General features: G+C 35.0%; 1 protein-coding gene across 1 annotated transcript; it reads right to left on the bottom strand.

The window, feature by feature from the left end:
- Positions 1–34,412: 34,412 nt before the first annotated feature.
- On the bottom strand, positions 34,413–52,105 carry LOC129233709 (histone H1.M6.2-like). Its single transcript, XM_054867683.1, has 3 exons — positions 51,909–52,105; positions 38,751–38,812; positions 34,413–35,336 (listed from the first exon to the last, which is right to left on the bottom strand). The coding sequence occupies exons 1-3, from the start codon at positions 51,982–51,984 to the stop codon at positions 35,208–35,210; spliced, it is 267 nt and encodes an 88-aa protein (XP_054723658.1). The 5' UTR covers positions 51,985–52,105; the 3' UTR covers positions 34,413–35,207.
- Between the last annotated feature and the right edge of the window lie 19,984 nt (positions 52,106–72,089).

Genomic DNA, 72,089 nt, shown 5'->3' with positions numbered 1-72,089 from the left:
TTACAAAAATGCATGATGTCACTCTTTTTGTTACCAATCCCCTTGTCACAAATCGTCACAATTTCACGAACACCCTCCCCCCTCAAAGCGTGACATCATTTGTAGACGGCCCCAAAGAAGTTCCATGACAACGACACTCAACCTGCGGCTAACGAACCGTATGCGATCTACAAATGCAACCAAAAAACCATTTAAAAAGAAAAATCCAATAGAAATTGAATTATACTCGCAATTGGCATAAAAACACATAAAAAATACTTTACATCAAAATTTAATCTTCCAAAAAGATGGAATGGCTGAAAAACTTAGTTGTTTTAAGTATTTAAACCAGAGTAAAGTAAGTATGGCTTAAAAGGTAGCACATAAATTGGACTTCAAAAATAGCAAGGAAAGTGAAGTTCATATCTAAATATGTTTAATAACTCTCCAATGACAATAAAATTAGTCGAAACAAGTTACTTCGCGTCTGTAGATCTTGTGAAGAAGAAAATGTAAGATTTCTAAACTTTTCTATACTTTTTTACCTCTTTTCACAAAAAAGGAAGTATCGTATTCGCGAAAAAAATTCACCCAAAAACGGCCTTAATTTCCATTTTGTTCACCCCCGATTGAATGTTGAGTTTTTTTTTCGACTCAACCACACGTGGATAAGTGCCTAAGAACGTATAGACACTCGAAATATCCCTTTTGACCATCCCCAAGGTAATTACAACGATTTTTTTTCGTGACGTCCGTATGTACGTATGTATGTATGTATGTGCGTATGTATGTCGCATAACTCAAGAACGGTATGTCCTAGAAAGTTGAAATTTGGTACGTAGACTCCTAGTTTTAGTGTCATTATCAAGCAATGATAACGCTCACTCAGTTGTTTTAACACTCGAAGAGCTCTTAGAATGTTCTCCATCTGTTGCCTAGTCCTTTCATTTACCTATAGTTTCGTTTCTAGATCACCACAAGTTTTCCCCCCATATATGCCATTTTCTATTTGCCCCAAACCCCCCAAATAACCCTAGTTGTGAGTATCTTCTATTTTCTTTGGATGAGATGCTTCAAAATTACACTTAATTTGTTTTTTATTCTATATCATGTCGAAGTTCGTTCCAAATTGTTTTTCACAATTTGTTTAGGAATATATTCTCTAAGAGTTATCCTTTTCAAGCCATCCAGTTCGCAAATACGGGGGAACTTGCCACAAAAGTTCTCCAGACTTTTAGACCACAATCCCCACTGGATATTCCCTACTGAAAACAAATAAAGAAATAAAATAAAAAATAATAAAATTAACTGAATAAAAATTCATGAAATAAACTTTTTCTAGCGCAATATATCTCATTGCACCTCTTTAGCCTATTATACGCAAGACAAATAAGTTATAAGAAATTTGAGAAGTATAATTCCTTCCATGTTACAGTTCTTCAAGAAATGGAAGACGAATACCCAGAGCGGCAGAGGTTATGGTCAAGTCCTTCGAGTCCCTGCCCTCGCTGCAGTTTGGTAGAAGTGGGGAAGACGGCTATCGATAGTGGGGAAGACGAAGAAGAAAGCACGGTGACAAGTTTCCAAACGTTTCAAAACATGAAGGATTTTGATCCTCTTGCTGTCGCTCATGAGTTAAAGTTGATTCAAGAAAGATTATTCGGTGAAATTGAAAACGCTGAAATTGCACGATTTTTCTTCAAACCCTCATCTGTCACAGAGGTGATTTTTTCTCCTTAACTCTTGTGTGTGGGGGGAGGGGGATAGAAATTCGTCAAAAAATTTTAAAATGTTGTTTCTGAAATATGTTAAAGGCCTACTTTAAAGCCATGAATACAGAAACACGCTATCTTTTCTTAAAACAGGTGAATTGTCCTTACCTTTGCGGTTACTTCTTCTTTACCGAGAGGCTGAAAAATCTGGTACTGTCTGAAATAATTACTCAGCAAAGTTTAGAACTCATGGCCGAACATCTAAGTCATTGTATACAGGTATGACAAAATTCTGCTACTTGAAAACTCCGTAATTTGTCCTTCGCAATAGCAATCAAAACATTATTTTATGCATTTTTCATTATCCTCCTTTGATTATTCTGCTAAATATAACTCATGTATGGATGCCTCAATTTCCTAATCGATTAATTCCACTTTAAAAAAAACTTTTTTCCGCTTTAATAGTGCTATATCAATGCTCAGCATGTGGATTTATATTAAAGTTTTGGTTCAGTACATTTCTGATCATATGACAGCAGAAACTGTAACACGAGGGCCTATTTACTCCTACGGATAACACCATCTTCTTCATAACTATTCGCTACTTTTTGTTTTATTGAGTTAGTCGATTTGGCAAAGTGAGGCATACGTATGTAAGTCCTAAGGTGTCTTCACACCGGTTGAAGCAAGTTAAAAGAATATTTTACAAGCCTTTTGTACATGCCAATGGATCTGCATAATTCCATCAATACCCCCTAATATTATCCCATCTCATTTATCGTATATATAGTCAACTGTTTATCATTAATAACTTGAACAATTTACATCAAGTCTCTTTTATGTTTGCTTCGAACGATTTGCAACGAAAGGCGAAAGCGGTTGGCAGAATTTTGTATTTCTTACAGAAAGAAAACTGCACAGTTGATATAAAAGACATAAAAACTGGTTTTCAACCTTTTCAACTACTGAGGGCCACTTGGTACCTTTGGAATCCTACGATAGAAGTAATATTTTCATAGCAATTAATATTAGGAAGGCTTTGCAGATTTCTGAAATGTTCAACCGGGATACCGGAATGCTCCCCCCTCCCCCCTCCGCGTCGCAGGTATTTAAATTTAAAAGGGTACACACTTTCGGCTGGATTTAGAAGATAGTTCATTCTAAATTCTGGGGGTTGGGTTACTAATTATGGATTTTGTAAGTTATGGGTGCCGGCCACCTTGTCTACTGGTCGAAGAAGTATGACAGCGATGGGGAGGTCCCGGGTTCAAATCCCAGCTAGGGCATGGATGTTCTCTCTCTGTCCTTGCCTTTTCTTTCTATGAATGTGTTGTTGTGCTGTGCATGGTTGCCTACCTTATAAACGGGTCCATATGGCATGTGTGCATTGAGGAAGTCGGATTTCACACCAGTATAGTTACGGTACAGTTGGAAAAGTGAAGCAGCGCACCCCAAACCGCCAGCCTAGCTGGTAAAAGGCAACAACAACATAGGTTATGGTTACTAATAAATGTATGGTTACTAATTATGAATCTAAACCAGAGGGTAATAATAAATGACACAAGCAGATAAATTTCAACGAGTTATTTCTTATTGTTAAGATTTGTAAGTCACTTAGGTAAGAAGGAAACGCTTTAAATGAAGAATAAAGATTGGAGCAACATTTGCATGCACTTTTCATGCTGGGACTTTTTTAGAAAGCATTTATTGATTTTAATCTTGATGTAAAAATCTTCACAGCTAAACCGATAATTTTAAATGTCAATGTAACGAATGACAAAGTAATTATACTAAATATATTACTTTTAAATAATAAAAAAAAAACCTCCTTCAAAAAACACCTAGGAACTAAAAAGTAAAAAATAACTGATTACACTTACATACTATTTCCTACCCAAACTTAGAAATGAAATTTGTTTTACAATTCCAGTACAAAAATCAACTAAACACCCAAGTTTAAAATATACACTGATTTTAATTACTATACGAAGAATTATTTTAAATACCTAACTAATTATATACCATCTCTTAATTTTTAACAACCTTTTGAAGTTGGGGCCTCCTAAAAACTACAACCTAACCTAACGGACAAACCACCGAATCCTGAATTAAACACCAATTTAACTAAACTCGAAATTAAGTCTTTAAAACTAAACCTGCTCAGTTACGTTAGGAAATAGTTTATCTCATCAAAAACAACCCAGTTTTAAAAATTTCCCCGCCAAGAAAACCTTTAACTCTTCTCTACAAAAAAAGAAGCCTTCTGCTTAAACTCAAAATCCCCAGTTAGGATAGATCCTTTAAATTGTTTTCAATCCTTTTTAAGGGGTACCTTTTTGCTCTCGAAGGAACTACCTTAGTTAACAAAGCTTCCCGCCAAACAGCATTGAAAACATTTTAAAGGATCTATCCTCACTGGTAAGGAGTTCGTGATGGGGGCAGGTTCTAGAGAAAATAGTTGTGATGAAAAAGGAAAACAGGGAGGATGGTAGTTTGTCAGATACTTGACGGGAAAACTAGATATCATAACTTTTTTAAGACTGAGGGTTTTTGGGTTTCAGAAGAGAAGGCCTTCTTTTTTTGCAGGGAAGAGTTAAAGGTTTTCTTGGCGGGGGGGGGGGGGGATTTTTACTACAGGTTTTTTTTTTTTTTTGAAGAGATATCACATCTTTTTGCATAGATATTGTTACTTTGTCTGTGTTTTTAATCGACTTCAAAAAGGAGGCGGTTATCAGTTCATACCTTATGTATGTTTTTTTCTTTTTTTTTTTTTGTCCACTCACAACGTCTCACCTAGTGAACCGATTTTGATGGTTCTTTTTTTAATGGATAGGGGAGGCTCAACTTAGATCCCATTACTTTGTTTGACCATATTTGTTCTTAAAAAAAAGTTATGGGCAAAAAACAGTAAATTTCATGCAATTTCCTTATTAAATGATTAAATATAAAACCCATTGTTATAAAAGTTTGGTGCCATACAACAGTAACATTAATAGTATTTGTAGTGATAATTTTGAATGATGGCTTCTCTGAAGCAAGCATCAAGTTTCTTCAGTGTCATTCCTCTATAGTGGGGGTAAACCTAAACTTGGAAGCGAGATATTACAGTGATTAAGATCTTTCACAATGCTACGAAGTTAGGTTTGCCTCGACTATAGTTTAGTATTTTTATCGTTATCAATTACGCCAATAAAAGATGATCTGGGCTAACTAAGGAAATACAGGATTGCATCACAATCAACTTGTATTCTGTGAAATGTAAATTAGTTAAGGAAAACGTAATATTTAAATGGTTATAATTAAATTAACACACAAATGAATTCTAGAGAGTAACAAAGATAAATTTTTAGTGTCAATCGCTTAAAGTTTAAGGCGTGTTTTTAGTTGTTGTTTTTCAGTATGGAGCATTTTTATGAAAAAAATAAGGTAAAGTTTCGTTATGTGATTAATTCTTAACATTTCTGAAATACATTAACACTAAAAAGAATGAAATAAAAAATTCTGAAAAAAAAAAAAAGAACCGACTTCAAAATTGCTCTAAAAACTGAAAAATAATTTTATTCTCTAAACACCAGCCATAATACTTTTAAACATAATTTATGAAGTTAGAGCAAAAACGATAGATAAAATCATTCACAGCTATAACTAAACTACAACTATAAATTTAACCAGGCCAAGTTTCTTCTCTACCACATACATTATGCATTGATAACTGCATATTTGAGTAACGATATAAATGTTTCGTTCCTAACTTTGGATGATTTTCTGAAAAAAAATATTCGAACGAAGCATGGTTACACTGGATTTTACTTTTTGTTTGTGCGCCAACTTCAAAAATTATGTTTAAAAGTATTATCGATGGTGTTGAAGTCGGCTGTATTTTTTTTTCAAAATTTTTTATTAGGATTTCAAGTGATAAATTTTCAATAGAAACAACGTATTTTGTGTTTTTAAGGAACAATAATGGCAAGCTTAATTTTGCGTCATGATATCTTCTATGTTCGTTTAACGAGAATTGGGCCGTTTAAATTTTATAGCTATCTTTGGATCCTCTCTGTGCGCAAAGGAAACTGCTTGGATTACAAAATACTATGTTTTAAATTATTTCGTTTTCGAGTGTTTTACAACTTGGCAATAAATCCTATTACAGTTTCTTAATTTGACGGGTTATTTTCATGAAGTTTTTTTTATGTTTTTCAGCTTGTGGGCTATTTTAATCTAGCTTTTTCACTTTATTTACTGACTTCTTTTTTTTAAATGACGGATTATTTTACATTTTATGGGCTGAATTCAATTGTTTGGTAATTGATCTTTCTTTTAAATGCAGCTCTCAGTCTTGTTTAACGTCTTTTTTTTTTTTTTTTTGAGCAATCACGATTGCTTATTGTTCTCACTTTGACTGTTTTGAATTCCTATCATTTTATTTTCCCACCACCTCCCTCTACCAGCACCACCCTCGCGTCGACCGGACTTACGATGCTGCTCCTCTTGCGAAAACAATCTCCAGGTTGCGTCCCTATCCTACACACACATACACACACTCATGCCAGCGCACAGACACAAACACACACACTCATGCCTGCACACAGACACAAACACATATGCCTACACACACACACACACGAACGCCTACACACACGCGCGCGTACACACACAGCGCTGCATACATAACACGCACCCACACACATGCGCCTACGCAAACACACACGCGCATTCATACACACATACGCTCGTGATTGCGAAAAACATAATTTGAATTTAAGATGCTAAAAATTCAAATTAATATAATTTTTTTTTCTTTTTCAAGACAAAATAACGTATGGTATCGCTAAACAAGTAATGGCGGTAATTAATAAAATGAAAATATAATTAAATCTTCAAAAGGTTTAAAAAAAAGCCAAACCACAAACCTTTAGTGGAGAAGCACAAAGCAGTCTTCATGCTGGCGGGGGTTACTTTAATCGAGCATTTCATTTCACTTAATGGATTCTTTTCTAACAAAGCGGGTTATTTTACATTTTAACTGCTTATATTAACTATTTGGTGAATTATTTTTCCTTTTTATAGAACTATTTGTCTTGTTCAATACCTCTTTTTGTTTAAAAGTTCATTAAAAAGACGAAATAACGTATGGTATCGCCAAAAACAATAAAATAAAATAAAATAAATAAATAAAATAAAAAAATAATAAAACCTAAGCCATTAAATATATTAAACTTAGATGCGTCAGAAGATACACGCAACTGTTGGATCTGTTTTAGTCTTGATTGAATTTCTTTTTTCTAAGACAACTTTTGAATAACTGTTAGATATATTTCAGCTTTGTAATCTGTTAGTAAATAAAAAGAATTTAGGGGAAATTAGTGATTTTCAAACTTTAATTACTCCTGTCCATGATGTCCCCAGGGACTGAATTTTTGTATATGGCCTCAATGACCCCTCAAGAATATTCATAAAAAAAATCATTAACAAAGATCCCCGAGGGGCTGTTATAGACCCCCGGGAAGGTATGATTTGGAGGATAGAAACGAGAGGGGAAAAGGAGAGGGGTCAAATGGCACAAAAGGTACATCAGTTGGGCACAAGAAATGTGGGTGCGAAATTTCAGCTCGATCCTGCTTTTTGTCTGGGCTGTAACCCTGTCAAAGAACACGAAAAGGTTTTTGAATAGCGATTTTCTAACTTAAATTCCTCCTTCCCCTGATGGTCCTGGGGATTGTATTTTAGTGTACTTCGTCAGGGGCCGCAACAGATGGAGTATACCAAAAATCAACTTCGGGGGTCTTCACGGGGCTAAGATACAGAGGGATGAAAATCCCAACTTGTTCTGTCGTGTAAACTGTCCTTAGTCGCGTGTTTAATTTCTTTCGTCTTTCTTGGCGGTGGATACTTGGCTTTGTTGGTGGCTGACATTTGGTTTTCTTGGCGGCCGGGACGCTCCCGCATCCCGTGAGGAGGCCCTGACTTCAAAAGGTTATTAAAAATTAAGAGATCGTATATAATTAGTTCGGTATTTAAAATAATTCATCGTATAGTAATTAAAATCAGTGTTTATTTTATAATTGGGAGTCTAGTTTAGTTGACTTTTGTATTGGAATTGTAAAATAAATTTCATTTCTAAGTTTGTGTAGGAAATAGTATGTAAGTGTAATCAGTTATTTTTTAGTTCCTAGATTTTTTTTTTTTACTTAAAATTACTTTTTTTTTTCTTTTTAATGGTGTAAATATAAAATAAGTACGTAGGATAGAGTATGTGGTACATGACGCTGAAGCCTTTCTTACATGCATCTCGAGTAAGAAAGCGTCGAGCATATGAGTCTGAAAACATCTAAGATTAGCACGATAGAGAAAGAAATAGACCACAGCGTCTCGGAAACTTCCGACGAGTGTGAAGGAAGGCTTTTTCAAATGCGCAACTATGTACAAAAAAAAAATGTCTTCATCATTAGTTCGACTTTATCAAAGTTTCCTTTCCGAAAACAAATGCACGAGTCACTAAAAAACCCAATCGAAATCGCTTCAAGTTTAAAATTGTAAGTTGTAAAATTGTAAATTTTTAAATTGTAACATTGTAAATTGAAATTTGTATTTCTCAACAATATATATCACACAACCTTCGATAGAGCTGTTATAGATTTAGGGAAAAAAAGAACTTTAAGAAAGGACGAGTGTACGTATCTCTCAGCCGAGTCAAGACTTGAAGGAATAGCTCTATCTGACTTAGAACCCTCTAAACTTTTAATTAAATCTCACGATGAACGCATATTAGAAGAAATACAACAATTTACGCAATTCATTCTGATTAAAAGTAGACTGGATTCATTATTTAGTTATAACCATTTAAATATTTACGGTTTCCCAAACTACAAATAAATTGTAAGTTGTAAAATTGTAAAACCGTAAATTGTAACAGTGTAAATTATAAAATTGTAACATTGTAAATTAATTCATGTTGCACAACAATACGTGTCATGTAATACGACTTTTATCACGAATTCGTGATAAAAGTCGTATGTTTCTTCACATGACCCCATTATAGATGAAGAATTCCACTAGAATGAATATTATGTTTGTTTCAGAGAATCCCTGAATCAAAATTTTCATTATGACCACTCTAAATAATAACGTTTTTTAGTTCTTTCTTTAACTATGGGTAAAGAAAGTACATATCTTTGTTTTAAGGCATTTTTTTAAACAATGGGTTTTATATTTAATCGTTTGTAAGGGAAATTACATGAAATTTATTGTTTTTTACTTATAACTGTTCTCTAAAGAACAAATAGGGTCAATCAAAAATTTGGAACCTAAGTTAGACCACCCCCTATCCAATAAACAAAGAAATCATAAAAACCGGTGCACTAAGTGAGACGATATACAAAGTAAATAAAGTACAAATCGCTTTACATAAGAGTATGAATTTTAATAAAAAAATTTTGAAAAAAAAAATAGAACCGACTTCAAAATTGCTCTAAAAAGTGAAAAATAATTTTATTCTTTAAACACCATCGATAATACTTTTAAACATAATTTTTGAAGTTGGCGCAAAAACGATCGATAAAATCATTCACAGCCATAACTCAACTACAAGTATAAATTTAACCAGGTCCAGTTTCTCCACTACCACATGCATTACGCATTGATGACAGCATATCTGAGTAACGATATAAATGTTTCGTTCCTAAGTTTGGATGATTTTTTGATAAAAATATGAACGAAGCATGGTTACAATGGATTTTACTTTTTGTTTTTGCGCCAACTTCAAAAATTATGTTTAAAAGTATTATCGATGGTGTTTAAAGAATAAAATTATTTTTCACTTTTTAGAGCAATTTTGAAGTCGGTTCTATTTTTTTTTTCAAAATTTTTTTATTTCATTCTTTTTAGTGTAAATGTAAATATTTCAGTAAAAGTAAGAAGTTACCTAGTAAGAAGTGCGGCTCTATATCACTGTATTGCTTTAGAAAAGCCTTTATTCAAAATTATCATTACAATTACTATTAATGTTATATGGCACCAAACTTTTATAACAATGAGTTTCATATTGTCGCGTAGATGAACATAGCGTAGTCAATGTGAAAGCCAAATGAAGCGAATAATCGTTAGTCTCAACTCGAGATCTTTATTCAGAACCACGAATGAACGTTACATCTCCTTATATACAACTTGAAAAAGTGCTGGAACTTTCCAGACTTTAAAAGATACAGAAATTAATAGAACATTCGAGAAAATACGGGAAACAGTAGAAACGAAATTTTAGTAACATTCACTTTGTCCTAGTCGGGATTTGAACCCGGGTTGCTCGTGTGGGAGACGAGAATTCTACCACTGAGCCACCGTTGTCCACGGATGAGAAGAGCGAACTTCGCTACAATATGATTTTAATCATTTAATAGGGAAATTTACTGTTTTTTGCCCATAACTTTTTATCTAAAGAACAAATATGGTCAAACAAAGTAATGGGACCTAAGTTGAGCCATCCTCTATCCATTAAAAAAAGAATCATCAAAATCAGTTCACTAGGTGAGACGCTATGAGTGGACAAACAAAAAAAAAACATACATACGGTATGAACTGATAACCGCCTCCTTTTAAAAAAAGCAAATCGGTTAGCTAAGCAACCGATTAAAAAGCAAATTTAAAAGTCGGTTAAAAAGCAAATTTTAAAAGTCGCAACTGTAGAATCAAGATTGAAAATCTTTTTAAAAGCCTTATATTATTAAAAATCAGTCAAGTATTTTATATTTCCTTGTCGGCCAACAATGAATTCGGTGATCAATCGCGTGAATAAAGGCTTAGCCGTTATACTAAAATTTATAGTACACTAAAATAGTTACACTAAATATATAATAATAGTTACACTAAACTACACTATAATAGTTACACTAAAATCTGCTTAAAAAAAAGTTACAATTCCAGTTCTATGAAACATGGAAGTTCCAAACACATTCTATCAGAAGCAAGAAAAAAATCTCTTCATTTTGGGATTAAATTTTAAATTTTTTAACTATGTTTTCACTGCAAAAATCGCTAAAAACTTTTTAGAGGTTTTCATTTAATATCTTCGTTAGTTGATGTCATCCAAAGATGCAACCTAGCTAAGAACACTCTCGATCAACTCTCCTTTCGAACAAATTTCTTTTTTTTTTCAAAATCGGTCTATCCGTTTAGGCGCTAGAGTGCCACAGACACAAGATACGGCGAACATATCCCTCCCTTCCTGTGTGTGTCGGGGGTAAAAAATGACATCGATTAGTTTTAATTCGAATTTTTACGCTTTTTTAAAGAAGATTTTAAATACGGTTAAGTCATTATTCAAGCGATTGGTAACCGAGTTCATTGTTGGCCGACAAGGAAATTAAAAGCAATGATTTAAAATTTTTATCTGTTGCCAGTTTCTATTTGTTAACAAATAAAATACTTGTAATTGATTTTGGATACTATAAGGCTTTTAAAAGGATTTTCAATTTTCCCTCTTAATTCTACATTTGCGACTCAGTAGGGTTTTTTTTAAATTTTAATTTAAGACGATCACTTGTTACCAGTTGTTCGCTGACCACATGAAAATTGCTTGTGGATCACAGGTTGAGAAGTACTGCGATTAAAAAACGAACCAGCTGCGACGAACGCGTTAGTTCTCAATAAAAACACATGAATTCTGTAAAAGACGTTTCTTTGTCCATGCAGTGTCAATGCAGAGAAAGCAACTTCACCCTCTTCAGACCGCGAACCGTTAAAAATGAGAGGAAAATTCCGAGAACCAGAAAATTTATTCCCCCCCCCCCCGTTCCTTTCCTTCCCACAAAAAAAAAAAAAAAAAAAAAAAAAAAAACTTTGCAAGGAGCCAAAGAATTGTTACATAAGTTAATTCTATGATTTTTACTATTCAGTAAACTCCCGATTATCAGTGGGAGGTTTTATCCGCGGCCTTTCACATGTTCAAAAGAAAAATATCTTTTCTTCTTTTTCGACGATGATTAATTGAATGCAGATAAGTGCACACGCATTTTCACTTGACAAGTGCAAAATCTATTCTAGACATTCCTGTACTATTCCTTTTTTTCTAATGACCTCAAGCCTTCTGTGGTGACCAAAACTTGACTACTTGAAACTTGATTTTTAAGACTTAGTGCATAATAGAGCGGCTGAATCAGTCTTGCTCAAAAAAATTCCTCTCCCCTTCCATATGCAATTTTGGTATACATGATTCTAGCTTGATCTGTTTCAATTTATCTGAGTATGGAAAGGCTTTATTGTGACAAGGCTGAACTCGATCCGGTAACTTAATTGTTTTACCGGTAAGACTGTGTCACTTCAGGGGAATGAAGAAACAAAAAAATGGTCAACAATAAACGCTACCTACTGGAGTTCAGGGTTAATCCAGTGGAGTTAGGTTTACAATTTGAACTATCAAAGTATCACCAAACAGGTAATGGCTTCGTTCGAATGTAGAAGCAATTTTCACTCGTCATATCTTGACGGGCGATTTTCTAATTTGCAATAATGAGAAATCCTTTCTTAGCTTTTACTTAATTTTTTTTCACCGTTATCATTTTAGCTGCGGATAAAAGGAATGCGAGGATTGATCTTTCAAAAGCTATTGAATATCATTTTTTACTTACTTAGCGAATAATCCACGAATTCGGTTATCGGCGGTTTCCGTTCCACCCTATTCCGCGGAAAATCGTGAGTTTACTGTAATTTACTTAAATCTTGTCTAATTATAAATTGCTATACTGATTTGCACAAATGATACATCCTTACACATTGATTTACACTTTATTGCCAAACTTTTAAACTTTCACTTTTAATGGGATTGTTTCCTTCAGTAAAAAGTACTACTTTTAGTCACTGAAGTTGATAGAATGAGCAAAAAAAAAAAAAAAAAAGGCATGGCACCAGAAAATACTTTCATTTTCCCAACATTTAATTTTTAATTATTTTTTTAAATGTCCGAGATTTTGAACAAGGCATGGCCTTTATGTCGTCACAAATGATGTACTATGGTGTGAAATCCACTGGCGCTCTGAATATTTATGCTAGCTGTCTACCGCGTTTCCAGGTCATGATAATTCAGAAGCGAATTAAATATTGCGCTCTGCACTAATGGAATAAGTGAATGGAAGTTCATCAATTGTGAAGTCATGTGCAGAAGCGTAAAAAATAAAATTGAACGAATTAAAATAACTGTTAAATAATACTAAACTGTCAATTATTTAAAAGATGGTCAAATCCTATCATGCTCTTTCAAAAAAAAAAAATACTTTTAAAATTTCGGAAACGACTCCATTGTAATGTATTTGAATATAAAATCTCACGACTTTGAAGTCACTGGGACTTCCCAAAAATTTCCTGATTCGGCAAATTTGATGACAATATGGCAACTTTGATATTCCTTTTTTTCCCCCTTAATCCTCAGCATTGTTCTTACCATTCAATAAAACTGGAATTTCACATTCGGCAATTGATAATTTTTCCCGTCAAAATTTTCAGTTTGGGGCGCTCCAGCGTGCCATTTTGAAAAATGCAGTTTTTTCCTTTAGTGGATCCTACTGGATCAGGAAAATATCAAATTCACATTTCCTAAAACCAATATACGAGTCAACTTAATATAAATATCCGGCTTGAATAATATTTATTTTTAGTTATATCAGCTTTCCTTTATTTCCTCTTCCCAATAGGTAGCTCTGGCTTGCTATAAACTGAAAAATAAACAATCAACGTATGCAATACTTTGGGGCTTGTGCAACCCTGCTATCCTGAGTAACGAGCCACTCTGGATTCGCATGGAAATGAATTATAACGATGAACAAAAGTAAGACTTGTTCGATGTACACTTAATTAATTTTCATTACAATCTTTTCTACCACCCTCCCCCAACTATAAGATTCCTCCCTCTCAGAGAAAGAGATTTTAGATTTTTTTTTTTCCGTAAGAAGAGTATTACGCTGTACTGGCGTTTATTAGCCTGTTAAAAATGAATTAAAACTTTTTCAAAATTACCTAAAAACTTGATACTATCATTTATTTTTAAATGTTTTTTGAAAAAATAAATAAATAAATAAATACATTATGCAGAAAACTACTGACTTTTCAAACTGTTATAGTAATAAATAGGTTACAAGGTTGACAGTTAGTTGTCTTGGCGTCTATTAGAGCAAAGGTTTACAACCTAGGTCCCGCTGTGTTCCCCGAAACTTTGACAGGGGTTCTATAAGCGATCACTATTTGCCCATTCAAAGCTCCAAAATTTTAGTTTTTTAAACAATCGACTTTTAAAACGCTGTTTGCTTATAAATTAAATGTAAAAAAAAAAGGCAAAATAGGAAAAGCATAAATATTTTATGGATGAAATAAAGTTATTCAAGACGAAAAAATACTTTGCAATAAAAAGTAATCAAAACCAAGTTATTAAAAAATGTTTCTTTTGATTAATTTTTTGTAGGGCCATTCCAAGGAGCACGGTCACTTTGTCCTGCACATGACCCCTCATAAATTTCATTAAAAATAATATTTTTAAGTGCTAATGAACAAATTTTTTCTGCTTAACAAATCACAAACTTGTGTGATTTCTTAAGCAAAAAGTTTCGTCATTACCCTTTAAAATTATTATTTTTTAATGAAATATATGAACCATCACGTGCGGGATTAATAGTTGACTTTTACGTAGAATGGCTCTGTAATATAAAATATTGTTGCTTCTGTTTGTTTAATTAACCATTGTATTATCACTAATATATTTTTTAAAAACGAACCAGATACCGGAAAAAAAAATTAGTCATTTATTATCATATTGAGATGTTAGTACTGTGATACAAATGTGAGGAGAAATAGGCTGCATACAGCTTTGCACCAATGGCTGTTTTCTACACTGCCTATATTTCGTTATCTCTTAACTTTTAATTTAAACTTTACATGTATTTACTGCTTTAGAATTAATCTAAGCGTGAAACAGGTAAAAATAAGTGTGATGAAGATGGTTCTTGGATAAATATATACAAAAATTATAGTTTAAATGTACATAGAGAAGCAGAGTAGTCAATGCAAGTAAAAAAAAAATTGGTTATTTCTTATCTTTCGGCCAGGCGCTTGTATTTATGACTAGTGGCACCCGCACGGCTTTGTCCGTAGTAGAAAATTAAAAGGTCTTTTGGTTCCCCTATATATTTACAAATAATGCATGATGAACTTCTCGCCAATTGGCTTGCCCACGTTACGGTTCCACGTTATGATAGCTTGGTTATTTATTCGTCCATCTTATGATAATTTTGTTCGGAAAATGTTGTTAAAATTGGAATAGAAAAAGAACAAAATCAAATTTTCGAAAAATCGCTTCGAGGTGCACACCCCCATGTTACAAACTAACTTTGTGCCAAATTTCATAAAAATCGGTCGAACGGTCTAGGCGCTATGCGCGTCACAAAGATCTCGACAGACAGAGAGATATCCAGACAGAGAGACTTTCAGCTTAATTATTAGTAACTAGTGGTACCCGCACGGCTTTGCCCGTAATAGAAAAATTAAAAGGTCTTTTGGTTCGCCTGTATATTTTCAAATAATGTATGGTGAATTTTCTCGCCAGTTGACTTGTACCCGTGTTACAGTTCCACGTTATGATAATTTCGTATCTCGCAAATTGGCTTGCGCCCATGTTACGGTTCCACGTTATGATAATTTCGTAATTTACTCGTCCATCTTATGATAATTTTGTTGTTAAAATTGGAATAGAAAAAGAACAAAATCGAATTTTCGAAAAATAGCTTTGAGGTGCACACCCCCATGCTACAAACTAACTTTATGCCAAATTTCATAAAAATCGGCCGAACGGTCTAGGCGCTATGCGCGTCACAGACATCCTACAGACATCCTCCGGACAGAGAGACTTTCAGCTTTATTATTAGTAAAGATAAAGAAGATAAAGAAAGATAAAAATAAAGAAGACAAAAAAAAAAAAAAAAAAAAAAAACGAAAATGGAAAGAAAAAAAAAAAGTTGGGGAATTTTGTAAGAAAATTTGGCTATTTGGGGGAAAAAAAAATTTCTAGAGACAAAAAAGTTAGAGGAAGTCGATTCATTTTATGAAAATATTAGTGGAAAAATAATTTTTGAAATAAGGGAATTTTGATAAAAAACATCGCTTTTTGGGGAAAAGTTGGAAGGGAATTGGGTAAGTCTGGATTTGACCATCTGGCAACACTGTATTCGGCCGAGTTAACGAGTACCAATTATGTTTTAAGAAAAACCACCTATACACATGTAATGAATTTTGAACTTATTGGAATACAGTGCCCGCCGCTTATTAAAATAACATTCGTTCGGAGGACATTTGATTTTATAAAGCGGCTGATTTTATAATCCAGCACTCATGCACTGAAAAAAATAAAATGTTTTTAAGTATAAATACTCTTAGAAAAGAAATAAATTACGATTAGTTCCATTTTATTTTTAGTCTAGTTGTATTGTATTGTATTATTTTAGTTCAGTTGCAAAATACAGTTGACATTTCAACTTACATAAGTTACATTTTTAAAATTTATCAAGGGTCTTAAAATATTGACTTATTGTTGTTTGAATAAGAGAATTTGAAAGTAAAGATTGAGAAATCCCTAATTTAATTGCAGCTTCACACTAACTACATTTAGGATTCAAAATTTCGAATTAATCTTTCACACTCAAGTCGTCATGACTTGATAGCTAACAATTTTAAATCACTTGTAAAAATGAACTGTCAACCCTTGTAGATAGCTGAATGAACACGAACTGATTGACTCAGTGGTGAGTGAGCAAGGCTGCATGTCAAAACAGTTCTGCGAAGTGGAGATAGGCAGCACCAACTATAAATATAGGGTCTGGTGGGGTAAAGTGGTCAGAAAATCGTAGGTTTTCAACTTATGTGAATAATAGATACAATAAATTCTTTAAACATTTTAACTTTTTTTGTTTTTATTTTACATTGCATTATTAAAGAACACAGCACATTGAGTTTTAGGAAAATAAATATTGATTTAAGTAGTTTTATAACAATTTCTTTTCCCTTTGTATTTATGACCACTTTACCCCATGGGGTGGGGGGAAAGTGGTCATAGCATGGGGTAAAGTGGTCATAGTTGCAAATACATGCAAAACCGTTATGAACAACCCTAATATTTGTAAATTTCGGTTATTTTTTTAGTTACAAGTATATGCACAAGCATATGTGTGTGTACACGAGTATATACGTGCCGTGTAAACATTTGTAAACACGTTTATATATGAGTAGACATATGTATGCATCAGATACATGCATGCACGTGCCTACTCAAGTATACACGCGTATACACTGGTATATAAGCATGTATACGTGATTACCTACAGGAGTACATACATGTCTACACGAGTATATACGTGTCACGTGTACGTACGTGTCACATTTACGTACTGGTATATACGCATGTAAACGAACATCATATGCTTGTGTGCACTTGTATCTCGAGTACTTACGTGCATACCTGAGTATATACGTGTACAGTAGACGTATACACTCATATATAAGTGTACATACACACATACACGGGTATACACGAGTTAATACGTGGATACATCCAGTGCGTGTTTTTACGTGTCTACTCTTACATATATATATTGTGAAGCACGAGTATATACGTATGTATACGTGCAAACACGATTATATACCTGTATAGACGTATATACGTACATTTATGTTCATATACCAGTAGATGTATGTATACACGAGTATATAACTAATATACATGTATGCCTACATAATGAATCCAAGCTCTTAGGTAAAATCTAAGGAGTGTGAGAGGGGAGGATAAGAAGCAAAGAATCATAAGGAACTTATGTTCGCTGACGCGCTACGTGCACACAAAGCCAGAAACTGATGGATGCAAACAAATCGCAATTTTGTTGCACAAAGATGATTTTACCCCCAACATTTTAGTTTTTAAGAAATACTTAGAGCAATTGTTAAAAGACTGCATATAGTCGTAACAAAGGCGCAGCGACAGATGAAACGTTTTCAAAAGTCTCGTTATTGCAACAAAGAGTGGTTTGTGATTGCGACACACATGTATTACAGCTGCAGGCCACAAATTTCATCAATCGCTTTAAAACTTTCTTGAGACCTAAAATGTTGTGTAAATCGTCTGTGTGTAATAAATTTGTGACCTCTTTGCATTAATCAGTCGCTGGCTTGGCGTGCATGTAGCGCGTCAGCATTCTGTTTGTAACCATATGTTCCTTCTGTGTGATTCTTGCTTCATATCCTCCCCTCTAACTCTAACACAATTTAATAATTTGCTCAAAAGTTTAAACTCACCCTGTTTACTTGTATATCATATGCTTGTATGTAAGTGTCTACTTGAGTACATATGCGTATATTCGTGTCTACCTGAGTATATATGTGTTTATATTGCAACGGATTCGGTGCGACTTCCACTTTCTTGAAATGAAGACATAATTCTTGATAAAAACACAGGAGCTTTATTTACACTATGTACAGGAGAAATCGTTAACAACTGCTAAAATAATCACCAGCAACTAAGCAAATATCACTCAACACCGTAAATTCAACGGTTACACTCGTATTTACTTCCAAATACGAAAAAAACACAGCGAAATGCCTCGCTATAAACAGAGCTAATACACACTCTCAGTACAAATTCTCAATGGAAACTCACTTTTTATCCATCGCTAACGGTTTATATACACACCGAAAAGAAATCTCTCAAATATTCCAGCCGCTTCTCTAACATAGTAGACCGTTATCAAATTTTATCAATGAACAAAAAGGAAATAGGGGGGGGGGTCGTATACTTTAGCCATATGAAAAGGGGTTGTATATTCATTACGGGAAACTATTTACAGGTTACGTTACTACAATAATTACTATTTACAGAATTTGTAACATTGCCCCCTTCCCAAGGACTGCACGTCCCGGGCAGTACAATCCCCAGAAAGGGTGCAAACTTCTATCACAAGTTCACAAATACACACATTAAATAATAACCAATAATGCATAGGAAACACAATAATAACAAGAAATATTACTAAACATTAAAAGCAAAAAAAAATTATCTACAACTTTTATGTTATCAACCATGGTTGTTTACGTAATACTCATGAACTATGGCCATAGTATGGGGCTAACCGATCATAATGTACAACCCTCGGTTTTGCATTAGGTGATTTTTGGATCCTCACTACGACGTCATTCAGTCGGTTAAGGACTTTGTAGGGTCCATCCCAATGCGACTGCAATTTGGGTGACAGACCTTTCCGTCGGATGGGATTCCATAACCAAACCTTGTCGCCTTCGTTGAATTCATGTCCAGTAGACCTTGTGTCGTATCGGGTCTTCATCTTCTCCGCCGCGATGTTGATTCGCTCTCGTGCGAAGTTATGAACGTCTTCCAACCGGGCCTGGAGATCCTGGATGTATTCCTCAGGCGATGCAGGCGCATCCGGAGGACGACCGAAGACGAGATCACAAGGTAGCCGAAGCTCTCGTCCGAAGAGCATCTGAGATGCGGCAAATCCAGTAGTCTCGTGGACAGCACTGCGGTAGGCCAGCAGGAACAAAGGTAGCTTCTTGTCCCAATCCTGTTGATTTCTGGATACCATAAGCGAGAGATTATTCAGGATTGTGCGGTTAAATCTCTCCACCATGCCGTCCGATTGTGGGTGTAGTGGTGTTGTCCTTGTTTTCTCAATTCCGAAAATTTGACATAGGCCCTTAAACACAGCAGAGATGAAATTCCTCCCTTGATCGGAATGAATCTGCAAAGGTGTTCCATATCTCGAGATCCAATGTTGGACTAGAGTCTCTGCTACGGTGGTAGCTTCTTGATCTGGAATGGGATACGCTTCGGGCCATTTGGTGAAATAGTCGATGGAAACGAGAATGTATTTGTTCCCATCAGCAGTTCTTGGTAGAGGACCCAGGATGTCGATCCCAATTCGTTCGAAAGGAGCTCCAACGTTGTACAGATGTAGCTTCCCTCTGCTTCTCTTCTTCGGTCCTTTACGAGCAGCACAGGCGTCACAAGAGTGGCACCACTTCTCCACGTCATCCTTCGCCTTGCTCCGGAAGAAGCGCTCCCGAACTTTATTGACGGTTTTCAAGTTGATCTTTTCGAACTTGGTCGTCACTCCATGGATCAGGTTCTGATGATATTGGAGTCACTGTCACCTGATAGGCGGTAGGGCTAGTTGTTCCATACTGTTTCTCGATTCGGGAACAATAGTGGCAGTTCTCAGGACAGGGTCTCCTTGATAAAGCGTCAGCATTACCGTGAGATAACCCTTTTCGATGCTTGATCTCTATGTCATATTCCTGGAGCCGCTGTATCCATTTGGCTATCTGGCCTTCCGGATTTTTGAAGTTCAAAAGCCAAGTTAATGAGGCATGATCTGTCCGAAGCAGAAATTTTCGGCCGTAGAGGTAATGATGGAAGTGTTCTACAGCTTTCACTATGGCCAGTAACTCCTTTCTCGTGACGCAGTAATTTCGCTCCGACTTTGATAAGCATTTGCTCCAATAAGCGATGACATGTTCATTTCCGTCAATTTCTTGGGATAAAACAGCTCCGATGCCCTCGTTGCTCGCATCAGTGTCCAGGATAAAGGATTTTTCAGGCTGAGGATAGGCGAGGATAGGCGTTGATGTTAAAGCCTCCTTCAGTCGTAGAAATGCATCTTCGCATTCTTTGGACCATTCAAACTTTTGCTTGCTTTCCGTCAGCTTATGCAAAGGTCGTGCAATGTTGGAAAAACCCTTTACAAACTTCCTGTAGTACGTGCAGAGCCCCAGGAAACTTCGCAGCTGATGGATGTTTTCGGGACGACTCCAACTCTTGACTGCAGATACCTTTTCTGGATCGGTTTGTACACCTTCAGAAGAGATGATGTGACCAAGGTAGTTCACTTCCCGGCGGAACAAATTACATTTGGACGGGCTTAACTTCAGATTGGCTTCCTTAAGCTTCTACAGCACCTTCCTAAGATTTGCCAGATGTTCTTCGAAACTGCGTCCCACGATGATAATATCGTCTAAGTAGACCAGACAGGATTCGTAGGAAAGTCCTCTTAACACTGTCTCCATAAGACGCTCGAACGTAGCTGGTGCATTGCAGAGGCCGAAGGGCATCACTTTGAACTGCCATAAGCCTTGTCCAGTTGTAAACGCTGTCTTCTCTCGGTCATCAGGGTGTATCTCAACCTGCCAGTAGCCGCTCTTCAAGTCCAGGTTCGAAAACCACTTGTGTCCGGAAAGAGTGTCCAAGGTGTCGTCCATCCGTGGAAGAGGGTAACTGTCTTTCTTGGTGATTTCATTCAGCCGTCGGTAATCGACACAAAATCTGGTGGAGCCATCTTTCTTTCGGACCAAGACGATGGGAGACGCCCAAGGACTGGATGAAGGTTCGATTACATCGTTCTCCTTCATCTCTTTCAGGAGGGTTTCAACCTCTTCCTTCTTGGCGAACGGTAGTCGTCTTGGGTGCTGTTTAATAGGGAGGTGTTCTCCAGTGTAGATCCTATGCTGCGTTAAATTCGTCCTGCACACATCCTCCGATGTAGAGGAAAACAGATGCTTGAAGTCCTCCACCAATTGTTCCGCAGCAGTTCTTTGATCTTTCGATAATGGCGCACTCCCAATTAACTTCGATGTCAAGGACGCAGAAGACACAGTCCCGGGGGAATTGATTCTTCTAATGATGCAGTTTACTGAAGTACAAGTTGCCAACACTTCACCTTTCCGGATATTCCTTGGCCTTTCACTCACGTTGGCGACTCTCACAGGAATTACATCCTTCGAAAGGTCCACAAGCGTAGATGCTACCAGCACTCTCTTTAGGTTATTGTTTAGGTTAGGGTGTTCAATGAGGCCGAATCTAAAGCTGTTGTTTTCTTCAATGGAGCCAGGTATCAATGATTCTGACCTTGAGGGAATCGATAAATCTGTTTGGGCTATTATTTGATGAGCGGATTTTACATCATTTTCAACGTTGAAGATGGCTATGTCTTCTCTCATCGAGTGCAGTTCATTAGTCTTGAAGTCAAGGGTGAAGTCGTATTTCTTTAAAAAGTCAATCCGAGAATGAAGGGGTCCGTGATATCAGCAACGAATGCCGTACGATGGTAGGTGGCATTCCCAAACACTATTTCCAAGTCCACTTTACCCTCAATTTTGTCACCAGTCACAGTCTGGAGACTTACGCGTGGCGATGTCCACAACAGTTTCAATCCAAAATCACGAGCCACATCTGTCCTAACGATTGTCACATTGGCTCCAGTGTCGACAATCAGTCTGCAGGGGTTCCCATTTACATGTGCGTAAATGAAAAGTCCATCACTGCCACTACTAGAAGAGGAAATCTGCAGAGCTCTGGTGGTGGTGATTTCCTTCCCTCACGTAGCTTGGCGAACCGGACAACTCCTTCGCAGGTGTCCTTCACTACCGCATTTCCAGCACTTCTGCTCTTGTTTCTTTTGGGCTGTTATGCTGCTCAGATGTCTTGTCAAGTCACCGAGTTGTCTCTCAAGTTCAGCGAGGTGGGACGACCTGGAATCAGACTCATCAGCTTCCTGAGTCCGGATTAGATGGCGATCCACACGGGTTGCTTCTTGGGCGGCCTCGTATCTCATCACATACACAACAGCAGAATTCAGGTCTTTAACATCCGCCATCCGTAGAGCTTTCCGGATTTCCGGATCTCGAATCCCGTCGATGTAATAATTGAGTGCCAGGTTGTCTCGAACATCCGCAGGACAGTCGCAAAAAGCAAGATGAGACAGTCTCTCGATGTCCGCCGCTAGCTCTTGCAGGGTTTCCCCGGTTTTCTGGAAACGGGACTTCAACTGGAGTCGGCTGAAATCTTTCTGGCACTTCTCACCGAAGCGAAGCTCCAACGCAGATGTGAGGGCGGCGAAATCCAGGCGCTGGCTGTCCGGAAGGGTCTGAAGAATGTCCGCTGCGTCACCTCTCAGGGATGCTGCAAGATGGCAGGCCTTGGTAGCAGAGTCCCATCCGTTCGCTTCCGCCACTATCATGAATTGGGTCTTGTACACCTGCCACGAAGTTTTCACATTAAATGTGGCAAGTTTAATGGACGGTCGAGCAACCGATGTGGGAGCGCCAAACTGTACAGAACTTTCCGCGGTCGCCAATCTCCTTTCCATGTTTTTAATTTTCTCATCCACATGATTTTCAACTGTTGCGATACGGTTTTCTACTGTTTCAAGTTTTTCATCAAAAGCATCAACTCGATGCTCTATCTCATTAAATTTATCTTCCATCACAGTCTTTACCGAAGTAAGATCGTTTTTAATTTCCTCTTGGTTAGAAGCTAAATCATTTTTCAGCACCATTAAATCACTTTTCCATTGTTCTTGATTAGCCGCCAATTCATTTTTCAATTGTTCTTGATTAGCCGCCATATTATTTTTTAATTGTTCTTGATTAGCCGCCATATAGTTTTTTAATTGTTCTTGATTAGCCGCCATATCATTTTTTAATTGTTCTTGATTAGCCGCCAAACTTTCAGTCAAGTCGCTTTTCACAGCATTAATTGCTTCCAGAAGTTGTTTTAATTGGTCATCCATTGCGCGAGTAATCACCATAAAAACAAAGTCTATAAATGCAAACAGTCTTTATGAAAAAAATGTCCAAAGTCACACTTACTCCAAGAAAGTCCAGAAGAAGCCCCTGGGCGCCAAATTGTAACGGATTCGGTGCGACTTCCACTTTCTTGAAATGAAGACATAGTTCTTGATAAAAACACAGGAGCTTTATTTACACTATGTACAGGAGAAATCGTTAACAACTGCTAAAATAATCACCAGCAATTAAGCAAATATCACTCAACACCGTAAACTCAACGGTTACACTCGTATTTACTTCCAAATACGAAAACAACACAGCGAAATGCCTCGCTATAAACAGAGCTAATACACACTCTCAGTACAAATTCTCAATCGAAACTCACTTTTTATCCATCGCTAACGGTTTATATACACACCGAAAAGAAGTCTCTCAAATATTCCACACGCTTCTGGAACATAGTAGACCGTTATCAAATTTTATCAATGAATAAAAAGGAAATAGGGGGTCGTATACTTTAGCCATATGAAAAGGGGTTGTATATTCATTACGGGAAACTATTTACAGGTTACGTTACTACAATAATTACTATTTACAGAATTTGTAACAATATATATACGAGTATAAGCGAGTATATACGTGTATAGCCGAATGTATATCTGTATTGATTAAAAATACCTGCAGATACCCATATACGTATTTATTGGTGCATTTATGTGAATACGTCTATACACGTGCCTACACAAGTATATGCATCGTATATTTACAGTAAAATCAATACCGTTTACTGTAAAAACGATACATATTAAGTGAAATTAATATTTAATATATATCTGCCTTATACTTAACGATTAAGTGACATTAGAAGAACAATATTTGCTTAGCCTAATATTATGACCACTTTACCCCATCTTACTTAAATTGTTCTAAAAAATTATCTAAAAGAGATTCAGCTAACTGCTAATGAGTAAGAGTTCTTGAGACATGTAGGAAGCTTCCTATGCCGTCAATTCGTTTATAATTCTAACAAACAAAATTTCCCAAGGAAGTTAAAAGAGGTGTTTAGATTTAAAAACTTTTCATATTCACACAAAATATTTTTTTTTTACCAAATAAAATTTTTCCAGTTGTAAAATTTTGTATTCAAAATGTAGTTTCTACCTGCCCTACTCTATAATAAAACTTTCACATTCATTCGAACATTTATTTCAAAGCTATAGCCATTTATTTGACGAATGACCACTTTCCCCCACCAGACCCTATGGCTCTGAAACAATTCTCTTGAGACTGCTTTATTCTTCTTTTTTCATTCAACTCCCCTCCCCCCGAAAAAAAAAAACCTACAACCTTCACCTTTTTTTGTTTTTGTGGAATTTGTTATTTTATTAGTGCTCCAATGTTTTAAATCCTTAAAGGAAAAAATAAAATCATGGTTCTATTCAGAGAAGAATTAACATATGCTCTCCAAAAGTTTGATTTTATAAAACGGCGAGGATGATTTTATTAAAGGATAAACCTAACATGCTTTGATAGAGAAATGATTCTGTTCTTCCAGATTTGATTCTATAAAGGGGCTGATTTTATAATCCAGTGATTTTATTAGTGGCGGGCACTGTAGTAGTATAGACCTCCTTGTCCATATAATAGTTTTTAAAACTAAATTCCTGGTGAAGTTTAATTATGCATTATTTAAAAAAATTTGTTTATATATATATATATATATGTACACACACATATATATATGTGTGTGTGTGTGTCAAAAATTTTACAAAAAAATTATTTTTAAAATTAAAAATAAATAAAGGTATGATTAATCAAGTTGGAATTAAAACAAATTATACCAATCTATTACAGTTCTAGTCCGCCAAACATAAATATTTTTTAAAAGCAAATAAAACAAATGTGCAGGAACATTGCAAACACATGTTTCTGCGTTATAAGGAACGTCTTTTTCAGTGCATAAAATGTGAGTTAAAGAATGTAAAGACATTCGACAAAAAAATCCGACTTTTGTCGGATGCCTTTAAATCCACGAGCTCATTTTGTGCATTAAAAAAGGAATTCCTTGTAACGTCAAAACATGTGTCTGCAGTGTTCCTGCACTGTGCTTTTAACGTTGTTCTATTTGCTTTTATTTTTTAAGAGCAAAGGTATTTTTATATTTCTTATAACTAATTTTTGTTTGTAGCAAAAATGCATTTTTAATATAAAAATTCTATATTTTCTACTTACTTTTTTTTTGCACAATTTTTAATAAATAAGTTTTATTAACTTTGGGGACATTAAAATAAGGATTTATTCCATTGAAGCATTTCAAACTTCATTATTCCCATAATTTAAATTTGACTTGCAAACTTGAATTGTACGGGGTTCATATTCTATTTGGATTAAAAAAATCAATGACTTTTACAAAACTTTTTTATGACTTCATAAAAATTTTCATGACCTTGTTACATGAAGAGAATAGTACAATTTAATACCAAGCCTGCCAATTTTTTTGGAAATGAGCATCAGCAAAACTTTTACGTGAATGCCACTACCTCATTGAAGCACTTACTTGTGATCGAAAAAATATCAGTATTCACCAAAAAACTAAGCTATTCTTATTTGTCTTCATCACATAAATTTAAGTAAAAATACAGTGAATGGAATATAATGATGTTTAATGTCTCACATTTTTTTTTTTTTTTTTTGTAAACAGCCACACACATTCTGTAGTAAATTAATTCTTCTACACCAGATATTTACTTTTAAAAAACATTCAGTAGTGAATAAATCTTCTGATTTAAATGTACTTTTATTTGCACATGTTCAAATGCATACTAATTAATAGGTTTAAAAATTCTAGAACATAGTGTTTGATCCCTGACATTAAGTTTTGCAGACCGTATGTTGGGCACTACTGTTTTAGAGTATTAGAATTCCCCTATTTCTGTATGTTATCGCCTGACTAAAGATCTTTATTTTCTAAAATCTTAAACAAATTAAGATAAGCTCTGATAAATTTAATAATAAAGTTTCTATGAGTGATGGAAACAAATTTGGATGCAATTGAATTGCATCAGAGTTGCATCTGGATGCGATCAAATTGAGTGGGTGTGGCAAAATCAAGAATGTGCAAGTTCGCTACTACAGAAAAAAAGATTAAAAAGTGTTGAAAATAATGGTAAATTCAAAATGAGTGATGTGCAAGCAATAAAATTACATTGGAAAAAAAGACGAGTGGCTGCAACAATAGATCTTAAAATAGAATAGATGTGCCTTCTCCCCACTTTTTTCCTCAGAGCGTGCGTCAACATCCCCCGTTGGACATCACGTGAACAAGGGACACCCCTCACAAGAAACTGTTTCCCTTATCGAAGAGAATCACTTTGCGCCGCGATCATTTGCACAATTAAGGGAATATAAAGCATTTAACCCATGGGTTAAATGCTTTAAGCATGGGTTAAACCCCCTTTAAGCATAGGTTAAATTAAAGCATTTTACCCATTATTAAAGAAAAAGGGAACACTCTGTCCCTCACATAACACCTCATATTATTCACTAAAAGTAATAATTAAAAAAGGTAACAATTTTTTTTTTCATTAAGAAATCGCAAATGTATTTCTTGTACTTTTGCAAAAAATGTTCTTTGTTACCTTTTTAATGAAATGCGGGGCAAAATGACAGCTTTTTCATGGAACGGTTCATTAGATATTTTCCCATCACAACTTTTGAAGCAGACGCACAAGCTATTTAAACAGTTTTTCAAGTGCTTTAAATACTGGGTAGAAATAGACGTCTTCAAAAATCTTAAACAAAAATTGACCTTATAAATTTTCTTTTATTTCAATCAAATTTTTCAAATACAGATAAATAGTTTCAATGCATGCTTTTTCCCACAACTTTTGAAGCCAGTGCAGGGTGGCGACAGGAACTGTGAAAAAAAGTTCCCTGACTTTTCCCTGATTTCCCTGATTAAGTTCACCAAATTTCCCTGATTTACGTTACCAATGATAATTGTTTTCTTTCTTTGCTCTACTTGAAATCCGTTATATGTTTGTATAAAATGCAGTATTTTAAACGTTTTAAGTTGTATAAAGTTGTTGAACTAAAGATATATTTTAAAAAGATGCTACTTTTTTAATAAAATGGTTTTTGGGGGGGGGGGGGGGACCCTACAAAACAGTATATTAAATTTTTCTACATGGAAATATTATAGAAAATTTAAAAAAAAATACTTACTTCTAGATACCACTTAGCATAAGAATTTTAAGAAACTATTAAAATTACTCTTAAAAACACATATGTATTTACGATGAAACTAAAAAGTAACTGAAGTTATTTTGAGCTAAGTTTTCAAACAGTGTAATCATTGTTGCAAGAATAACAAGTAATAGTGAAAGAATAGAAGTAATGTAGTTATTCTTATATAGCTAATTGACATATTTATGCAGAACAGATGAAACCATTTGACATCCATTCATAGGGAGCTTTTCTCTAATCAAACACATAGGTTTCAATGAATGAATACAGCATTTTTTAACAAAAAAAAAAAATAAAGTACACTTACTTAAGTACACAAGTTAACTCTATTTCAAATGATTTCAGTATGTAACGAAAAAAAAAATCTTAGATTGCTTTTGTAACAAACAACTTTGAAATGCAAGAAAAAAAAAGAAAAGAAAGAAAATAAAAGCAATTAGTTAATTTCAAAATATATAAAAGAAGAATACAACTTGGTTATAAAATTAAAGAATCACTTAAGTCTGAAGAAAAGAAAACCTTTATAATCTGCGGTGACAACAAATAGTATAACGGCAAAAAACAAAGTTTTTTAAATTGAAAGTTCAATTTTGGCAATTAAATTAAAAAACGCAAAGAAGTAATAAATTTTAAGTTTTTATAGTATTAATTCAAAAACCAAAGATTTCTTCTTGAAATCGTGATTACAGTACGCTAATTATTTCGAGACAATGGAATAAAGGCGAAGAAGCTAAGGCATTAATGAAGGCTTCCTCTGGCTTCCTCTTTGCCTGTATGGTTGTTTATTTTACGTAGCATTGAAAGTGTAAAAGGAAATTTCAAGCTAGGTAAAATAAACAACCTAGCAGACACAGAAGCAATCTTAGGAAGTCATCCTGTGATTAATAAGTAAGATTCAATACTTTGACGTTGAGGAAAAAAGATGCACAAATATGCGATAGTGTATAATCACACCTCAATAATTTTACTTTTTTTTGAACAGATATTTGCGGAAAATGCGTAGGAAATTAGAGTAATTAATTTTGTAAAGCAAAAAAAAATTTTTTTTTCTTCATAAAATCAATTTTTCCTGATTATTTGTTATGTTTTCCAAATTCCCTGATATTTCCCGGATTAATAAAGTTCCCTGACCTCCCTGATTTCCCAGACCTGTCGCCACCCTGCAGTGCAACAATTTAACATAAAACCCTATCTAAAATCATAAACCAATTAGAAATACAAATGTAAATAGTATCGAATATCAACTCAATTAAATAATATTCTAATATTTGCATGCGTTTCGCACCAACACTATATTAGCCAAACCAATAACTTTGGTTTGTTCCTAATTTTTAAGCAACTTCAGTGTTTTTTTTTTTTTTTAAGTACTCAGAAAATAAATTCATTTGCAATTATAAACTACATGAATGGTCATTTGACTTCCGCCCCCACCCCAATTTTTCTTTTCTTCTTTTTTTTTCGTCCACAGAATATGATAATTTTGACAATTTAAACTCGAGGGTGAAGAAAACTAGTGATGATTGTCTCTTAACAATATTAATTTTGTTACTTTCCTACTTATTGGTCTTTGAATTATTTTCATTATTTGAATTGACTGCGCGATATATTCACACGCTTAAATATTAGTAAAGATTAATTTTATAAACTTTTTAACGAGAAAATCTGCTGCTTCTGTTTCCAACATATGCTTATTTAAACTTAGAAAAACGGAATCCAAAATTTCTCCAATTCTTGTGGTCTCATGAGTAACATTATAATTTTATGTTTTACTCCCAAAACTTTTTCACATTCTTGTTTAGTTGTTCTTCACAAATGAACATATTTCAATGGCTGCAATCTTGCAATAATTTATCATACATGAATGTGTCTCAAAATTCTTAAATTTTATTAGGTCTATTTTTTGATTTGTTGTAGTTAAGACTGCGTTGCAGTCGTCGCAGTTCACAACAGAGTGCACTTGCTGGACAAAAAATCCAGCATAGTCCGAAACATCATTAATTAACTGCGTCATGTTAATTGAGATGATTTCTGAATTTTCCAAATCTTCGTCAAAGGAATCGGAAGAAAAGGCTTTCTTTCAAAGCATTTTTGTTACGCTTCAAATTTAATCTTAGCATTTGAAGGTTGTCAAAATCAGGCAATTTGAAGAACTGGACTCTTTAATTTCCGTATGAATGAATAATCTTTTTTTCGCACTTCGAAATTGTCCAACGATTATTGTTGAATCCCCCCTCATAACCTGATAGCACTGAAAAAAGTTTCAAGGTGATCCTCAGTAAGCTTATGTCATTATGCAGTTTAGAACTAGAATTTGGGCACCTATATACTTTTAATATGTTCCCAGCACACTTTTCATAGAAATTAGAAAAACCTAAAAATCCAGTTTTACGCGGACATACTATAACTTAATTTTCTATCGCTTGTTTTTAGTGATTTAATATAATGCTCAGCATCTACAGTAAATTGCTTAAATATTCTTAATTTCAACTCTGCATGGGGACTTTTTTTGCCTTTCGCAGAAAGAAAGATTTCTGTTACTCACTATGTCTTTATTTTTTAATAAAATTCATCAAACCGTCTTTCGCTAGAAAATCTGATTCACAAATATAGAGATTTCTCACATAAGTATAATGAAAATCTTCAGAAAATTCTGGACTTTTAATGATGCTTCATTGTTATATCGTTATATCACTGCTGCCCGAGAAGAGGGAGACACGATGTCCCTTGATCACGTGATTCTCGGAAGAATCATGATGACCCCACTTTCTCGGGCGAAATACGCTGCGCTGTAGAGAAAGGCCTATCTCTTTTAAAGATCTATGGCTGCAACAGAAGTGGATACAATGAGATTTCAAAATTCGGATTTGTTTTTGGGATCGTTCAATTTTCCAGTTTTAATAGCTTTTATGTGCAATACTGTTAAATTACTCAAGATTTTTAATGCTCTTTTAGATACAGTTACTTTCTCTTTGCCCAGAACTTTTTTCCATGACCTTAAATAAATTTCCATGACTTTGAATGAAAATTTAAATTTTCCATGACTTTTCCAGGTCTGAAATTTGCATATTTTTTTCCCCATGACTTTCCAGGATTTCCATGACCCATACGAACCCTGATTGTAAATAATTGCAGAATATTATATATGCTTGAGCTTTTTATAAATTTTTACATCTGTCTTGGACAATATTCAATTTTTTGCAACTACTCGGTATTGGCCGAGTATCTGATCAAAATTTGTCCGAGTACCGAGTACTCAGCAAATTGGCGGAGTACCGAGTAGTTACCGAGTACTCGGTACGTCTCTAGATTTAATTATTCATTTTGCATAGTTTTAATAATTATTAGAAATTATCCAAAAGTTTTCTTACCATTGTCAATGAAAAAAGCTGGAATTACAGAAATACAACTGAGCAAAGTAAGCTTGAAATTTTCACTCAGGGCAAAACTTAATCTAAATATCTACGCATGAGCTATAATAGTTTATTAAGTAACAAATAGCAAATGTTACGTGTATGCTTTTAGTTTTTTTTTTTTTCTATTTAGTATACTCATAGGACTACTAAGAAATTATTTGAACGAAGCAAGTATACAACCAAAAAGGCTAGAGCTTCCATGTTTCCCAGGTTTCATCATAAGCATATGGCAAAATTTGTTCGACAATGCTCAAAATATCGAAAATGAGGGTTTAAATCAGCCATCTATATGGAGCAAATTACCCAGTGAGTACTTATCTCTTTTAAAAACAAAGGATACTATGACTAAATGTACACTGTACAGATCAATTTGCAATGCAGTTGTTAGCTATGGTGTTTCAACTTCAATATAGGAATGGTATCAGTGTAATCATCTACATTCTTAACCAGGCTAACTTTTGTTTTCATGTAATGACCCACCACAACTAATGATCCATGGATCTAATACAGAATTCCAAATTCATATGCTATAGGGCTCTCTAACCTACGGCCCGTGGGTGTTCATCCCCATGTTTTTTCACAGCATTATCCATCAACAAGCCTTGTGTGGGAAACACTTGAAAGTAGCTGAAGTAATGAACGTAGTTGTCATTAGTTCAAGTTCTCTCAAACACTGTCAAATCACTTTTTTTTGCTGAAATCAACAGCGTTTACTCAGATGTTCCGTACCATTGTGAAGTTTGCTGGTTGAGCAGAGGTAAAGTAATGCGGCGGTTTTTTAAACTTCGTCTTTTATCATTCACTCATTAGCCTTTTTAAAAAAAACTTCACTTTATTTTGTGAGAAAGAATATTTTTTAAATTTTAGTTTTCTAAATTTTACTAGATTCTTTAACGTTACATTATTAGACATTTACGGGCACTTAAAATTTACTTTAACTATAAACAATACATATAAGGAAATATAGCAACTTAGAAGCAAGCCCAAACATTTTCAGAAATCACAACCGAGCGCTTAATTAAAAAATATATATATTCGCGATGTATGGGTGGAGGGGTTAGTAGCGCTAAATAGACCATCTGAGCTGAAATATTGTTGGACCGGCCGGCCTAGCCTCCAAAAATTTACAATGTGGCCGGCGAGGAAAAAAGGTTGGAGACCCATGTGCTATAGGTTTCTTCAGAAATACAGAGGCACAGCAAGAACGTGTTACACGAAACTATTTAAGATTAAGTATCAACTAGCATGGGCAAAATTATTACACAAATTGTTAATAGAATGAATATCAAACAATCTTCATTGAATTTTCAAAGCAATATTACAAAACTCGATAACTTTTTACGAATACAATTGGTAATGACTTTCTCAATTTAAAGAAGACTTTTCACGGTCCTGAAAAGTCGTTAAATAGAGAATCAACTGTAGTTCAAAGGAAGGACTTTTTCTCTGCTTAAGTTTGTCTGGCGAATAATATTTTTTAGGCAACAATTTAACTTAAAGAATAAAAAACTTTCAATTTATTAAATAGAATCATTGTCCCTGATCGTCTTCTAAGAAATTGGAGATCAGTGGAAAATTCTTGCTCTTTACAAAATGTAATAACATGCATTTAAAAAGTGCTGACAGCCAAAGCAAAGAAACAAAATATTTTTTTCTCGACATTCCTAGAACGAATTATCCACAATTCAAAACAGAATCTGCTTTCTCTAAATTAGTCAATGATTTTTCTAATGTTTACTTTCATTATTTATTAGGAAGAAAATGCTTTATCTTTCCATGCATTTTGAATGAAAAAGTGGATTTTCCTTTTTTAGATTGCTGATCACAACTTTGCCCAGTCAAAATTAAAACATTACCGAATAATTATTAAAGGAAATATAAAGTTGATTTTTTAAAATTATTTTGCCATAAGCAAGTTTAGAAAAGTCGCTAATTCATGTTTCTACAGTATATTAATAATATTTGATCAAGAAGCTTCTGTGAAAATAACTGTATTCTGTGAAAAAAATTATTTGTGCATTAATTTTTAATCAAGCTATTAAGTCAATAAAGTCTCAACTAATAAAGAAAGCACAGCAAAATTTTTTAAACTGTGCCAAGAAAAGGGGGAAAGAAACCAATAGTAAATACAGGATGTTTCAAAAAGAATGAGCTGATTTCAGAAAATCATAACTATTCAGATTTTAATGCGTTTCACTAAAGGTATCGGTTTAATGGAGAAAATCTCAAGTTTCACAGTGTTGTCGACAAGTAGCTTTATGAAGATGGCGACTGCAAGTCTGTAACAACTGTTCAGCATGATTTTCGTTAAGAACACCCTGGTGTTGAACCTCCTGCCCTGAAGAGATGATGTAAACAAAAATCAAAGACACGGGTTGTTTACGTAATCAGTGGAAGCAGTCAATGCAGACATGCTTGCAAACATTTGGCACAAATATGACCACCATATGCCGTGCATCCAAAGGAATATATAAATCCATGGAATATAAAATTGATCTGAAATATGTCTTTCAATAGTTTTCATACATAATGCGAACTCGCTTAGGGCGAAATAAATGCCATTCCCTGTCGGATAAAGCTTCAAATTAGTGTTAAATCAATCGTTTAACACAAAGATTTGGACGAAATCCTGCATAAAACGATGACAATTTTAAGGTCTTGGAGAAAAAAGAAAATCCCTTTTTACATGAAATTATTTTGGAAAAAATTCCTCACGCGTAGGAAAATGGCAAAACCCACGTTGTACAAACTTTAACTATGCTTACAGTAAAAAAGCATGGATGAACGGTCAAATCTGCACCAAGTCACTGACAAACCTAGATTTTAAATTTCATCGTAGAAAAAAAAGCTAATCCTGGACACTTGTTTTGCCGATTAGAGGTTTAAGGTATATAGTATTTTTTTAACCGCCAACACTGCAGGGAAAATCCAGTCTTGCGATCAGAGTAAAATCAGATGTTTGAAAATGCACTGTCGCAGAGAAATGATCTGAACAGCTGTTGTCTGTTTTGAATTACTTGTGTTTCTTACTTTAACTATACATTTTGATGCTTGGATATACATTTTTGTACAAAGGTGCTTCGGTTCCTATATTTTCTGAGACTAAACAAAAAAACCTGTCTGCTTACACAAAATCCAGTAAACTTCAAAATCGGTTAATACAAAATATTTTGGCATCCCCGTCAAGTTCGTGTTAACGAGATTTGACTATATACGCATTTCAAATCAGGTTATTCTTTTTGAAACACCCTGTACATATATGCATCATTTATTTTTAAAAACCTGGAATACTAACAAATTCCAGGTCCTAACAGTAATGTTACAAATCTGGAATGACTTAAATTTAAGTTTTCGTGTTTTAAATTTTTATATACATTGCACAATTAAATATTCTGCATAAATAGAAAAGTTATTTATAGAACCAAAAAACATCAAACATATAAAAATACTAAAGAAGTACTTGAAATCCATCAAAATTTATTTTATTGATGTCCAACAGTAAAATGACAATGGTAATTGAAAAACTTCATCAAATATATTTTTTCCCCATCATAGGTTATTTCAACATTAAGAAACAAAATGATGAAGTACAAAAACATGGAAAGCAAGAAACCTTTTGTCATCAAGTTTTGCAATCTATTTCGAAACTTGTCATTTTGCCCAATTCATCGGCAAAAAGAAATGAAGTTAAAAGTGAATATCCTGAAGAAAGGGTAAAAATTGCATATCAGAGAAACTTGAAAAACGCAATGAAAGTCATTGAAGAATGTCGCAAAAATATTTTTACAAAATCTAGTACGTCCGTTTGTAATGAAGAAGTGAGAGATTTCTTGCTTTCTAAACCATATGATGTGAAGCTACATAAATTACTATCATGTATGAAGAAATCAAAATGTGAGTAAGTTACACTCAGTACATTCAGAAAACAAATGGTCTAAGAGATTCAAACATTTAAAACACAATACAAAGCAACTAAGGTGATTCAAACACAAGAGAGAGCATTTAATTAAAACCTTTGATGATGCTCATATGAAAAAAAAGGCAAAAGATTTTTCTTTTGAAATATATATACAGTAATACTGTCGTTTGATAAAGAAGTAATAAGGTGACATTTTCTTTTACATTACTCTTTAGATGGATTTTTTTTCAATGAAGACACAAGTCCGCATGGCACTTGGGCTTTTGTAAGTTTCACTGTATATATATTTTAAAATCAAGATAAATATTGAAGACTCAATATGAATGTGCATAAAATTTTGCTTTATTTCTTTTTCCCTTTGCCCTTGGCTTTTGGTTTGGCTGCTGGTTTTTTCTTGGCAGCTGCACCAGAGCCACCAGCTTTGGTTCTTATTTCATTCTCAATGTCGGTTTTTATGCTTGTTTCCAAAGCCTGAAAGAATATAAAAATTCCACATGCATAAATAAAATAAATAAATAAATAAATAAACTGACAATTTAGATTTTAATACCTTATTCTTTGGAAGTATTAAACACATTGAACAGACATTCTACAAATGCTAATTTTTTTACTTTTTTATCTTTTTATACCATATTTCGGAAAACAATATTGCTATTTTCTTTACCCTCCTCCCCACACAAAAATCTCTTTCTATAATATTAAAACTGATGACATAGAAAAATCCCCAAAACTTTATCAAAAGCCCTAGATTGTTAATTCATAAAAGCAAAAATAATATTTGGCATTTATTAATCACATCATTTGAAATTACCGGTATATTTCATGTCTTGAGCATGAAGTATTTTTCAAAAACCAAGTTTGATGTACAAAGATAAATCCAGATCAAATTGGGGCTGCTTTGAAGTTCCTTCAGAACCCCCCTTCCCAACTTTTACCAAAAATGATTACGGCTGTAAATTTTATTCAATCATTTTTTAGTTTTTAAAATTGATCTTAACTACAGCAGTAGCTTATCTTTAGATTTATTGTATTATCACTTATTTTCGCAAGTCGCGAAAAATTAATCCAAAATATTTTCTGGCGGAGGATTTTTCAACTTCTGGCACTGTTCAAATAAAAATTTGAAAATTACTAATATTTCCATTTTTTCAAAAATAAGTGCTTTTACAGTATAAAGTTTAGTAAAAAAGTAAGGGAAAAAAATCATTCAGTGCTTAATTTAAAAAAAATACAGTGAAGCACCATTTATACGTTTTTGAAGGAACTGTATGAAAAAAGCATACAAATGAAAAAACGTATAGCTATAGGTTAATGTGTATTAGACTCTGAAGTGGCTAATTTAAAAAACGTATTAAAGAGAAACTTATAAATGGTGCTTCACTGTATTTGAAAGCTTACTCTTAACAAACTTGGAATCATGTTATTATTTTCAAGATTTTAAAGAATCTAATCCTTACAGATGATGCAGCAAAGAATGCTATCATATAAACAATCATGAATTTAAATCGTGAGATATTAGCAGGAAAGGTTCTACTAACAGGCTTTTACTAGAGAGAGAGAGAAATGTTTTTGGAATATGAAAAATTTTCGGAAACGGCAACCAAAAACTTTTTGATCACACACAAATACCCTTGATTCATTCAGTCAAAAAACTCTTAATATGTATCTTGATCATTAAATTTTTTTCTTATGCACTTGGAGACCTAGACTGAAAACTTGAAAAACTTTCGGGACAGAATTTTTTTCAAATAGAAAGGGTTTAGTCTTTAAATAAAAGGATTGAATACAGTAGTTTAAAATGAAAATTTATCTTTTTTTTATGAAAAGTGATCATGAACAGATATTTACATGGAAGTATTATGATCAATTTTTTGAGAAATAAAATTGCAAGAAATTATTTCACTTCACTTTTCTACATAATTAGGTTATGAGTAGCAATTTTTTTCATATGTATGATCATAAAATAGAAATAAAATGAAAAATAGTTATCTCAAACTCTCTGAATCAACTCATTCACTGATTTTTTTTTTTTTTTCTCTGTCTGCAAACTTTTATTCCTACAGGTACAGGAGACATCAAACAAAAGTAACCATGCAGGTCTGTCAAAAGAAAAATCTGGAGAAAGCAAACACCCTCTTCTGTAAAAACCCTTCTATATCTTAAAAACATTAAAGAATTTAGATATTTGACCTTTTATTTATTCAGGGTGGCGACAGGAACTGTGAAAAAAAGTTCCCTGATTTTTCCCTGATTTAGTTCACCAAATTTCCCTGATTTACGTTACCAATGATAATGGTTTTCTTTCTTTGCTCTACTTGAAATCCATTGTATGTTTGTATTAAATGCAGTATTTTAAACGTTTTAAGTTGTGTAAAGTTGTTGAACTAAAGATATATTTTAAAAAGATGCTACTTTTTTAATAAAATGGTTTTTAAAAAAAACAAAAACAAGACAATTTTTTTGGAAGGAAGGAAAAACCAACAAAACAGTATATTAAATTTTTATACATGGAAAGATAATAGAAAATTAAAAAAAAAAAAAAATTCACTTCCAGAAACCACTTAGCATAAGAAATTTAAGAAACTATTAAAATTACTCTTAAAAACATATGTGTATTTATGAGAGAACTAAAAAGTAATTGAAATTATTTTGAACTAAGTTTTCAAACAGTATAATAATTATTGCAAGAATAACAATAGTGGAAGAATAGAAGTAATGTAATAATTCTTATCTAACTGACATATTTATGCAAAACAGATGAAACCATTTGACATCCATTCATAAGGAGCATTTCTCTAATCTAAAATATAGGTTTTAATGAATGAATACAGCATTTTAACAATAAAAAAATGAAAATATTTACTTAAGTTCACAAGTTAACTCTATTTCAAATGATTTCAGTACGTAACGAAAAAAAATCTCAGATTGCTTTTGCAACAAACAACTTTGAATGCAAGAAAAAAAAAAGCAATTAGTTAATATCAAAATATATAAAAGAATACAACTTGGTTATAAAATTAAAAAATTACTTAAGTCTGAAGAAAAGAAAACCTTTATAATCTGCGGTGACAACAAATAGTATAACGGCAAAAAACAAAGTTCTTTTAATTGAAAGTTCTATTTTAGCAATTAAAAACCCAAAGAAGTAATAACTTTTAAGCTTTTATAGTATTAATTTAAAAACCAAAGATTTCTGCTTGAAATCGTGATTACAGTATGCTAATTACTTCGAGACAGTGGGATAAAGGCAACGGAGCTAATGCATTAATGAAGCCTTCCTCTTTGTCTGTATGGTTGTTTATTTTACGTAGCATTGAAAGCGTAAAAGGAAATTTCAAGCTAGGTAAAATAAAACAACCTAACAGACACAGAAGCTATCTTAATAAGTTCATCCTGTGGTTAATAAGTAAGATTCAATACTTTGACGTTGAGGAAAAAAGATGCACAAATATGGGAAAGTGTATAATCGCACCTCATTAATTTTACTTTTTTCGAACAGATAATTGGAGGAAAATGCGTAGGGAATTAAAATATTTAATTTTGTAAAGCAAAAAAAAAAAAAAAAAAAAAATTTTTTCCCTTCATAAAATCAATTTTTCCTGATTTTTTGTTATTTTTTCAAAATTCCCTGATATTTCCCTGATTAATAAAGTTCCCTGACTTTTCCCTGATCTCCCTGATCTGTCGCCACCCTGTTATTTATTTATTTATTTATTTTTGCACTGAATTTATACCCTACGCTCACATGACTTAGACTGTTAACTGACTGTTCTGCAAACACAATAGTCTTTTAATTTTCACTGCAAAATCTGAGAAATAATGTCAAAAAATAAAAAAGGGTAAATGAAACTTATTTCTTTTAGTCAAAGCATCACAAATATTTACTTTTTGTAATTTCTTTCTTTCATTTGCAGTCTTTTTAGGAGTCTTCTTTGTGACTCTGCTCCCTAAATGGAAATAAATAAATAAAAAATTCGTTCATAAATTCTAATTATAATAACATATACTAATAAAAGTTCAAGTTAGGCAAAATAGAAATAGACATTCATGTGTTGGCAACAGGGTTGTCCATTTCATTCACTTTTTTCAGTAGAGTTAAATATGCTGAAATTGACAATAATGAGAAGAAAAGAGATGTTGATTCTCTTCATTTAAGAAACATTTAAAAAATCTAAACAGGACACATACATCACAGTAGCGACTCTCAACTACTCCTCCAGCGGACCGGCACCAGTATGTGTAAAAATTTGACTGGTCCTTAGAGATTCTTACCTGTAGGCAGGGGCAGACTTGCCAGGTTGGCTAGTCGGGGGATCCCCGACTGGGCCAACCGCCGAGTGGGCCACTTCAAGCAGTTTTTTTATTGAACTTAATACATTTAAATTCACACATAAATTTTTTTAAAGTGTCATAATAATAATAACACATGTAATTCGTCTACACTATATGTGAAAAAAGTGTTTGAAAATAGGTTTTTTACTTTCTCTCTAATTTTTAGAGCTCTGGGCGCCATGGCTCCCACATTGAGGAAACGGGAGGGGGCCAGGCAAATTGGGGTCGGACGCGGCCTGGAAAAGGGCCCGGGATGAAAAAAAGTGTTAATACCTTGTACGCATATTAACAAAAATTGAAGGGGCCCGCATAAAGTGGCCCCGGCCCTGCTATAGTGCCTGAAGAAGGTCAGATTTTTTTTAATGAGGGGTGAAATATATGTATGGACAAGGACGTAGCCAAGGGGTGGGTCCATGGGGTCCGGACCCCCCCCCCCTTCCCGAAAGACCCCTCTCCTTTTTTCTCAGTTGTTGCATCTCGCATCAACAAAATTTTTCCGAAAGATAATGTTTTTATAGAATGCAGCATTCTCTCCCCTTAAATATTCCCAGTAATCGGCAATTTTCTCAGCGCTTGAGTCGATTCAGAACACGAGAACCTTGTGCAACAACTGCAGGTTCCCAATTTTCGTCTGCTTTTTGCTGTGTCACCTACTCCGCCCGAAACGGGGAAATGTCCCTTTCGACTATCAAACCAGCTGGGTCCAGTGACCTTGAAATTCATCCCCTCTCCTTGGTCCATCAAATTGCCATTGGCAAAGTAAAAACAAGCATTTATTGCCACTTCTGCCGTATCCCACAGTCTCATTGGCGTGGTTTTCTTTATTTCTTTCTCTTTTCTTTTTGGATTTCCGTGGATTTCATTGACGCATGTTGTACGAAAGATAGCCAGAGTGAGGTGCGTTCCTGGTGAATCAGTAATTGAATTCCGATTCTTTTCTGCTTTAACAGGCAGTTTTTATCTACGTTATACTTATAGGAAACATATCTTGAACAAAATTGTATGCAAAAGAAAATTAAGTTTACCCAAACTAGGTAAGTTGCAGTGCTCCCTTTTAAAGTTTTCTTGATAGTACGAGCAATTTTACGTGTTAATGTGTTTTTCATTTAAAAACTAATTTTAGATTTAAAGTCAGCAGCGAAAAAAGAAATTCTACACATTTCGTGTCTTTAAGGATAAAAAAAATAATTATTCATTTTTTTTTTTTGCATTTCAACTCTATATTTTTGGCATGGTTCATTTCAGATTCGTTTTATATTTTGATACAAATTTTATTTGAACTTTTAGATTACTTTTAACATCTCTCTCCTTTCTGAGTAACAAATTACGTAGATTTTTTACTGATGTTTTCCCCCCAATATTTATGCATGATCATGGAACATATTAAATGCCCAAAAAAAAAATTCGTGTTTGAAGGTAAAATAAATAAAATAAATGAATAAATATAACTTGAAGTTGATGTAACAAACTTTTTATGGTATCAAAATTTTATAGAAAAATAAATTGAAAATTACTTAAATATTTTACTGTGATCAGTTTATGAAATTACAAGTTCGGCCCATTAACGCATGTAATAAGTAATTTATTAGAAATTATTACTTTTAAATCTTACTGAATTGTGATTCTATGATCTCAAAAGAAAAACAGTTAGTTTTTAATTGACGAAAAAAAAACTTATTCGATGTTGTTCCATAAAACATATTTGTATTTGCATCATTGGAATACATTTTCTGATTGTTATTCACTGGCTTTGTACTAAGGAGTTATTTGATTAGCATCTATGCATCCATCTTTAGTAAATTGTGAAAGTAGCATTAATTTAACAAAAAACAGGCATGTGCATTTAACTATAAATTACTAGGTGAAAATTACCGCTATTTACTGCGTTACAAGCAAAGAAACAAAAAAGGTGAATACGAGGTAAATGTTTTTGAGCTTTTCTTTTATATATTGTCTTTTTTTCTTAAACACTTATTTTCTTCAAGCTAAAGATATTTACTATTTCTTGCAATAGAGTGTTTTGCTAACATAGTATTGAAGAAAAAAAATCATTCCCTGCGTCGTAAAATATGATATGTATTGTTGTTAAAATAAAATAAAATTACACAGATGCTTAATTTAATTCATTAGGTATACATTCCATTAATCGGCATGTAAAAGATCCCTTAGGTCGTTTGACTGTGAATACTCTTCACAAAATTAAATTCCTTTTGCAGTTTCATATCGAAGAGAGCTCAGGTGTCTCCATCTGGTGGAAACTGGGCTTCAAATTTTCCTATGACATTCACATCCGCGCCTTAATGGTGGCATATGAATGACTGGATGCCATATCGTTGGTTCGCACTTGTTCCGCAAAAGGCTAAAGCCTCTAACACAGCCCCGTTAGAAAGAAAAAATAATGATAAAAACGGCAATACGCCTTTTCCGATATTTAAAATTTTTTCGAACAGCTTTCACCCTTTGAGGAATAGCGACTTCACTTGGGAACACCATTTATTTCTTGCTTCTCTTTTTTTTCAGCTAACTGAAATCACTGTGTCAGTTGGTTGAAGAAAGAAAAAATATATATATAAAAAATGGTTGCAACAAAGGAAGCCTCCATTCCCCTAAGAGTTAATAGTTTGTTCAAGCTTTTAATTGATGATTAGGAATGATAGGTAATTAGAAAACGGATAAGATTGGAAATATCATTCTATTTCGTGGTATCAAAAGAATATTATAAATGTAAATAAATGAAAACTAATTAAAGCTTTTTAAATAAAACCTTGTTAATATTTTCTTGAGAGAGTTGTGGGATTTTGCCTTAAATGTTGTTCAAATCGGACAGGGTTACGTTATGTAACATTCATATAGTTATACATTCGACTCCATAGATATAGATTTATTTATCCTCATATAAATAATGCCGATGATCGAGTAACCCGCATGTTTCAACAATGAATTCGCACCATGGCATGATATGTAATTCGATAATATGTTTTGGTAATGTTTAACATGCAAGGAAAGGCTTTATTGTGACAAGGCTGAACTCGATCCGGTAACTTGAACAGTTTTACTGGTAAGACTGTGTCATATCAGAGGAATGAAGAAACGAAAACAATGAACGCTATCTACTGGAGTTTAGGGTTAATCCACTGGTGTTAAAGTTAAAATTTCAACTATCAAAATATCACCAAACAGGCAATTGCTTCGTTCAAATGAAGAAGAGTTGAAGCAATTTTCACCCGTCATGCCTTGACGGGTGAATTTCTAGTTTTCAAATAAAATGGCATAAGTACATATGTACATTAGGGTGTCCCAAGATATAATGGCGAAAAAAAAATTTGAAATCGAATGCACATACCCTCCAAATTTTTTCCTTTTCACCTCAGAAACACGAGAAAAAAGTTTTATTGCAATAAAATAACGGGAACCCGTGCCGACTTGAGGTCAGAGTTGGACCTGATATCCTGTACGGCGACTACAGTGGAAAGATTGCTAACTGTATAATTCCTTACTGCACCTGACATCAGTTTATTTAAAGCAGAAATTTACAACAATATTAAACTACAAGAACCATTACTGTACATATTTTTATTTCAATGTTTGCTTTTTGCAGTTAGGATAGAGCTTCCGGTGCTCTTGAACGCAACGTAGCACACATTGGTTTTGTTCCTCATCAGCTGTAAGCAAACCATTAAAGTCCTGCAACATTTTCGCCGCTCTTTCAGTTGCATCGGTTACTGCTCTAAGCAGCTAGGCTACGTACTGGACATTTCAAAGGCATGAAGATTCTACCAAATAATATTAAATCCTATCCCATCTGCAAGCACTGTCCCTATTCACAACTAACCCCGGACCATGTCTTGAATTGCCAGGCCATTATTCGCTCCCTCCTCCAACTTGGAGCACCACCACAAGAAATCCTTTACAGTCATCGGGCTCCAGAATTAGCGGATCTTGTTTTTAAGACTTTTGGAGCCATTTAAACCTTTCGCACTCTGCACTTCTTTGGACACGACAACAACAACAACTGCTCTAAGCATTGAGAGTCTTTTTCACATCAAAGAATAAAATATTATTGACCATACCATAAAAGCTGGATGAATTTTTGTAGGGGAGCTTTTGAGATAATAGGGTCCACATTTTCGTACACTTTTTCAAAAAGCACAAATCTTTGTTGGGTGCTTTGACTGCCAAAATGCATTGAAGCCATGGTTTCACGTATATTGTTACTACAAACAAGCAGACATCAAACAATGCTTCATTTTCCTTCGTATATAATTTTAGTTGTGAACTAAATAGTAATAGTTTTAGGGTGTAAATCGCTCTAGCCGTCCATCGAGCTTGGTGCATGGCTCCCGGTGGTCTTATTTTCAATTCATTTTCTGTATCTCCATCTAAAAATATGATAGGCAGTTCTATCAACTCTTAATAGTAATTCCTGACCGTAATATTAGTGAGTTCAGCACGGTAAAAGTCAACTAAGTTTTCCAAGTTAGGGTACAATTCGGAACAACTCCGCAGCTCCTCCATAGCACTGTATTTTAGTGGGATAGATCAGTTCATATATATATATGATGGCGGCAAGCAAAGGAAAGCATTTCTCTATCAAATATATGATCAATAATAGCACGGTTTCGAATTCTTTGAATTGAAGATACCTATGGGAAATTTATCAATGTTTAATCGATAGCTTCAATAGTAGCTTCAAGAATAAACACATAATCTCGTATACTTAGACACCTGTCAAATGCAAAAACTGACATTGGAGCAATAAAATCGCTCTTCATTACATATTTACTTGTTCCAGGTTCTGATAATACTTGTTCCAGGTTCTGATGTACTTGTTCCAGGTTCTAATGTACTTGTTCCAGGTTCTGATAAACTTGTTCCAGGTACTGCTTTATATGTTTCAGGGAAATCTTCTGCATTAATATTTTCACTAGAGCTCGAAAAGGAATCTTCTTTCATGCGGCTGTTTTCTTCTTTGACTGCTCAAAGTCGAGCCCTTTCTTCTTTGTCGGCCAGTTTTTTATCCACTCCACCTAAAGTGATCACGTCGGCAGGGCTCTCTTTGGAGTTGCAAGAAAATCACATCTTCCTCTATTTTGATTAACCGAAGTGCATCAGCATGTGCAATATTGAATAAATTGTTTAAATTACTCTCAAATTCTTGTTGGCGCTGCCTGAATATTTCTTTCAGTTTTTTTGCATTTTTTTTGTAAGTCTCTCCAAATTTGATACAGGTTTTTAAGTTTATTAACACAATTTAGCAACAATTTGGCGGGAATGCGTGCCTTTTCCCAAAAGATGATGCATTCGCGAATAGCAAGATTTGCACTTTCACTGATGGTTAAATTTACTTCTCGAACGTTATAAAACAAAACAGAGAGAACTTGTCCGTTAGAGGGAAGTTTCAAACCCGTAATTAGGTTTTTACGACTCCTATTAAAAATATCTCTTTTTCCGAACTTTGCAATTCCACTCCCATGTTTCGTTCCCTATGGAACGACTAGATTGCGCTCGCTGACCGGAATGTATTCGTTCTGACACGTTTGACGGTTTGCAAATTGCCACGGATAAGTCCGCCCCCACCCCCAACATATTTTTTTTTCTGTTTTCATTTGTTTTCTGTGCGCTATTTACAGCTGTTTTGAGCTTGGCAAAGTATCGCATCACCAGCGTTCGCTTGCTCATGAATACACGTGCTATTTGTACGTTTAGGCCTTTAGGCGCAAGTCGGCACGGGTTACCGTGCTTCAAATTACATGAAACTTTTTTTACAACGGTTTTGATGTAAAAGGAAAAAAATAAGAGGGTATGCGTTTAAAAAAAAACGACTTTCATTTTTTTGGGACACCCTAATGTACATATTTTGTTGAAATATATTACAAAGCTTTAATATAAAGCGATAATAAAATTATCGCATGCATTTTCCAAGTAATTTTTGGAACAGTTTTTGTTTTCCGTTTTTCTTTTCTTGGGCCCTTTTTATTAATAGAAAATATATCACTTGTTTTCTGGAGGACAGAGGTTCACCCATATTTGGAAACTTTGTATGTGATTACCACTTAACATAAACTTTTTGTTAACTAATTTTAACTAATGACTCTATTAATTTCAATTATTTAATTAATTTTAGTTAATTATCATATTTTAATGATCAGTTTTAATTGGATTTATCTTAGTCTTGTGTAATTATCAGCTACTAATTCTGCTTTAGCATGCCTCCTCTTTTGAAGTTCGTGCAACCTTGGACCTCCCCCCCCCCTTAACAAAGTTCTAGCTACGTGCCTGGTAGGGACGTAAGGAAAACCATATAGAGAGGTAGGGGGGCGCAAAAGTCATTTGTGACGGGCCTCAAAATTTCTGTGCACTGCCCTGGTTATTCACTGGTTGTGACAGATTCTACTAAATGCTGTCAGTTGGCAAAATATTTCATTGGTCTATTGTAACTTATCGCTGTACGAGTATTTTCATCTCAGAATCGCACACGGGAAAGCAAGTCTAGACTACGATAAACTGAATCTGAAACAGGACAAAATTTCGACTTAGAAGAGAGAGAGCTCCTGAACATAGGCGGATTTAGAACTGAGTTCAGGGGGGGGGGGGGCAAAGTTTTTTTCTTTTGAGCAACATTAGTTGTAATCAGGCCCGGATTTATACTTAACGGGGTACCTAAGGTATTTCAGGAATGAAGTTCCTTTGTAGCCCTAAAAATGTCACCAACGATAGTCTTAAGTCTACAATGGAGAACTTGGATGCAAGAACCAGTTTAGTCCAAAAAAAAAAAAAAAAAATTAAATAGATTTTTGCATGTGGAGAATATAGAAGTTCCGATTGTTACAACAATGGACACAAATGTAAGATCAGACTTCTACTTTCTAGTAAGTAATGTAGGATAGATATTAGCCCTTCTACCGGACAGATGTTATTTGTTGGTCTTACCAAAAATGAGTGAGTCTGGTCAAAGCTGGTTCTTGCATCAAGGCAGGGGCGCCGACTTTCAAAAATCATTGGGGGGGCTGGCCAGGTCATCACCGGGGGTTTAGGGGGTTATGTAATCCCATGGAGGTCCCCCCCCCCCAAATAAAGGTCGATTGTTGTGCCTTGAAAATGCCAATTTACATATTTTCTGGTGTGTATAATTTAAAAAACAAACAGTATGTGCCATGGCGTTTTCAAAGTAAAACAATCCAAAAATTGGTATTCAAAATTTTCTGGTTCAACTAGATTATGTCACTTGTCTCAGTACGAGACATTTTTTGTTCTATTTTATGGGGAGTCATGCAGTGCCGTAGCTAGGCATGGAAAAGGTAGGGCGCTTGACTTGCATTGAAGGGCACTGCCAGAGACGCCGACTTAAAAAATATCGGGGGAAAGGGGGCATGCCGCAGGAAATTTTCTAAATTTGAGATGAAAAATAGTGAGTTTTAAAGTTTTTTTTAAATCATATAATCAACATTAGAACCTTGAAAACTCGACAAGCCCGACACATATTTTTTGGCTTCGAAAAACGGAAGAAATAAATACAAACACACACAGTATTTTTGTAAAAAGGAAATTTAATTTACGCATGCTTTTTAAGACCAGTTGTTTTTACATTAGTGATATCGGCTAACATATTCAAGTGTAAACGCAGTCTCTCAATGTCTAGGTCATTTTTGAAAAACTCAGTTGATTTTTCAAAATGTTCTCTTCTCTTTCACAAATGTTTAATAAAAGCAAGCACTCTTGTTCAACTGCAATGACCTGTGTGCTCCAGTTGATGTAAATCGCCCAATAATGCAAAATTGCACCATTTTACAAACCTCAATGTATATTGCCTTGTAGTACAGTCAACTCCTGTCTTACGCGAGAGATGCATTCCAAGACCTCTCGCGTAGGTCGAATTTTCGCGTTGTGGAAAAGGGTATGTGTAAAATTTTTTATAAACGTACCCATTTATTTTAGACACTTGTAAACACCCCCTCAAACTGTTAAAAACCATCTCTTAACTAACTGTACATTACTGTCTCTTACATAAAGAACTGAATGTTTATTTGTATTTAAAAAAAACGTTTTATTCAACATAAAATACTGCTACGATGTACAAAATCAATGATTAATGGGAAAGAAAGAAAAAAATAAACCGGTATACGGTAGACACAGTATATAGTAAGAAAAGCAAATGCATCTTTAGTTGTACTGTACAGTCGATCAATTAATGATATTCGTACACAATACATGAGCAGTTTCCATTTTCTTAAATTTTTGCAAGAGACACTACTCGGTGAATTTTTACGGATTTCCTTTTCTTGACTTGTAATTGTATATACGGAAGAATCACTCATACCTAATTCTCGTGCTACCTTCAACGCATTTTTTAGTTGACCATCAGCTTTTCAAGAAGCTCTAGCTTTTCTTTAATTGTCATGAAACTTTCTCTTTTTATCTTCACAAACTTTAGATGAAATAGCGCTCTTAGGTGTCATTATATTTCATTAACTTTCGCATTTAAAAGGGAACTTCTACTCTCAGCGATGCTAAAAGGATAAAGATCCATTCATGAAAAAAAAATTTTAGTAACCAATAACAAAGCTGATACGAACACACCACGATTCCCTTCCAAGAATTTTCGTGTTGCGGTGAGGAATTCGCGTTAGATCTGAATACTGGAGAAAAAATCGTGTTATAGCTATTTCGCATAAGTAGCGCGAGTGAAATGTTTTCCTTTGGGATTTTGAAAGTGTGCGGTAAGCTGCCTTCATTGTTTTCATACTTCTTTGGTACACGTCGATTCCGAGGAAGGGAAGGATCGTCATTTTGTGAAGGTTTTCTTTTAAACACGATTTCCAAAAGTATTCAAAACTATCACGCCTCCCATTTTATATACAAATCAAACTCTTATATATATATCTTTCCAGATCAACAACACTTAGGTGAGCGCGCCGCAGCGCTGCCCACCGGCAACAGACTTGACCCGTAAGTTCGCGCACTGGGACAAATTTTTACAGTACTCGCAGCACTGTAACACTATCATCATTCGCACCACTCGTTTTCAGTTAACCTGCTTACACAACCGTAATAATTATTTGTTTTAACTCATTACTGAAAATATTTTACAAGGTAAACTATCTTCAAACAAGGAAAATAAAAGATAAATTTATGAGTTTAGAAAGCATAATGTAACTTATAATTTTCTTTATTTATTGGGGGGGCTCTGCCCCTCAAAAATATTTTTGAGGGGGCTCGGGCCCCCTCAAGCCCCATGGAGTCGGCGCCACTGCATCAAGGCCTTTAATTGTGTTTTTCAGATTTAACTATCAAAAAATTGCTAGACAAAATCTTCAAGCCTTCGGCATTTCCTTAAAGTTACTAATAGAGACGTACCGAGTACTCGGTACTCAGCCAATTTGCCGAGTACTCGGTACTCGGCCAATACCGAGTAGTTGTAAAAAATTGAATATTGCTCAAAGCAGATTTTACAATTAATAAAAAAGTGCAAGCATATAATATGCTGCAAACAGTTTCCAATTCAAATTTAAAAGTCAAATTCTAATTTTGAGAATAATGAAGTTTGCTATGCTTTTTTATATTATTAAATGGATTTTTGAAGCATAAAAATACCTTTTCTTAAAAAATAAAACGTTAAAAGTACAAATGTGATGGAACACTGCAGACACATGTTTTGGCATTACAAGGAATGCTTTTTTCAATGCACAAAATGTGAGCTTGTAGATTTAAAGACATCATTAAAAAGCCGATTATTTTTACAGTCATTAGCTCACATTTTATGCACTGAAAAAGATGTTCCTTGCAATACAGAAACATGTGTCTGCAGTGCTCCTGCACATTTGTGCTTTTAACGTTGTTCCATTTGCTTTTAAAAATTATTTACGTTTAGCGGACTAGAAGTATAGATTGATATAATTTGTTTTAATTCCAACTTGATTAATCCTACCTTTTATGTATTTGTTTAACTTTAGTTTAAAAAATAACTTATTTAAAATTATTGACACAAACAAAATATTTTCAATAATGCATAATTAAATTTCACCTGGAATTTTGTTTTATTAACTATTATTTGGACATGGAAGTCTATTCTGTCGTGGTTCTTCAAAAAACATAATTGGAACTAGGTACTCGGTACTTGGCCTTCAGTTTCAGAAAATAAAAATGCCCAGAGGGAAGTAGTGTTTCCCCCCAGACCAAAAAAGTGGTAGTGCGCTTTCAGATAAAAGGGTACTTTTAAGAGAAATTTTGCAGAACACAAAAGGTGCCTCTTTTACTCTTTGGTTTTCTGAGTAGGGGAAAGTGGGGTAAAACTAAGACCCTAAGATTTGCAGGCTTCCAGAAATCAGTTTTTAGCATAAATGAACAAAATTTTGCAAAAGTATGCACTACTTATCTATTAATGCAACCACAGTTTCAAAAACATAAGTGATTTTATTATTTTATTTTTATTAATGATTTTGTAAAAAAGTCATTTTACCCGGTTTTTCCCCAATAGTGGGGCAAAAACGGGTATAGACACTTTATTGCTATGGGAAAATAAAAATTTTAAAAGTTTCCGCAAAATTCAAGTTTCATTTAGTGACGTATGTTAACTATTGTCAAAACATAACTGAATACGTATAAAAAGAATTATTCATGAGTTGTCAGTTAGTTTAATTGTCTTTATCTTTAATTTTTTGCTGTAATATAAGACCTATTGACACAAGTTGCAAGTAAAATAGTTATCCTCCCCTTCGACCCCAGATCAGCTTTCATGCGCCCAACGACGACATTAGATGCATTGGATCTATCCCTCACTACCCTTGGAGTCCGAGAAAAGCTCATTGCAGTAAATCCAGGCAGCATTGTCATCCTCTTCACTGGACTCATCTTTCATTTGCTCCTTCGGTTTTTCCTTTTTTGAACGCTTATTTTCTGTCTGTTGCTTTTTGGCATCTTTGTTATGTTGCCTTTTCTTTGACTCGTTTATCTTTCCTTCAGATTTTTTTTCTTCCGTTGATCTTTGGTCTTCTTTCCATCATTTTTCTTTTTCTTTTCTTTTAATGTTGCCTGAAGATGAAGCTTGTAGGGGAGTCCGTCAAAATGACGTTTTCCTTTTCTCTTGTCCTCTTTCGGTTGCATCTTTCTCTCTGTGTATGGGGGTAGTACCCCGTTTTGCTCCTTGGTTAGTACCCGATTTTACCCTGCACGTACAGTTTTCATAAACAATGCCTTCATATGACTATATAGAACGCTACAGAGAATTACTTAGAATGATATTAAATGTAAATAAATGCTGTACAAAGAGAGCTACATACCTTTACTGTTGCAGAAACAGGAACATAGTATAATTGGTCTAGTTTAGTTCAAAAATTTTGAGCAAAAACCATTCAAACAGAATTTTCTTCACAGGAATGAAAGAAGCGAGTCTATTGTGTTCTAAGGTTGACCAACCAGTGAATGAACAGTTAAGCACAATTTCATTTTTTAAAAATCCTAGTAATTTTAAATTCTATACTATTCAGATTGTAATAGTTAAAACATTTTAATTGGTCTATGTAAATATCTCTAAAAAAATGCGGGAACTTAAATGGTACCGCTTCCGACTTTTTTAGGCGTTTAAAGAAAAAGCTAAGCTATAGCTTGCTTAGCTTTACGTAAATCCGGCAATGCCCCAGATCCTCTTTATTTCAGAGTTAATACTATACTTCTGGTTAGGTTCATATTGACTTTCTCTTAATCTAGAAGTCTTAAACAGCTGCTCAGAACAACAGTTAGATCAACTGAATCCAGAAATAACCACACAGATATCCTGCTGTTGTTTTGAGGTGAGGATATATGCACATGTTTGTTAAGAAAAGAGTTAAGATTATTGGGAAGGTTACCGTCTTTATATGTTAAACTTGGTCACCCAATGAAAATTCCTTAAAAAATACTCTGGCACTAAATACACTCAAGTAAACTTGTGCATTAAAAAAATATCGATTCTTTTTCAAAGTTATTTCCTGGCTCTACCATTTAATAAGCATAATTTGTAAAAACTATGCTTTTTTTTTTTCACACAGTTGCCTTTGCATGCTGCTTAGAAGGGGTAAATAATGGTCACCTTAGATACCATTTGTCCCCCCCCCCCCCTTCCTACAAAATCTGCAATGATGGGCCTGTTAAAGTTCTCATTTTTCATATGGGTCAAGGTTGAAAAACTGCGCCCTGGACATTACCCATGTATACCGTTTCAGGTTGTTGTTGTTTTTTTTTTCTAAGTTTCTTTTCCCCTGAATTTGGTGAAACAACTTTTGAATTAAGAGAAATTGATTTTTTTTATTGACGTTGAGTGTAGTCTGATTCTCTTTTTGAACTTCCGAGTTTGGTGAAGAGTACTCTGTTACGGGGGGTTCAGAATGTTGTGAAACGTTAGTTTGTTTTTAGAGCTAGGAATTTCATTATAGAAAAAATCTTGAAATGCAATCCTAGTGTCTGACTGAAAAATTCCTCACTTCGTAAATTTGGTGAAAACTAAGAAGTTTTCCATTTTCGATCATGTTAAAATCTTCATCAGACAAATAACTTCAAATAAAAAATTAGAAAATTCATCAAAATTTCTGTTGTCAGAGAAGATTGATGACAAAAATACAGCGGTTCAATAGAAATGAAATACATTTTTAAAAAATATTTGACATGCTGAACGTTGATTTATACATAGCGTCTCAGATAAACATAATGATGATATCGTAACTTTAAGGAAATACATACCCTTTTTGGAAACTTTTGTGATCTTCGGTTTCTTTGGAGAGGCTTTAGATGCTTTCGCACGAGATCCTTGAGGCATTTTTTACCGCAATTAACTTCAATTGCTCCAAAGAACAAAATAATAAACCTTTCAATCAATGGAGATGAAACAAAACGCTATGAAACCGTTGCAAAATATGAATTTTTTTTCAACTGTGATTTTTTTCCCTTAATTTTCTGGCAGTTTAGTTGTTTTCGGGCTGCTCATAAATTTCAAACTTTGGCACTGATAAAAAGCTCATCTTATTAATTATGACTGAAATCAAACATTTTGAGAAGTATTGGTATGTCACAATACGGTTCTTTTAGTTTAGGAGAAATTAAATTAATTAAAATAAATGAATTAGGACAATTTTATTTGAATAAATTTTTAACTGTTAATTTCTTGCTGGCTCCATCTACTGCGAAGTAAGAGCACTACAAGCAACTGTTCGTGGGGAAAAAAAGTAGATTGAAAGAGAGGGGAAAGCAAAATAAAATTTGAATAGAGTCTTTTCTTCTTTTGTGTTTCGTTTTAAAAACAAATGATCGTATTGACGTTATTTTTACCGATTTTGAAGAGAGTATTTTGTTGAATTTCTTCCTATACTTCAAGTCAAAATTCAAACGTAAATTGTTAGTGCCGCCATCTAGCGTAACAAATTAACAATGCCAGGATTAATAGATCAAAGCCTTAAAATTAATTGTATTAAAGTGGCAAGTTCTCACTTCAAAAACTTTTTTTTTAAATATACTGCATTTTAAAACATTTCTTCGAAGGATTCGAGGTACTTCGAATCCTTCGAACGAAACTCGTCATTTATAACTTTTCCACGGCCGGGGGAGGGATGGCATACTCCAAATTTTTTTAAGTTTTTTCACAAAACCAGCGACGCATTACAGTTTGAATGAATAAACAGTTGTCTGTTCACATCAAGAGTACTTGCACGGTCTACCTCGATAATTGAAGTTTGTAAAAGTGATGCAAGAACAATCTGGCAAAAATTAAAGGAAAAAAATTAAGTAAAATTTCCTGTCAAAATAATGACAACAGTCAATAAAAAATATCCATTACAATTCTGACATCAGTCTCTGAAAATTCTCATTCTAATGAGGAAACTTCATAAATAAAGGACTGTTATATGGATCCTTGCCTTAAAAAAAGACTAAATTGTCAAATATCATCAGTAGAATCTCAACATTTGTCCCTAAAATACATTTCTTGAATGAGAACAACAATCCCTAAAAGGATCCTTAAATCCTTAAGAGCGGGGAGCACCCTTAAATCTGCTCTTGTTCTGATAAATTTGGCTTATATTGACATTACTGATTAAATAACCTCTAAAAATGGAATAAGGCCTCAAAAGTCGAGTGGGGCAGGTGGCTTTCGTAAACTTACATCTTCCAATTCAAAGTTCCATTCTAATGAAATAACGTAAGACAAGTCCATTTATTTCGAATATTTCGTTTTTATCGTCGTGAAATAAATCAACCCTCCCCGTAAAAATCATTTTCCGATCGATCATTATCAATGTTTAACACTGAAAAGTGAGGGGTGAAGGAGTCTTTTATTTTGGAAGTGAGAAGACCATTTGCCGCCTCCCCCCGCCCCTCCCCCGTACGAGCCGCCTATGAAAACCAATATGAAAAATTTCCACTTACTAATACCCTAATTATGTTCTGCCTGCTGTACAAAACAATAAATAAATCGCAAAAAAATTATCAAAAGGGAAAATTTTAAAATTTTTTCATTACAGAAAAAGCCTCAAAGCAAAAGCAAGAATTTATTTGTTCCCATTGAAGCAAAAAATGGCAACTGATATTCTTATTTACTCTCAATGATTTTGTCACGTTCATTAGATTGCTCATACGACAAATATCCAATTTAGAATTAATTTTTGCTTACTCAAAACTGCTGAAAATTTCTCCCCTGGTTAATTGAGGCCTTTGGTATTTCCTAACCGGATGAAAAAAAAAATCGTCTACAGGGCATTTTATTCCGACTTTCCAATGGAATTAAAATTAAGACGATACCATAATTCTTTCGAGTAGGAAGCACCATTTTATGCCGTTTTGGGGTCTTAAACATAAAATTCGAACGGTGCGGTACTTTTTTAGCGTGTGAACCCCTCCCCTCTCGACATTCTTCCCGGGTGCTAAAGTACTTCCCTGCAAAATTTGGGCAACATCTGACTTTCATTGTATATTGTATAGGGAACATACATAACATACATATGGTTAATTCCAGGAAAAAGGAGACAAGACACTTGAATTTTAAAAATTAATATTCTGTCACTTGCCATAAACCTTTTTCTTCTGAAATAAATGAATTTCTTGAATCTTAACCTGTTTTCCTCAAATACTTTGATGACTTTTAGAAAATCAAGTTTCCTCTTTGTGTTTTTACAGAGCAAAAAATCTCTTTTTTATATCTTTTGAATGTCTAGTTAAACTTTTTGGTAAGTAATTTATTTATTTATTTTTTTTCAACCATGAAATAGGTCTAAGGTGATAACTTGATGTCCTTCCGTTACCAAAATACTACATCTCAGTTAGTTCACCAAGAACGTATTGGGTATAGAGACTTATGTTTTCTTTTAATGCAAAGCAGAATTATGTCCCTTGTCAAGTAGGACTCGACCGATGCATCGGCCTGGCTGATGCATCGGCGCCGATGGTTCAACAATTTAGCCATCGGCATCGGCATCGGCGGCCGATGCTAACTTGCAGGAAACATCGGCCCATCGGCCTTAAAAAACATCGAAAAGCCGATGGAATTGGCCGATGTTTTTGAAAAAGAAAGGACCTTTGCTGTTTTATTTTTTAGTACAAAGTAAAGGGAGTTATTGTTATTATATTGTTACAAATTCTGTAAATAGTAATTATTGTAGGAACGTAACCTGTAAATAGTTTCCCGTAATGAATATACAACCCCTTTTTCATTCGGCTAAAGTATACGACCCCTATTTTCTTTCTTTTCATTGATAACGGTCTACTACTTTACAGAAGCGTGTGGAATATTTGAGAAATTTCTTTTCGGTGTATTTAAGCCGTTAGCGATGGATAAACAGTTTAGTTTCGATTGATATTTCGAACGGAGAGCATTTTGCTCTGTTTATAGCGAGGCATTTCGCTGTGTTGTTTTCGTATTTGGAAGTAAATACGTGTGTAAACGTTGAGTTTACGGTGTTGTGTGATAATTGCTTAATTGCTGATGAATAATTTAGCAGTTGTTGAAGATCTTTCCTGTACATAGTGTAAATAAATTTCCTGTGTTTTTATCAAGAACTGTGTCTTCATTTCAAGAAAGTGGAAGTCGCACCGAATCCGTTACAATTTGGCGCCCAACGTGGGGCTTCTTCTGGACTTTCTTGGAGTAAGTGTGACTTTGGACATTTTTTCATAAAGACTGTTTGAATTTATAGACTTTGTTTTTATGGTGATTACTCGCGCAATGGATGACCAATTAAAACAACTTCTGGAAGCAATTAATGCTGTGAAAAGCGACTTGACTGAAAATATGGCGGCTAATCAAGAACAATTAAAAAATGATATGGCGACTAACCAAGAACAATTAAAAAATGAATTGGCGACTAACCAGGAACAGTTAAATAGTGATTTAACTGCTAAAATTACTACAAGTCAAAATGAAATAAAAAGTGACCTAACGTCGATGAAAACCATGATGGAGAATCAACTAACCGCCATGGGAGATAAAGTTGATGCTCTGGAAGAAAAATTTGATACTGTGGAAGAGCGTATCGCCAGTGTGGAAAATAAGTTGGAAGAAGAAGACAAGAAATTTACTTCATTTAAGGAAGAAATAATTAAAGACATGGAACGGAGATTGGCGACCGCGGAAAGCAGTTCTGTACAGTTTGGCGCTCCCACATCTGTTGCTCGACCGTCCATTAAACTGGCCACATTTGATGGGAAAAGTTCGTGGCAGGTATACAAGACCCAATTCATGATAGTGGCGGAAGCGAACGGATGGGACTCTGCTACCAAGGCCTGCCATCTTGCAGCATCCCTGAGAGGTGACGCAGCGGACATTCTTCAGACCCTTCCAGACAGCCAGCGCCTGGATTTCGCCGCCCTCACATCTGCGTTGGAGCTTCGCTTCGGTGAGAAGTGCCAGAAAGATTTCAGCCGACTCCAGTTGAAGTCCCGTTTCCAGAAAACCGGGGAGACCCTGCAAGAGCTAGCGGCGGACGTCGAGAGACTGTCTCATCTTGCTTTTTGCGACTGTCCTGCGGATGTTCGAGACAACCTGGCACTCAACTACTACATCGACGGGGTTCGAGATCCGGAAATCCAGAAAGCTCTACGGATGGTGGATGTCAAAGACCTGAATTCTGCCGTTGTGTATGCGATGAGATACGAGGCCGCCCAAGAAGCAACCCGTGTGGATCGCCATCTAATCCGGACTCAGGAAGCTGATGAGTCTGATTCCAGATCGTCCCACCTCGCTGAACTTGAGAGACAACTCGGTGATTTGACAAGACATTTGAGCAGCATAACAGCCCAAAAGAAACAAGAGCAGAAGTGCTGGAAATGCGGTAGTGAAGGACACCTGCGAAGGAGTTGTCCGGCTCGCCAAGCTACGCAAGGGAAGGAAATCACCACCACTAAAGCTCTGCAGATTTCCTCTTCTAGTAGTGGCAGTGATGGACTTTTCATTTACGCACATGTAAATGGGAACCCCTGCAGACTGATTGTTGACACTGGAGCCAATGTGACAATCATTAGGACAGATGTGGCTCGTGAATTTGGATTGAAATTGCTGTGGACATCGCCACGCGTAAGTCTCCAGACTGTGACAGGTGACAAGATCGAGATTGACGGTAAAGTGGACTTGGAAATAGTGTTTGGGAATGCCACCTACCATCATACGGCATTCGTCGCTAATATCACGGACCCCTTCATTCTCCGATTGGACTTTTTGAAGAAATATGACTTCACTCTCGACTTCAAGACTAATGAGCTGCACTCGATGAGAGAAGACATAGCCGTTTTCCCTGCAGAAAGTGATGTAAAATCCGCTCATCAAATAATAGCTCAAACAGATTTATCGATTCCCTCAAGGTCAGAATCATTAATACCTGGCTCCCTTGAAGAAAGCAATAGTTTTCGATTTGGACTCATTGAATACCCTAACCTAAGCAATAACCTGAAAAGAGTGCTGGTAGCATCTACGCTTGTAGACCTTTCTAAGGATGTAATTCCTGTGAGAGTCGCCAACGTGAGTGAAAGGCCAAGGAATATCCGGAAAGGTGAAGTGTTAGCAACTTGTGCTCCAGTAAACTGCATCATTAGAAGAATCAATTCCCCCGAGACTGTGTCTTCTGAGTCCTTGACATCGAAGTTAATTGGGAGTGCACCATTAACGAAAGACCAAAGAACTGCTGCGGAACAATTGGTGGATGACTTCAAGCATCTGTTTTCATCTACATCGGAGGATGTTGGCCGTACGAATTTAACGCAGCATAGGATCTACACTGGAGAACACCCCCCTATTAAACAGCATCCAAGACGACTACCGTTCGCCAAGAAGGAAGAGGTTGAGACCCTCCTGAAAGAGATGAAGGAGAATGATGTAATCGAACCGTCATCCAGTCCCTGGACTTCTCCCATCGTCTTAGTCCGAAAGAAAGATGGCTCCACCAGATTTTGTGTCGATTACCGACGGCTGAATGAAATCACCAAGAAAGACAGCTACCCTCTTCCACGGATAGACGACACCTTGGACACTCTTTCCGGACACAAGTGGTTTTCGACCCTGGACTTGAAGAGCGGCTACTGGCAGGTTGAAATACACCCTGACGACCGAGAGAAGACAGCGTTTACAACTGGACAAGGCTTGTGGCAGTTTAAAGTGATGCCCTTCGGCCTCTGCAATGCACCAGCTACGTTCGAGCGTCTTATGGAGACAGCGTTAAGAGGACTTTCCTACGAATCCTGTCTGGTCTACTTAGACGATATCATCATCGTGGGACGCAGCTTTGAAGAACATCTGGCAAATCTTAGGAAGGTGCTGCAAAGGCTTAAGGAAGCCAATCTGAAGTTAAGTCCGTTCAAATGTAATTTGTTCCGCCGGGAAGTGAACTATCTTGGTCACATCATCTCTTCTGAGGGTGTGCAAACCGATCCAGAGAAGGTATCTGCGGTCAAGAGTTGGAGTCGTCCCGAAAACATCCATCAGCTGCGAAGTTTCCTGGGGCTCTGCACGTACTATAGGAAGTTTGTGAAGGGTTTTTCCAACATTGCACGACCTTTGCATAAGCTGACAGAGATCAAGCAAAAGTTTGAATGGTCCAAAGAATGCGAAGATGCATTTCTACGACTGAAGGAGGCTTTAACATCAACGCCTATCCTCGCCTATCCTCAGCCTGAAAAACCCTTCATCCTGGACACTGATGCGAGCAATGGGGGCATCGGAGCTGTTTTATCCCAAGAAATTGACGGAAATGAACATGTCATCGCTTACTGGAGCAAATGCTTATCAAAGTCGGAGCGAAATTACTGCGTCACCAGAAAGGAGTTACTGGCCATAGTGAAAGCTGTAGAACACTTCCATCATTACCTCTACGGCCGAAAATTTCTGCTTCGGACAGATCATGCCTCATTAACTTGGCTTTTGAACTTCAGGAATCCAGAAGGCCAGATAGCCAGGTGGATACAGCGGCTCCAGGAATATGACATGGAGATCAAACACCGAAAAGGGTTGTCTCACGGTAATGCAGACGCTTTATCAAGGAGACCCTGTCCTGAGAAATGCAATTATTGTTCCCGAATCGAGAAACAGTATGGAACGACTAGCCCTACCGCCTATCAGGTGACAGTGACTCCAACATCATCAGAACCTGATCCATGGAGTGATGACCAAGTTCGAAAAGATCAACTTGAAGACCCCGACATAAAACCAATTTTAGAGTTCATGGAAAGTGACAGTCGACGCCCTAGCTGGCAGGACGTTTCCATCTTCAGTCCTGCAACAAAAAGATACTGGGCTTTATGGAACTCACTCCATTTACGGAACGGCGTGCTACACCGGAAATGGGAATCTGATGACGGAAAGACATCTAGGTGGCAGTTACTACTTCCTCGATCCAGGATTTCAGATGTTCTGAAAGAAATACATAGTAGTGCGACTGGAGGACATTTTGGTGTCTTGAAAACTCTCAATAAAGTTCGGGAGCGCTTCTTCTGGAGCAAGGCGAAGGATGACGTGGAGAAGTGGTGCCATTCTTGTGACGCCTGTGCTGCACGTAAAGGACCGAAGAAGAGAAGCAGAGGAAAGCTACATCTGTACAACGTTGGAGCTCCTTTCGAACGAATTGGGATCGACATCCTGGGTCCTCTACCAAGAACTGCTGATGGGAACAAATACATTCTTGTTTCCATCGACTACTTCACCAAATGGCCGGAAGCATATCCCATTCCAGATCAAGAGGCTACTACCGTAGCAGAGACTCTAGTCCAACATTGGATCTCGAGATACGGAACACCTTTGCAGATTCATTCCGATCAAGGGAGGAATTTCATCTCTGCTGTGTTTAAGGGTCTATGTAAAATTTTCGGAATTGAGAAAACTAGGACAACACCACTACACCCACAATCGGACGGCATGGTGGAGAGATTTAACCGCACAATCCTAAATAATCTCTCGCTTATGGTATCCAGAAATCAACAGGATTGGGACAAGAAGCTACCTTTGTTCCTGCTGGCCTACCGCAGTGCTGTCCACGAGACTACCGGATATGCCCCATCTCAGATGCTCTTCGGACGAGAGCTTCGGCTACCTTGTGATCTCGTCTTCGGTCGTCCTCCGGATGCGCCTGCATCGCCTGAGGAATACATCCAGGATCTCCAGGCCCGGTTGGAAGACGTTCATAACTTCGCACGAGAGCGAATCAACATCGCGGCGGAGAAGATGAAGAACCGATACGACACAAGGTCTACTGGACATGAATTCAACGAAGGCGACAAGGTTTGGTTATGGAATCCCATCCGACGGAAAGGTCTGTCACCCAAATTGCAGTCGCATTGGGATGGACCCTACAAAGTCCTTAACCGACTAAATGACGTCGTAGTGAGGATCCAAAAATCACCTAATGCAAAACCTAGGGTTGTACATTATGATCGGTTAGCACCATACTATGGCCATAGTTCATGAGTATTACGTAAACAACCATGGTTGATAACATAAAAGTTGTAGATAATTTTTGCTTTTAATGTTTAGTAATATTTCTTGTTATTATTGTTTTCTGTATCTGTTAGTTATTAATTAATGTGTATATTTGTAAACTTGTGATAGAAGTTTGGCACCCTTTCTGGGGATTGTACTGCCCGGGACGTGCAGTCCTTAGGAAGGGGGCAATGTTACAAATTCTGTAAATAGTAATTATTGTAGGAACGTAACCTGTAAATAGTTTCCCGTAATGAATATACAACCCCTTTTTCATTCGGCTAAAGTATACGACCCCTATTTTCTTTCTTTTCATTGATAACGGTCTACTACTTTACAGAAGCGTGTGGAATATTTGAGAAATTTCTTTTCGGTGTATTTAAGCCGTTAGCGATGGATAAACAGTTAAGTTTTGATTGATATTTCGAACGGAGAGCATTTTGCTCTGTTTATAGCGAGGCATTTCGCTGTGTTGTTTTCGTATTTGGAAGTAAATACGTGTGTAAACGTTGAGTTTACGGTGTTGTGTGATAATTGCTTAATTGCTGATGAATAATTTAGCAGTTGTTGAAGATCTTTCCTGTACATAGTGTAAATAAATTTCCTGTGTTTTTATCAAGAACTGTGTCTTCATTTCAAGAAAGTGGAAGTCGCACCGAATCCGTTACAATATAAAATTGTTTACTTAAATTTCAGTATGAATTTCTATTTTAGTCACCCCTAAAAGAGTTTTTAATACTGCATTCAGGTACCAAACAAGTTAATTATTGCGTTGTTTCTTGCAGCTGGATGTACGTATGCATCTCTGCTAAGTCATAACTCAACTAGTATGTTGTGGCCATCACGAAACTTTCTTCTATATTTTTCCTTTTTCTGATCCCTCCCCATGCTTGACGAGGAAGCAGTATTCCTAACAAAAACAAAATTACACATGCAAAAACTTGACGACCATCCTAATGTCTGAATTATTGTAAAAACAAAACAAAGAGCGAAAATTTAAAGTTACTTTAAAAGCCTTACTTGAATTAATTACAAATATTTTATTTGTTAACAAACATAAGATGGCAACAATTAAAAATTTTAAATCATTGAGATAATATTTCCGATCATTTCCATACAATTAAAATCACGAGAAATACGCAGACGACAATCTATTACGATTTATCTTTCTTATTGTTGCATTAATAAAGCTATTTTTATTCGCAAAAAAAAAAAAAAAAAAAATCAACACCTCTTGGAGCGATTGGCGTCAAAATTGAACCAAAGCCTGTTTACATATGGATTCACATATATTCCAAATTTCAACCAGAACGTAGCATTACTTCTTGAGATAGGGCACTCACAATGGAAAAAAAGAACGGGCAATTGCGCTACCCCCTTTTTAGCTGTTGACACCAAAATAAAATCAGCTCTTATACCCACTAAGGACTACTTGCCGATAAATTTTTCTTTCATTCTGTTCATTATTTCTTGAGATACAGCAGTCACAATTGACGACAAAAAACGTTCTATAGCTCAACTCCCGTTTGAGTTATTGACACCAAAATTGAATCAGCACCTGTTCCTGTTAATGGCAACATATGGACCAAATTTTGTTTGATTCCGCCAATTACTTCCTGAGGAATAGCAAGCACGCGTAACTCAAAAAACGACCCATTGCTCCACCCCCCTTGGAGGCATTCGCGCCAAAAACCAATGGGCACAAGTTCACATAGGGGCACATATGTGTACCAAATTTCGTTCGATTTCATGCGGTAGTTTTTGCTGTAGAGCGGCCACAAAAAACTGGTCACACACAGACGTGACACACACACACATACACACATACATACACACACACAGACAGACAGACATTTTCCAAAAATAGTCGAAATGGACTCAGCACACCTCAAAACGTTCGAATCCGTCAAAATTCGAAATTCGAAAATTTGCACGAATCCAATACTTTCTTCTATATATTAGATATAGAAGAAAGTAAAAATGGTAAGCTGTAGAAGGATAAATTTTCGCATGTGGGCAGTGGCGGATTGGTTGAAAAAATCGGCCCTGGCATTAGGAGGTGTAGCGGCCCCATAGCTCTTATAGATATTAAATTTTACCTAATGATTGGGATATCACTTAAACATGAGGAAATTATTCTTAACAACTAAATATGTTTTATTTAAACAAAATTTAACAGATATGAACACTTCTGCGCTTTAATTGTGAATAAATTGATTCAGTATTAGCTAAACCTTATTTTCGAGGAAAATTGTGATTGTAATTGTCCATTTAAGTAATTTTATAATGCCCGGAACTAGATTCAATATTTCCTTAATAATAACACTGCTTGGCATGTATGACCTTTTCTGCAGTCATAACAAGTAACTTAATTGCGCTGCCCTGTTATATGAAACTGATCTAGCGATGTTCATGGGTGAAAGACAAGGGCCGTCTTAGAACGTGATGGGTCCCTCGACACAAACATACATTACTGGGCCCTGTCATAAACATTCCCTTTTTTATACTGCTATATCTTGACGACCCCAGACTCGATGCGAGGTCAAAAACCTGGTGGGAGGGGTCGGGTACGAGTTTGGCAGCACCTTAATATTTTTTCAAACGCATGTATCAATACAAAGAGCGAGTGAGAGAGTGAACTTAGCTTTCTGGCTTTTGGGAGTCATTAAAGTATTAGCAATATAAACTTAATTGAAAGATTAACATTGAGTCTGAAATAGGGGGGTCCGGGGGCCTCTCCCCCGGAAAATTTTCAAAATTGTAGTCTTAAAAATTCAATTTTAGACAGTATTTGGTGATATTAGGGGAGCGTAGGTTCAGGGTTTCTCCTGCTGCAATTTTTCAGAAGTGGAAATCTAAAAACAGAATTTTAAATTATCTTCGGGTAAATGGTATGAAGAGCGGTTCCGGGGGCTCTCTTATGAAATTTTTAAAAATATATTAGCTCTGAAAACGCAGTTTTAGAAGATCTTTGTGATATTGAGTCGAGATAGATTCCAAGGCCATCCATCAGAAAATTTTCAGATTGAAGTCTTAAAAGCCTTTTTTTGGTAAAGACTAGGACACCGGCAGTTACTCGAAAATTAAGTTCCAAAAACGAAATTTTTGCTGACCTTCAGTGATGTTACGAAAAGGAGTTTTCAGGAGGCTCACCCCGAAAATTTTTCGAAATTGATGCACTAGAAACGAGATTTAAAACTTTCTTCATTGATGATGCTGAGAGAGAGGAGGAGACAGAGCACTTTCCCAGAAAATTTTTGATACTGTTAATTTAAGAACACAGTTTTAGACCATCTTTGGGAATGTTAAAAAAATGGGAGAGGTTCGAGTACTTTCCTTCAGCAAATTTTCGAAACTAGATGCTCCTCAATGGTATTTTAAGATTGCATATTTTTAAATAATTTTACGGAAAAAAATATTTTGTCACATTTATTCCAATTGTTGAAAACAGGGTCGCCGAGAGCAAAAGCGGATCCGGGAAAAAAATGACAAAGGTTCATTTTTTCACAAGCCTCCTTCTACACCTTTCACCATTAGGATATTTTACCCTCTGCACGAGTTCAATTCCGAGCCGGGCCCCTATTCTCCAACTAAACTGACATGACCTCACGTCGGCCCTTGTTGTAAGTTGCATTTTGTGAATTGTCATTTATAAATAAAAGCGTCAAAGAGACCAAAAATATTTTAACTTTTTTCAACCGATAAGGTTTCCTTTTTTTTATTTATTCCTTTTTTAATTTATTCATTTATTTTTATTACACCATTAAAAATATATTGGCAGCCCCAAAGCCCGACTAACTAAAAGTGAGGCCCTAGGCCTACACTAATTTGGAGGACCCCTGAAGACTATGCAGTGTTTGATTTACATTTTAAAAGCACGAATGCACTTTTAGAGACCTCTTTGTCTAATCACACAACTATGTATCACACCCCTTATGTGCATTTATGAATCCTCTTTGGGCTCCATCATAATCGTGACCAAGTAAATTCGTTACTGGCAGAATGATTAAAAAATCCCTTTTAAAGAAGTTTAATTTTCAATAGAGACGTACCGAGTAGCACTTTGGCCGAGTAGCCGAGTACCGAGTACTTGGTCTTTCACTACTCGGCCGAGTACCGAGTTACCGAGTACTCGGCCAAGTTAACAAGTACCAATTATGGTTTAAGAAGAACCACTGACACACACATGATCAATTTTGAACTTATTGGAATAGTAGTATAGACCTTTTGTCCATATAAAAGTTTTCAAAACTAAATTCCTGCTGAAATTTAATTTTGCATTAATTAAAAAATTTTGTTTACGTCAAAAATTTTACAAAAAAATTATTTTTAAAATTAAAAATAAATAAATAAAAGGTATGATTGATCAAGTTGGAATTAAGACAAACTATACCAATCTATTTTAGTTCTAGTCTGCTAAACATAAATAATTTTTAAAAGCAAATAATGCAAATGTGCAGGAACACTGAACACACGTGTTTCTGCGTTGCAAGGAATGTCTTTATCAGTGCATAAAATGTGAGCAAAAGAATGTTAAAACATTCGACAAAAAAATCCGACTTTTGTCCGATGCCTTTAAATCTACAAGCTCACATTTTGTGCATTGAAAAAGGAATTTCCTGTAACGCCAAAAAACGTGTCTGCAGTGTTCCTGCACTATGCTTTTAACGTTGTTTTATTTCCCTTTTTTTAAAGCAAAGGAAATTTTATATTTCTTATAACTAATTTTTGTTTGTAGCAAAAATCTATTTTTATGTAAAAATTCCATATTTTCTATACTTTTTTTGCAATTTTTAATAAATAAGTTTTATTAACTTTGGGGACATTAAAATAAAGATTTATTCCATTAAAGCATTAAAAACTTCATTATTCTCAAAATTTAAAATTGACTTGTAAATGATTGCATAATATTAAATATGCTTGCGCTTTTTTATAAATTTAAATATCTGTCTTGGACAATATTCAATTTTTTGCAACTACTCGGTTTTGGCCGAGTACCGAGTACTCGGCAAATTGGCCGAGTATGCCGAGTACCGAGTAGTTACCGAGTACTCGGTACGTCTCTAATTTCCAATTAATAAGTCATAATTTTTTATTTTTTAAAAATACATGTATTTTTCTAATACATGCCTAATTTTTTAAAAAATGTGGGGCTCCTTAAGAACATGGGGCCCCAGGCTAGTCAGCTTGTGTGGTAATCAGGCCCTGGGCAGCCCCTATTTCAGAACCCCCCCCCCTCACCCTTTTGTGGTGACGGCCCTATCTCCCTCCACCCGCAAGCTTTAGCCCATGCGTAAAGAGGAGCTGAGGCTGTGTTTTGCGAATTTGCGTTATTCTAAACACATGCGCGCAAAATTTACATTTTGCTGTTAGTTGACAGGCCCGAAAGACTTTGCTGTTAGTTGATCGGCTCCAAGCATGATTGGCCCACCGGGCAGATGCCCGGTTGCCCGCCGGCTGTATCCGCCACTGCATGTGCGTACGTTCCAGTTGTGCACTTCCCTTTTTGTTTTTGCTCGGGTGTTCTGAAAAGCCTGTTTACTCATTTTTTGTGGCTATTTATTACTTATTTCAATGCAAAACTAATATAGCATCTCAGACCATGGAAACAAATATGAGATGGCGAAACCGGTTTTTGTGTCATTTTATTAGAGTCCCTTTGAACCGAAGGCAATTTGTAATTTTTCGGTATTTGTTATATGAATCACAGTTATGCAGTCTTTTCTGTATCGCTTCGGCGGAGTTACAAGTTTGGGGCCCGTCGAAATACATTTTGAGGCCCTATTTCTCTATCATAGAAGTTGTAAAACATTTATCATAAGCATTTTTGTAACTCCTACGGTGCCCCTATGGTTATGGGGCCTTTCGCGCAATTGCAACATTTGCTATATTTCAATTCCGCCACTGCACGTCAAAACAAACTCGGGTGCAAGTTTTGAAAGGGTTTTTCTGCTGAATGTTTATGATTATTATGAACTCTATTTTTTACGACTATTTTTTGAATTTCCGAGAACATTTGCGTGCCCCTCCTTCCACTCCCTATATTTCTGAAATTAAACTCTAGTTGTACTTCTGAGTTGTTTAAAACTAACACCGTTCATAAAATTAAAGATTTTTTTTTCAAACTTTATCTATTGTTTAGAAAGAATTTAGAGCATTAATGTAAGAAATTGATTAAAGACGTTTTCAATGGTGACATAATTCGGAAATCAAAGGGACTTCTGAATTTTTTCTTCGAAAGTGCTGAAGTAGATTCAGAAACTCTTCCGAGGCGTTGGGGGTAGCGGTTCTGTACTGAAAAAATGAGGCCGAGGTTGGGGCCGAAGTGTGAGTTACTCCAAAATCAGAGGGTGATCCCTTAACCCTACCTCGTCGTTTCAAACATTTTTTAAATATTTAGCGATTATTTATTTTGGTCAAGAAGTGTCATTTTGCGTATTTCTCATACTTGTTTCACTTATATTTCGTAATGCGCCGTCTTTTTTGCATCATTAATAGCAATCGATTTTTTTTCTGTTGTAACTATTTTTATGTATTTATATAAAATCAATGAATAAGTTATTTTAGTTTTTTTTATTAAAAGTTTCAAGGATTTTCTATTATGCATTTTTTTAAATTTCAGAAAATTATTGTTAAATTGAAAAAATTAATTTGAACTTGTCTGTAAAGCTTCATAAAAGATTAAACAATCCAACAGCTCAATATTGTACAAACATCAGATCACGTAGTATATGTATTCAGTTATTAACTTGGTGTAAATATTGAGTTTTTTTTATTGTAGTTGCATTTTAAGAATCTCGCTCTTTTCATGGCTACTTCTTTTTCCAGCAAAATTTATGTCACTGTTATAGGTTTTTTTGAAAAATGCAAACTTTTCTATTCATAAATTTTAAATAAGTATAAAAATATTCCTGTTTCATAGTTTTATTCTTAATTTTTTTTGAATGATTAAACAACATAATTTAATGTTTTTTAATTATGTTTAATGTACCTAAATCCATACATTATTACAATATTACTGAAATCTTAGCTATATGTTCAATTTAAAAAAAAGACATCAATTGGTTATTAAACAGTCTCTTTTTTTTTTTTTTGCTGTTGTTCTTTCTTTTTAATCACAGCAGTCAAAAAAGGAGAAGCACAACTACACCCTATACAGATTGTACGTAGTACGATCCAAAAGTTCGAGGACCAGCTGTATAAAACCTTACCCAGAATAGTTCACATTACCGAAGCACATCCACCTTCAAAACAGGGTTGGCAAAAACCCGGGTTTTTTTTAAAAAGCCCATGGACCCAGGTTTTTTTTGGGTTTTTTTAAATAAATCCCAAAAAAAACCAACTAAAGCTGGGTTTTTTAAAAGAAATGTGGTTTTTTTTTTGTCTTTTTTTAGGTGAAAGGTGGGGTACTCGTAGCATATTGTAGCAAAAGTATATGGACAAAGCACAAAAATTGTCTTGATAAAAAAAGCTGGAAAATTCAGCGTTTTCCAAAGAAGTGTATAAAAGACGACAAAATTCAAGAATGGTGAAGTTTCAGATTTTTTTAGTTTCCATGATTACCAACAGTTAAGGCAAAGTTACTTCTTGAGTGATAAAATCTATTGTTTATTTGTTCGTTTTTTATTGCGCCATTTTTTTTTTTTTTTTTTTTTTTTTGTATTTTTACTTTATTGTATTTCATTTTGTTATGTGCAAAACTACTGTAGAACCTCAAGTAGTTTAAATCCCTTTTTACTGAATTCCAGCTAAATTAAGACATTTCTTTGAATTTTATGTTGCCTGTTTTTCTATTTCTTTGTACAGAGTAAGAAATATTAAACTTTTTCGTAAGATAATGAAAATACTGTACATCCTATTCCGTTTTCTGTCCGACCATTTGTAAAACCTGTTAATTTCTAAAAAAAATATACCTTGTTTATTCTAGTTTTGTGATGTGTTGGTTTGCAGAAAATAATTCACATGAGAGCCTTTTAGCTAAAGTAGTATCCTTTGTACAATCTGCAAATACCGAGAAAATCTGACGTGACAGGACTTAGTTAAGATAATTTGAGTTCCTTTTTGACCAGTTGAAGGAAAAAGTTAAATATATTTATTTAAAATCTTTGAAGCATTTTTTAATGCCCTTAAGAGTTAAGAAATACTATTAAAGTTCAAAATTCATTTTTTATGTCCATTGCCTATTGTGAAGAAGAAATAAGAAAGAAATTTAAATTGTAAAAGTATTTAAATTAATTATTTTTTAAAAAAAAGTTCTCAGAAAATTTTAAAAAACCCAAAAGTGGGCTAAATAATGTTTTTTTTTTTTAAATGGGTTTTTTCAAAAAAAAAAAAAAAACGCATTGAGTCCAACCCAATTGGGTCCAATCCGGCCAACCCTGCTTCAAAAGGTCGTCTTGTGACTGTGTACTTCTGCCAGTGTTCATATAACTTTTGGAAACACTCCTGGAAACATTTTTCGCTACCTTCTATGATGCATCTTTATCTTCTCCTCACGGAAGAAAGCGGCGCGCATTTTTTTTTTTGCTGGGAACAGGTAAAAATCACACGGAACTAAGTCCGACGAAACGTTATATTATTTGTTTGTCATATCAGAGTATTGACCAATCGAAACGTGCATCCTCAACATGAAAGTCGCCTTCTTCCCCTCGATGAAGTTAAAAGCAGCAGCGCAAGAGGCCTTACAGGAGGTTACGAAAAATGTCTTCCAGGAGTGCTTCTAAAAGCTATACGAACGTTGGCAGAAGTGCATAGTCGTTCAAGGTGACTATTTTGTAGATAGATGTGCTTCAGCTATGTGAACTATTCAGGGTAAGGTTTTATAGAATTTGTCCTCGAACTTTTAGATCATACTACCTACATACGTATGAGTTTTCAACTTACTATTTCATAACGTTTTTGAGGGACGCAAGTTTACGCGCATGAAGACATCACAAGAGTATATGTATAAATATGGTGATCGTAATGTGGGGCCGATTTTGACCTTCTGCCCCACATGCCTGGAAAGGGATATCTATCCCCTGAACCTTCATTCCGCTACAAATAGCCTCCCTCGCATTTTTAAAACGTCTTTTAGGTTAAGAAGAGTTGACCTTTTTGTCGCAGCGCGGCGGTACATTTTTCCCGTGCATTAAATAAGTTCAGACCCCCGAGCAGTTGCATCTCATAAAATAGAGAGTTAGAAATAAACACATTTTGGCGGGAAAGTTCCCCTCCGCTTGTTTTGAGTAAGCAACACTTGGAATTTTCTGTGACAACCCGCAGTGGGTCAAAGGGGTTAGCTTCTTTCGGACATTTCAAACATTTTCCTCCTTTCCGAGTCATAGCTGTAGGATATAACTTCTGAAGTTCTGACATTTTCGAGCCCATAAAAATAGAAGACTTGGGAATAACAAAATTCCATTCTGACACTTTGCGACACTCCGTACCCCATAAAGCATAGGGTTTTCCTGGAAGCTGGACCCCCAGATGTTGAACTATGATCCCCAGAGAATGTGCCCCGATCAGGGAACTTTATCCCCCAGTATAAAACAAGGAGTTAAGATTTTTCGGGAGGAGAAGAGATAGTTTTGGAAGGTAGAGGAGACAGAGTTTTGAGGGGAGAAGATCTTTCGAGAGCTCGGCGTTTCTCCGAGACGTTTGTCCGGAGTCATGATAGAAACGCGCTGTGCCTTTGGATGACTTAATGGAGAAAGGACCGAAATCTTGGTACGTACAATACTAGCTCCCACTTCCCACAACTTAATTTAAACCAGTAGATTAAAGTTTAATTCCTTTGGAGAGCAGAATCATGATGTACTTAATTATTGAAATCTTTAATGTTTTGAATATAAATATTTAACTCCTAACTAAATATCTAAGCTTAGTTTAGAACTGTATATGTACTATTTTATTTAATAAACTTTCAAGGTGCAAAAATGAATCCAACTATTTTTCCCACAGTCCAAAAGTCCACCAAATCATAACACAACGCATTGTACGAACTCCACTATGGGGTTTCGGCCCAGCAGTAAAATAGAAATTTAAGTCGAAATCTAATTTTTTTTTTCTTTTTTTTTTTTGCGTTTACAGTTCTTTATTCGTAAAAAGGAAGTAAAGTGAAATTAATCAATGATACTTTAAATCCCTGACAATCTCATCAATTTATTTCTGTTTGATTTTTTTCTTTTTCTTTTTTTTTTTTTTTTGCCATCGGCCAACGGCATCGGCCATCGGCCATCGGCCATCTTTGAACAATCGGCCAACAATCGGCATCGGCCCATCGGCCAAAAAATGCCATCGGTCGAGCCCTATTGTCAAGGAGGTATAGTTATAATTTTAATATGGATTTAATTTAAATGGTTTTTAATGGTAACGGAAGAACAAAAAAATACGGTAACGGATGGACATTTAACTATAAGCTGGTATAAGGTACAAGTTTTGTACCTTATACCAGCTAGTACGAAACAAACTATTGTTTAAAGTTAGTAGTCACATTTATAACATATTTAAGTAATATTTCTACAAAAATTATGTGTCCTTAAGTTTTAATTAACTTTTATTTAATTTTTTTAAAATCTGTTTCGTGATTTTATTTCTTCTATTCTATGTGATGAAAATCATGAAAACTTCACTTAAACACTTCTAAGCATGTGAAAATCATTTTGGTATGACATATAATATGCTGCAAACAGTTTCCAATTCAAATTTAAAAGTCAAATTCTAATTTTGAGAATAATGAAGTTTGCTATGCTTTATTATATTATTAAATGGATTTTTGAAGCATAAAAGTACCTTTTCTTAAAAAATAAAACGTTAAAAGTACAAATGTGATGGAATACTGCAGACACATGTTTTGGCATTACAAGGAATGCTTTTTTCAATGCACAAAATGTGAGCTTGTGGATTTAAAGACATCGTTAAAAAGCCGATTTTTTTTACAGTCATTAGCTCACACTGTATGCACTGAAAAAGATGTTCCTTGTAATGTAAAAACATGTGTCTGCAGTGCTCCTGCACATTTGTGCTTTTAACGTTTTTCCATTTGCTTTTAAAAATTATTTACATTTAGCAGACTAGAAGTATAGATTGATATAATTTGTTTCAATTCCAACTTGATTAATCCTACCTTTTATGTATTTCTTTAACTAGTTTAAAAAATAACTTATTTGTAAAATTATTGACACAAACAAAATCTTCTCAATAATGCATAATTAAATTTCACCTGGAATTTTGTTTTATTAACTATTATTTGGAGATGGAAGTCTATTGTGTCGTGGTTCTTCTTAAAACATAATTGGAACTAGGTACTCGGTAACTTGGTACTCGGCCGAGTAGTGAAAAGCTGAGTACTCGGTACTCGCAAAGTGCTACTCGGTACGTCTCTAGTTACTAAAGACAGTTTAATATTTCACTTTTTGAAATTTTCGTGAGAGGACTCCATAACCCTTTTATTTGCAATATAGACTAAAATTGATTTCAGTTTCAGAAAAAAAAATGCCCTGAGGGAAATAGTGTGTCCCCCAGACCAAAAAAGTGGTAGTGCGCTTTCAGATAAAAGGATTCTTTTAAGAGAAATTTTGCAGAACACAAAAGGTGCTTCTTTTACTTTTTGGTTTTCTGGGCAGGGGAAAGTGGGGTAAAAATGGGACCCTAAGGTTTGTAGGCTTCCAGAAATCAGTTTTTAGCATAAATGAACAAAATTTTGCAAAAGTATGCACTACTTCTCTATTAATGCAACCACAGTTTCAAAACCATAAGTGATTTTATTATTTTATTTGCGAAAAACGAAATTTGCAAAATATAATGAATTCGTTCATTCCGAATTTCTAAAGTCGCCCAGTTGTTTGATTTTGCATCTTCTATGTCACATTTTTTTCACTAGGCGACATTGATGTCTCGTTGTTATAAAATGCACTGCTACATATCTATGTAGAACCCCATATTTCTATTGTGAAATTAGTTAAAAATTAATGCAAAAAAAGATTCACTGACAAACG

This window comes from Uloborus diversus, unplaced genomic scaffold, assembly GCF_026930045.1.
Source record: "Uloborus diversus isolate 005 unplaced genomic scaffold, Udiv.v.3.1 scaffold_643, whole genome shotgun sequence".
Lineage (NCBI taxonomy): Eukaryota > Metazoa > Arthropoda > Arachnida > Araneae > Uloboridae > Uloborus > Uloborus diversus.
The sequence above is the reverse complement of the archived record's forward strand: the minus strand, read 5'-3'. Positions and strand labels throughout refer to the sequence as shown.

Excerpts from the sequence above, each read along its gene's own strand:
- LOC129233709 (XM_054867683.1), bottom strand. The coding sequence starts at position 51,984 with ATGCCTCAAGGATCTCGTGCGAAAGCATCTAAAGCCTCTCCAAAGAAA. Across the intron at positions 38,813-51,908 it reads CACAAAAGTTTCCAAAAAGG|GGAGCAGAGTCACAAAGAAG; the intron begins GTATGTATTTCC and ends ATTTCCATTTAG. Across the intron at positions 35,337-38,750 it reads AAAGAAAGAAATTACAAAAA|GCTTTGGAAACAAGCATAAA; the intron begins GTAAATATTTGT and ends ATATTCTTTCAG.